This window comes from Strix aluco, chromosome W (assembly GCF_031877795.1).
Source record: "Strix aluco isolate bStrAlu1 chromosome W, bStrAlu1.hap1, whole genome shotgun sequence".
Lineage (NCBI taxonomy): Eukaryota > Metazoa > Chordata > Aves > Strigiformes > Strigidae > Strix > Strix aluco.
In genome coordinates, this window is record NC_133970.1 from 18,822,459 (window position 1) to 18,894,547 (window position 72,089).

Consider the following 72,089-nt stretch of genomic DNA (forward strand, 5'->3'; position numbering starts at 1 on the left):
AAGGAAGCAGCAAGCTCAGTGCTTGGGGGACTAAAGATGCTCAGTGCTGGGTGCTGCACGCCCAGCTGCCTGAGAGGAGGATGCCCTGGCACTGGACTTGGGCAATCAGGACTCTCCTCTGGACCAGTGAAGATGTGATGGGAGGGCTGGGGTGAACAGCAACCTGGGATAAAGGAGAGGGCTCCAGATGCCAAAGTCAACTTTGCCTCCAAGCTATGGAGGAGAAAAACAGGAAGGGACCATGAAAGCAGTCCCAGCACTGGCACCTCCCTGTCCCACTGCAGGGCCAGGGCACTTCCTCCATGGCTCAGGCTCTTTGGTGGCTTGCGCAGTTGTTAACAAGCAGGAGGTTTCCTGATGCAGGCTGGAGCCCTGCCTGGATGCACCCTGCCTGGAGTAAGCAGAGGCACTTCCAAACTTGCCTTTCTGCAGTATCCCACCCTCCCCAGAGTGGATGCTGTGCCAAGATAAGATCACTGGGGGAACTGGTATGATCCAAGCCTGGGGATGCTGAGGCTGTGCCAGCTTGAAGCAGCCTGTAGGATGCATCCATGAGGATCAGGGATGGGTGCTGCTCCCTGGCATGGGACAGGGACCATCCCAAGCCCAGCAGGAGAGAAGTGAAGGAGAACATGGCCCAGGTCCTGCTGGAGGCCGAAAATTTCCAGCAGACAATGCCACACACCAGGGAAGGTCCTGAGCACTGAGGCACAGAAAGGCCTGTGTCTCTGTGTCTCCATCCAGAGCATTTCTTGGGTAGGGGCTGGGGTGCACCAGCCGCCCAGCTGTGTGCAGAGATTGTTTGGGAAAGCAATAGCCTGGGCCAAAGCCATTGTGGTGGGGCACCGGTTGTGGACAGTTGTGCAGTGGTGTCCGGGCTGTTCAGCTGCCACCAACCCTGCCAAATATCTGGGCTGGCCCTCAGGCCCAGCCTCCTCCTTTCCCTGCCTGGCTGCCAGGATCAGCCCGCATTTTGCAGAGGAGGCGGGTTGCACAGGACTGTGAAGCAAAACAGTCTTCACTTACCTCTCATGGCTGCTCCTGCTTACTTCTCTACCACATCCTGAACCAAGGAAAGAAGTAAAAGCAGCCCCCCAGCAGGTCATGGAAGCCATAGGGGCATGAAACATATATATGTCATGGAGCAAGGAAAAAAGGAAAGGATACATATACGGTCAGTGGTTCAGCAGGGAGGGAAGGATGCATGGACTGAGGGAAGAAGACGTGCAGATGTATAGATGGATAGATGGATTGGTTGGCAGAGGGAGGAAGGGATGAATATATGGATGGATGCATGGATGAATGGATGGACAGGCAGATGGACAGTTTGGACACCCAAATACCACCCTAAGCCTCAGAGATGCTCATTATGCAGAGCCTGATTTGTGAAGATGGCTAGGATGCCAAGCGTGTAAGGCTGGCAAGGGGAAGCCCATCGGCAGAGCAAGGATGGTGTTTGGGAACAAGTCCCAGGTGTGGCCCACACACCCAGTTTCCATGGAAGTGGCATCAGCTGTGTCCTGGTTTAGCCAGGATAGGGTTAAGTTTCCCCAGCAGTGGGGGGGGAGCTCTAGCCGGGTTATTCAGATACCATGCGGACGTCACATCCTGGCGCGGGAGCGCGGGGTGCATGGTTTTATACATCTGGTCCTCTCACTGCTGTATTGGTAGATATTTTGCTCTGTTCATTGTTATCACTGTTATTCTTATTGTTGCTGTTTGTTGTGTTGCTGTTGCTCTGTTGTATTAAACCTTTCCTTATCTCAGCCCCGGGGCTTTGTATTTCACTCCCTTTGTGGGGGAGGGGCAGAGGCCGCGTGGTCTCAGACCCCGGCAGGGGCTAAACCACCACAACTTTGGTGCTCCAACGTGGGGCTGGAGAACACTGAGATAAGGACAAAAGGAGAAGGTGTGTTAGAGCCATCTGTTAGGTGTAATTTTTCTGGTTTTATTTGCATTTGTTTGATAAGAAGCATTTACAATGCTGGCCAATTTACTTGCGTGGTGGGGCTGGATTAATCCTTATATCCCCTGTGTGTTCCCAGTGCTGGTGTTTGTTCTCGGTGGAAAATGTATCAAGGGTCTTGTTCTGCTCTACTGGTTACTGTCTGCTTATAATGGGCTCGTTTCGCTGCTTGTGGGGGTGAACCGCTACCTGTTTGCTGCCTGGTCTTTTGTTTGGGGTCTCACCCCCTCTATGGGTGAGCCAGGGGAAGAGATTCTCTTGGGTTTTGAGAGTTTCAGCTATCCCTGGAGCCTCCTGGCCACTGTGTTTGCGGTACAATGCTTTCTGAATGTCTGCCAGATCTTGTTTTGGGCCATGCGTTATTTCTCCAACAATAGCACCACCCGGAAACCTGCCCTGAGGGCAGATAGTTATAATTGGCTAGGTATGTGGGAAAAGATGGGCAAGTACCTGAGTCAGTGGTCACCCCCAACGTTCTGGGATTTCACTCCCGAACAAGTGCAGAGTCCTGATAAACTGGTGGAGTGTTTGGAAAAGGTATGCTGCCAATCTGACAAACCCCGGGAGATGCAACTCGCTGCGATGTGCTGGGGGCTTGCCCATGCTTACCGCATCGCCCTTAACACTGATCACTGCCCTCAAGGGGGAGACAGAGCTGCAGGATCTGAAGGTGAACCTGCTGGTAGAGCAGCTGGACCAGGGGGACAGGCAGTGCCAGTACCAGTCGCCTCCACCAGCACAGCAGCAGAGCCAGAGGGACAAGCAGTACCAATATCAGTCGCCCCGATACGGAAAACGAAATATACCAAAAAATCCCCTTGCAGTGTACAGGGTGATAATGAACCAGGCCCATCACGAGAGCAGGAGGAAGAGCCGGAGGTAACCATCCGATCTCTATCCCTCAGTGAGTTGCGAGATATGCGGAAGGATTTCAGTCGCATTGCAGGCGAGCAAATTTGCACCTGGCTGCTCCGATGCTGGGATAGTGGAGCTGCTGGTTTGGAATTGGAGGGGAGAGAGGCCAAGCAGCTGGGACCTTTAGCCAAGCAGGCAGGTATTGACAGGGCAATAGGGAAAGAGGCTCAAACCCTCAGCCTTTGGAGGCGACTCCTGTTCGCTGTGAGGGAGAGGTACCCCTACAAGGATGATGTTCTATGTCGGTTAGGCAAGTGGACCGACATGGAGAAAGGCATTCAAAACCTCAGGGAAATGGCTCTGTTTGACATGGTTTATGGTGATCTGAATGATGAGCAGTCACCCATGGATCCAGATCAGGCCCCTTGCACACAGTTGATGTGGCGGAAGTTCCTGCAAAGTAGATAAGAGGGACATTCCAAAGCGTTATCAGTAGCGTCCTGGTGGCGAGACACCCAGACTCAGACAGGGAACGAAGTGACTATCCAGCTCCGGCAATATGAGGGAAGTCTCCCTTCCTCCCAACATGCTTTGGTTTCAGCTGTAGAGGAACTGTCTCAGAGGCCCCAGAAAGTGGAACAGGACATGTCCTATGTCCCACCTGCACGGGCTGATGTCTCAGCTATTAGAAGCAGGCGCTTCCCCACCCAAGAGAAGGGCAGTGGAAGACACACACCACGGGGCACCCTGTGGTTTTTCCTCCGCGACCATGGGGAAAATATGAGAAGGTGGCATGGACAGCCCACTTCCGCCCTAGCTGCACGAGTACAGCAGCTGAAAGGGAAGACCACCATGAAAGGGGAGTCTTCCAAGAGAGATGCAGCTCCAGTGTCTAGTCGGAAATCCCCCAGACAGAATAGAATGGCCAACGTTATGCCTGACCCTCTTGAGGGGACCAGGAAGTCATTCTTGCAGGAGTCACTCTTAGATCAAGTGAGTGATGGTGAGCAGGATTAGAGGGGCCCTGCCTCCAGCCAGGTGGAGGAAAGGGATAATCGGATTTACTGGAAGGTGTGGATCCAATGGCCTGGCACATCAGAACCACAAGAGTATAAGGCCTTGGTAGACACTGGCGCACAGTGCACCCTGATGCCATCAAGCCACAGTGGGGTCGAATCCATCTGCATCTCCGGAGTGACAGGGGGATCCCAACAGCTGACCCTATTAGAAGCTGAAGTAAGCTTAACTGGGAAGGACTGGCATAAGCACCCCATTGTGACTGACCCAGATGCCCCGTGCATCCTAGGTATAGACTACCTCGGTAGAGGGTACTTTAAAGACCCAAAGACCAAAAGGTGGTCCTTTGGTATAGCTGCCCTGGAGGAGGTTGAGCAATTGTTCACCTTACCCGGCCTCTCAGAGGACCCCTCGGTGGTGGGGTTGCTTAAGGTTGAAGAGCAGCGAGTGCCAATTGCCACCAAGACGGTGCACCGGCGGCAGTACCGTACTAACCGAGATTCCCTGGTCCCCATCCATCAGCTTATCCGTCGACTAGAAAGCCAGAAGGTGATCAGCAAGACTCATTCACCTTTCAACAGCCCTATATGGCCAGTGAGAAAACCTAATGGCGAATGGAGACTGACCGTGGACTACCGTGGCCTGAATGAAGTTACGCCAGCAATGAGTGCTGCAGTGCTGGACATGCTAGAGCTCCAGTATGAGCTGGAGTCGAAGGCAGCCAAGTGGTACGCCACGATTGACATCGCTAACGCGTTCTTCTCCATCCCAATAGCACCAGAGTACAGGCCACAGTTTGCGTTCACTTGGAGGGGTATCCAGTACACCTGGAATCGATTGCCCCAGGGGTGGAAACACAGCTCCACCATTTGCCATAGACTGGTCCATACTGCACTGGAGAAAGGTGGGGCTCCAGAACACCTGCAGTTCATTGATGATATCATTGTATGGGGGGACACAGCTGAGGAAGTCTTTGAGAAAGGAAAGAAGGTAATTGAAATCCTCCTGAAGGCTGGTTTTGTCATCAAGCGACAGAAAGTTAAGGGACCTGGAAGGGAGATTCAGTTCCTAGGAATAAAATGGCAAGATGGGCGTCGCCACATCCCAATGGAGGTGATAAACAAGATAACAGCCATGGCCCCACCAACCACCAAAAAGGAGACTCAGTCTTTCCTGGGCACTGAGGGGTTCTGGAGGATGCACATCCCAAACTACAGCCTGATTGTGAGCCCTCTCTACCACGTAACCCGCAAGAAGAACGATTTTAAATGGGGCCCAGAGCAAAAACAAGCCTTTGAACAAATTAAGCAGGAGATTACCCAGGCAGTAGCTCTCGGGCCAGTCCGGACAGGGCAGGAGATTAAAAACGTGCTCTACACTGCAGCCAGGGAGAATGGCCCTTCCTGGAGCCTTTGGCAGAGAGCACAGGGGGAATCCCGAGGCAGACCTCTAGGCTTTTGGAGCTGGGGATACAAAGGCTCTGAAGCTAACTGTACCCTGACTGAGAAGGAGATACTGGCAGCGTACGAAGGAATTCGAGCTGCCTCAGAAGTGGTCGGCACTGAGACACAGCTCCTCCTGGCACCCTGACTGCCGGTGCTGGGATGGATGTTCAAAGGAAAGGCTCCCTCCACACGTCATGCAACAGATGCCACGTGGAGTAAATGGGTTGTGTTGATAACACAACGTGCTCGAATAGGAAACCTCGACCCCCCAGGATTAGTGGAAATGATCATAAACTGGCCAGAGAGCAAAGATGCTGGGATATCACCAGAACAAGAGGTGAAATGTGCTGAGGAGGCCCCACCATATAACGAGCTGCCAGAGGAGGAGAAGCGATATGCCCTGTTCACTGATGGGTCTTGCCGCATTGTGGGAAAACATCGACGATGGAAGGCTGCGGTGTGGCATCCCACACGAGAAACCACTGAAGCTGTTGAGGGACAAGGTGAATCGAGCCAGTTCGCAGAGGTGAAAGCCATCCAATTGGCTTTGGAGATTGCTGAGCGAGAAAAGTGGCCGAGGCTCTATCTCTACACTGACTCGTGGGTGGTGGCAAGTGCCCTGTGGATGTGGTTGCAGCAATGGAAACAGAGCAACTGGCAACGCAAGGGCAGTCCCGTCTGGGCCGCTGAAGTATGGCAGGATATTGCAGCCCGGGTGGAGAACCTCGTTGTGAAGGTGCGCCATGTGGACGCCCATATACCCAAGAGTCGGGCCACTGATGAACATCAACACAACCAGCAGGCGGACCAGGCTGCTAAGATCGAAGTGGCTCAGGTGGAATTGGACTGGCAGCGTAAAGGTGAACTGTTCATAGCCCGGTGGGCCCATGAGACCTCGGGCCACCAAGGCAGAGATGCAACATACAGGTGGGCTCGAGATCGAGGGGTGGACCTCACCATTGACACCATCACAGAGATCATCCACAGATGTGAGACGTGTGCTGCAATCAAACAAGCCAAACGGGTGAAGCCCCAGCGGAATGGAGATCGATGGATGAAATATAAGTATGGAGAGGCCTGGCAGATCGACTACATCACACTGCCACAGACCCGCCAAGGCAAGCGCCACGTGCTCACAATGGTGGAAGCAACCACTGGGTGGCTCGAAACTTATCCAGTGTCCCACGCCACTGCCCGAAATACCATCCTGGGCCTTGAAGACCAAGTCCTGTGGCGACACGGCACCCCAGAGAGGATTGAGTCGGACAATGGGACTCACTTCCGAAATAAACTCATAGATGCCTGGGCAGAAGAACATGGCATCGAGTGGGTCTACCACATCCCCTACCACGCACCAGCCTCTGGGAAGATCGAGCGCTACAATGGACTGTTAAAAACTACATTGAGAGCAATGGGGGGTGGAACCTTCAAACACTGGGACACACATCTGACAAAGGCCACTTGGTTAGTCAACACAAGAGGATCTGCCAATCGAGCTGGCCCGGCTCAGTCAAAACTCCCACGTGTTGTAGACGGGGATAAAGTCCCTGTGGTGCGCATGAGGGACCTGCTGGGAAAAATGGTCTGGGTTAGTCCTGCGCCGGGCAAAGGCAAACCCATCCACGGGATTGTTTTTGCTCAAGGACCTGGGTGCACCTGGTGGGTGATGCAGAAGGATGGAGAGGTCCGATGCGTACCACAAGGGGACTTGATTGTGGGTGAAAACACACCGTGAGTTATACTGTGCTTTTGTTAATTTTTCATTGTCAATGCTAATTGCTAAGTGGCAGCTGGATGTGACGCACATGGTATAGAATAAAGGGGTGGATTATGTCCTGGTTTAGCCAGGATAGGGTTAAGTTTCCCCAGCAGTGGGGGGGGAGCTCTAGCTGTGTTATTCAGATACCATGCGGACGTCACATCCTGGCGTGGGAGCGCGGGGCACGTGGTTTTATACATCTGCTCCTCTCACTGCTGTATTGGTAGATATTTTGCTCTGTTCATTGTTATCACCGTTATTGTTGCTGTTTGTTGTGTTGCTGTTGCTCTGTTGTATTAAACCTTTCCTTATCTCAGTCTCGGGGCTTTGTATTTCACTCCCTTTGTGGGGGAGGGGCAGCGGCTGCGTGGTCTCAGACTCCAGCAGGGGCTAAACCACCACAAGCTGACACGAGAAGATAGAGCCCAAATCATTACCAGTGCAGGTCCCAAGAATGTCAGGGGCATCTACAGAGAGACTGCATCCCCCTCAGGAGCCGTTTTCATCTCATGCTGGGCACTGGGAGTGGAGGACCCTGCTCCAGGGACACAGTGAATCCAAACACAAATGCTTTAAAAACCCAGTGCTGAGCATTCACCCTGGCTATAGCTTTCATCTCACCTGCATGTGGGATACCTCTGCCTGGCATCTTGCTAGAGAGTCCAAGCCCCAAGCCCACTGGAGATCCCTGAGATCACCCATACTCCCTTTTCTTCTTCTGCCTCCCTTTCTAGCTGTCACAGGCCTACAAACTCCTTGCCCATCATCCGCTTTTTCCTGAAAGAGAGAAGGGGAGAAATCCCCTGCCAGGCCAGATGTGCTGGCATCCAAACAGATGTAGAGAGGGAAGAGGCCTGAGATATCTCTCTGTGCTGCCCCATTGTAGGCTTCTCCCTGCAGGAATGGGTTGTTTCTTTCTTTGTTTGCTGGGGTCTCCAGGATTCTTTTGGTCTTTCATGGACAGGAAATGCCAAGCACATGGCTGAAGAGATGCTGGGAGGCTAAAGACAGCAGCATCCCCAAGGGAATGCTGACCTGGAAGGCACTGTTTATCCAGGACATGGTGCTTTCTCCCCTACTCCAAAGCACTTCCTTCAGCTCTCCACGTATGCTGGGCACCAGTTCAGCCAGGGACCACACCAAGGGCTTGTGCTGGGGATCTGCACTCAGGCAGGCATCCATGGCTGGCTACAAAGAGTCCGGTGAGCTGCCTGAGGGATGCAAAGGTCTGCAGGAAACTGAGACGGCACCACTTCTCCCAACTGCCCTCCTCCCCAGAGCTCCCCACAGAGGCTGGGAGCTGCCACCCGGCCATGGGCTGGGGGGAGCATGGCCCCAACTCCTGCCAAAACAACCCCAAGCTCCATCCTTTTTCAGGCCCTGAGTGGGCAAGAAGAATGCCCAGACCCTATTTTCCCACTAGATGGCAAGCACTTCTTTAAAACAGGCTTTCAAGATGTTACATGCCTTCCCTGAGAGAGGCTGAGAAAACCCTTCCTTAGGGCAAAGCCCTGGGGGCAAAGGCCTGGTGCTGCTCAGAAGCAGGGCTGGGGGCGGTGGGGCCCCCTGGAGTGCTCCTCATTTTGTTTTTTCTGTCATTTCTTAAATTGTTTTTCTTTCCCACCTACCTGGTTTCACCCCTGTCCTGGGACAACCATCCCTTGCCCTGTGCTGGTGGTGTTGAGAGACCGGGGCATGCAGGAGAGGCATCTGGCTAACCCTGGGTAGCACCTTGAACTTCCACAGACAGAAAGCAAAACACAGAAACTTTCTGGAAATTAATTACCCTGTGGTTTCCAAACCAAATGTGTGCTCATTCCTCCTTGCAAGCCCCCAGGACCATGGGCAAGCCCTTATGCTGCGTTTAAATAAAAGAGGACGGGATGAAGGTTGTGCAGGTCAATGTGCACCCTTCTCTAAGATCCTCTGCCAGCTCAGATGTATTTCCAGACTTGTGTACTTCTGTTTCAATTCAGCCCCAGATTTTCTCATGGTCTCTGTGTGAGAGATGAGAAACCAGGCCTGCGAGAAACTAAGAAAAACAGCCTGAGAAAGCAAAAGTTGAGGCTGATCGAAGAAATGCCTCAAACACTCACAAGACAAAACTGAGTCACAGGGTGCATTCTGTGGAGGTCGAAGCTGATAAGGCTGCCCGAATAACACAAGATGCAGCTGGAGGAGGGAGCCCTGTGGAGACAGGATGGCTCTGCTCTGGTGCACCTGGCCAAATTTCAAGGGCCATCTGTCCGGTGAATGAACTTTGCTTCATTATCCACAGAATGCATGTTAAAGTTAACACCCCTCAATATGCTAACGAAGGCTAACATGATCATGCTAATTACATCATCCCATGAAACACCTTACCCCTCCCCGTACATGGGATATGTAGGTATGTGGGTCGACCTAGGGGACAGACCCAAGGCAAGTGTGTATAAATCAAGGAGGGAGAAGAAAGGGGGGGGGGGGGGGGGAGGTCCTGGAGAGTGCAGTGAAGCGAAGAAGATGGATGCAAGCAAAAAAGATGGATGCCTCCTGGAACCCTCGCCGACGGGATCAATGCAGAAACCCAGACCAGTGATCTGTATTTCCCTATTCCCTCTATCTCCCTCTTTTCCCTTTTCCATTAAGCAATGCAAGGAATATTATATTGCTTGCCACAACTTGCTATATACTTAGCCAACTATCGTGTGTTCAATTAGTACATTGTGGGTCGTTAATAAATGTTTGGACTTAGATACGTGTCTCACCGTTGTCCGCTCCGTTGGGGATTTGCGAATCTGAGTTACTTGTCTCCCTCATCTGAGCGGGACATAACACTCCGTATTAACCTTGCACAGAAGTTTTCTGAGCATTTGCTGCTGGCTCTGGCATCACTGCAATATTGCTGTGCAATTAAACATGATGTGTCACAGGTAATGAAGGAGCTAACTGTGTGTCGGGGGAGGCAGCGGGTCTGCCTCTAGTCTAACTGAAGAAGAATTTAACCTTGACGAGATTCCAGTGTATCCATGAGAGGCCGGAAAGTCCCGAAAAGTACCATGGAAACAAGATTAGAGAACTAAGATAAGAACTGTCCTGATGATTCAGCCGAGAAACTATCACCCAATCATGAACTGTTAGTTACTAAAGTAAACCAATCCTGTATGAACACCTACTTTGAAGAAGGTTATAAAAAGGCTTGTTAGAACAATAAAGGTGCCTTTGTAGCCACTTTGGTCATTTTACACAATCTGATGTTTGTCGTGTCCGTCTCTACTGCGACAAATGGTGACCCCGACGTGATCGGGCAAAGTGGTCATTTAAAGGCCACGTATTCTGCGGCGGGGAGAGCTGCGGAGAAGTATATCAGCAGCGGGAAGATCTGTGGAGAGAGAGCCCGGTGAAGCTGAGAGCAGAGGGAATCTGCTTGGTCCAGACCTGAACTTCAACACCTAAAAAGGTGAGCCACCGGGAACGGGACTGTAATTATGGGGCAGCAATTAACACAAGAAGACGAGACGATTTTGTCTACCTGGAAAGCCCTATTAAAAAGAAAAGCAGTTAAAACCACAGAACGAAGCCTGAAAAAGATTTTGATATGGAGTAAGATGCAAGGCTTTGAAGCCACAACAGTTACTGCATTCAGTGTGAGTGCATGGCAAGCAGTAGGATTGAAAATATGGGATGAGGTCTCTAAAGGACAAAAAGAGGCATGGGAGTTGGCAACCACATGACGTCTATTAAGCGAGACCCTGAAGGAATGGAAAGCAGAATGTGAGGCGAATGATGAGCAAAAGAAAGATGAGAAACCAGAAAATGTTAGGAAGGGGAGAGATTGTGGCCAAGGGGCAAATGAAGCCGATGCCTCAGCGTCGGCGATAGCAGGCAGGAAAGCCCTCATGGGCAAAAGAAGATCACGCCCTCGCCCACCTCCTCCTCCTCCGCCATTAAATATTTTGCGGGGCGATGAGGGGCCCCCCCACCTAGCCGTGCAGCAGCGGCCCCTAGTGGCGCAGCAGCAGAAGGGGTGACTCCATTGCCCCCCCCCCCCGAGGAGGAAAATACGGCGAATCCGGCGAATAACACAGAGCCGGAAAGTGAGAGTGAAAATGAAAGTGATGGAGAAGAAGCTTTAACTGCCGCTATGCGAGCTCTGCATATTACAGATAAACCCATAGTGAAAAAAGCCCAGCCATGGACTCTCCCTCCATCCACATTAACTGTAGTCCCAAGATCCCCTGATCGGTTTTGGGAGGGAGTTAGGAAGTATGCTGCCGAAGCTGGCAACTGGGATCTGGTTGAACGCCTCAGCCCTTACTCTCCAACACCGGCACGTCCAAAGCCTGTAGATATAGCAGCAGAGGCTCCTGGTGCATTCCCTGTTTACAAAGCTGCTGCAGGCACAAACGAGCACGATGAGCACAATCCAATCGGCTGGAAAGTGGTGCAGGATTTGCAGAATAAAGCACAGAAATTTGGAATCAATTCTCCTGAGGTGATGCAACTTATTCGAATAATCAGCACAGATTTGCTGTGTCCATATGACGTTACGCATCTCGCACAAGTGCTGTTTCAGCCCGTGCAATTACAAGTGTTTCAATCTACTTGGAGGCAGATGGCACGCACGGCCGCGCAGAATAATTTACGACTGCCACAAGATGACCCGAGGCTAGGCCTTGGAGAGGATGCTTTGCTTGGTGAGGGGCCGTTTAGTAACCCTGAACTGCAAGCTACGTGGCCTCCGATTGTTCTTGAACAGGCACAACATATAGGAATTACGGCATTAAAGCGAACCATGGAAATGGCAGCTCCAAAACAAAAATACATTGCTATCCGCCAAGGCCCCAGAGAACCCTTTTTACAGTTTGTAGAAAAAATATCTGCTGCGCTGGATAAACAGGTAGAAGACGAGATGTTAAGGCAAATGATGTGCAAACAGTTAGCAAAAGATAATGCTAATGAGGACTGTCAAAAGATAATACAGTCTTTACCAGGAGATCCTTCCATTCCTGACATGGTGGCTGCGTGTTCTAAGGTTGGGACAGTGGAACATAAGGTGGCTGCTCAGATGGCAGCGCAAGTGGCCGCCCTAGCTACTGCTATGAATATGAGAAATTCAGGGAAATGCTTTGGGTGCGGCAAACAAGGGCACATGAAGGTAGCTTGTCCAAACAGAACATCACCAGGTAAACAACCGGTGAACATCCCACCGGGAACTAATTGCAACAAATGCGGAAAACCGGGACATTCTGCAAAACAATGTCTTTCCAAATTTCATGTTAACGGGCAGCCATTACAGGGAAGCCACAAAAAGAGCGCGAAAGGGCGCGCGAGGACAACAAATCGCCTCCCGACAGCCGGCCAACTCCCCTCTGCGAACAGCTATCAGCCTCAACAACTGGCTCAGCAGGGTTGGATGTATCCACCGCCGACACAGTAACTATAGTCACCAAAGACATTGTTAAGGTCCCTCAATTTATGGGGGAGGGATTGCTTGTCACAATGGGGGGTGAGAATTACCATGGATTTTTAATGGGGGCCACTACGCTGCAGGTTGTTAGACAGCCCACGCTTGTTTTAACTTGGTTAACGAATAACCCTGTGTGGGTGGATCAGTGGCCCCTGCCAACTGAGAAATTAAAAGCCCTACAAGAATTGGTGGCAGAACAAGTAGCTGCTAGACACATTGAACCCTCTCAGAGCCCATGGAACACTCCAGTGTTTGTGATAAAAAAGAAATCAGGAAAATGGCGATTTTTGCATGACCTGCGGCAAGTCAATGCTGTCATGGCCACGATGGGGGCTCTGCAACCAGGCATGCCTTCACCTGCCATGATCCCTCAAGATTGGGAAATCATTGTCATGGACCTTAAGGACTGTTTTTTTACAATACCATTAGCCTCTCAAGACAGAGAAAAATTTGCATTCTCTGTGCCTTCTGTCAATCATGCAGAACCCACAAAAAGATATCAATGGAGAGTTCTGCCGCAGGGCATGAAAAATTCACCAACAATTTGTCAATGGTTTGTGGCACAAGCTTTGTCACCTGTAAGGGAGAAATTCCCTACCAGCTATTGTTACCATTACATGGATGACATCCTGTTAGCATCACACAGCAAGGAGCAGTTGAATGACATGGAGAATTTAGCCAGAGATTCGTTACAACAATATGGATTAGTTATTGCCCCTGAAAAGGTGCAGAAAGTAGAACCCTGGAAATATCTAGGAATGACAGTTACAGGTAAGCAGGTAATACCTCAACCTGTGAAACTTAACCTTGAAGTTAAAACCCTTAATGATGTACAGAAATTAATGGGATCCCTGAATTGGATTAGGCCCTATCTCGGACTGACCAATTCGCAACTGCAACCTTTATTGGAATTATTAAAAAATTCCAATGATCCAACAGAACCCAAAATATTAACTGAGGAAGCATCAAGTGTAATTCACATGGTGGAACAATCTATACACGAGAAATTTGTTTCTCGAATAGATCTGTCTCAATTGGTACAACTCTTTGTACTAATTGACAGAACTGTGCCATTTGGTGCTTTAGTGCAGTGGAATTCTGAGTGGGACGACCCATTACATATTTTGGAATGGATGTTTCTGTCATTCCGACCACGAAAAACTGCTCCCGGACTGTTTGAGCTTATTGCTGATGTAATCATAAAAGCCAGAAAACGATGTACAGAACTAACAGGGCGTGACCCAGCTAAGATTGTTTTACCTGTTCAAAATTGGTATTTTGAATGGTGTCTGGCAAATAATTATGAGCTGCAAGCAGCCATGGCGGGCTTTCAGGGACAGAGATCATATTACCTGCCATCACACCCGCTGCTGAAATTTGCTCGAGAAGTACCATTTGGTCAGAAAAATTTAAGCCAACCAGAACCAGTGAACGGCCTTACTGTTTTTACAGATAGCTCAGGAAAAACAGGTAAAGCAGCAGTAGTATGGTATGAAAACAACAACTGGAACAACAAAGTAGTATATCAAAATGGCTCTCCACAAGTAGTAGAGCTGCGTGCAATGGCTGTTGTTTTCTCTATTTTTTCCACTCCTGTAAATATTGTAACAGACTCAGCGTATGTAGCTAACTTAGTTTCTCGACTGGACAAAGTGGTTTTGACCATGTCAGACAATCGATTATTATTTGATATACTTCTAGAACTCTGGAAAAGTATTCAACTCCGAACAGAACCTTATTTTAACATGCACATCCGTAGTCATACCACTTTACCAGGAGTTTATACAGAAGGTAATGCCAGAGCGGATGCTCTTGTTTCTGCTATGACTCTGAGTACTGTTCCTAACATAAAGCAACAAGCTGTATTATCACATCAATTTTTTCACCAAGGATATCGAGCTTTACGACGGCAGTTTGGCTTGTCTCATACTGAAGCTCGGTCCATTGTGGCTGCCTGCCCTGATTGCCAAGGAACTCACACACCAGTGTATTTTGGTACTAATCCCAGAGGTATGCAGGCTTTACAGATTTGGCAAACTGATGTTACTCATATAAATGAATTTGGCCGACAGAAATATGTTCATGTTTCTATTGATACTTATTCTCATGCCTTAGTAGCAACAGCACATAATGGAGAAACAGGAAAAGATGTCATTTGACATTTCCAAAAGGCTTTTTCTATGCTTGGGGTGCCACGCCAAATTAAAACGGACAGTGGCCCAGCATATGTTTCACAGAAAGTTCAAACATTTTTTAATTTGTGGGGTGTTACTCATGTTACAGGAATTCCCCATTCCCCGACAGGACAAGCAATTGTTGAGCGTGCACATGGCACGTTGAAGCGGCAGCTTCAAAAACAAAAAGGGGGAATGATTGGGGAACCACCACAGGCATGTTTGGATAAAGCAGTTTATGTTCTTAACTTCTCCATTATGGGGATAATTCTTCTCTGCCTCCTCTTTTTCAGCATTTCTCTTCTCTTTTTTCAAAACAGGATTTGCAAAAGGGCGTCAAAGTGCATGTCAGAGATCTAATTACTGGCCAGTGGAGTGGACCATGTGAGCTATTCACCTGGGGCAGGGGTTATGCTTGTGTCTCTACAGATGCCGGCCCTCGCTGGGTTCCTGCTCAGTGTGTTCGGCCTGTGCTGGAACCTGCATCAGGGTGAAGGATGGGTAGTTCCACAACCCAAGCAGAATGTCTGGGTATCTTTGGCAAACATGACACATCAAGAAGCCTTGTGCCTTTCTACTGCGAACCCGGAAAATCCATTCTCCACGTGTTTGGTGGGATTGCCAGTAGACACATGGCCAATCCCACAAACCCTTCAGTCTTTCTCTCTTTGCAACTCTCCAAAAAATTGTATAGATAATTGGGATGGTGTATATAGTCATCTTCCACAGGTTACGCAAGAACCCCAAGAACTAGAGTTGCTAGGCTCTGTCATAATGGATGCTTGTGTGTTCTTTAATTATTCTTATAATACTTCCGCACGGAGAGGGCAAAATGTGAATGCAACTAATGCTGCTTATCATAACTCAACCGCTTGGTGCAATTATACCTCGACTAACATCTCACGGCCTTCTGACGTTCCTCTTGTATTACCTCCTGGTGTGTTTTTAATCTGTGGAGATCATGCCTGGGGAGGCGTTCCATCTAAACTGAATGGAGGCCCGTGTAGCCTCGGACACCTCACGTTATTAACACCAAATGTGTCAATGATTCTGAATATGACTCGAAAACATAAGCGAGTCCAAAGGACTGTTCATCAGTTTAGCAGTTCTTATCAAGATAACATTGAATTCTGGAATCCAGGCCGGATCATAGCAGCCTCCATATTGGCACCAGAAGTTGGCGTTGCAAATGCCCTAAGAACTCTAAATGAGTTGGGATACTGGCTTAGCAAACAGACTAATGGTACCTCTTCAGCTTTAAGTGGCCTTTTAACTGATGTTGACAGTGTTAGACATGCTACGTTACAGAATAGAGCTGCTATTGACTTTTTGCTTTTAGCGCAAGGACATGGATGTGAAGATTTTGATGGAATGTGTTGCATGAATTTGTCTGACCACTCAGAATCTATTTTCAAAAGCATACAGCAGGTAAAAGATGGTGTCAAGCGTTTAACAGAAGAGGATGGATTAGATTGGTTAACAAGGATGTTTAAAGGTTGGGGACTTTCTGGATGGTTGATATCTCTGCTCAGGACTGTGGGGGTAGTGATCTTGATTGTGATAACTGTGCTTTTAATGTTGCCCTGTCTTGTCAGTCTTCTGCACAGGGCCCTGCAGAAGTCTGCTCTCGCAATATTTCTAGCACAAATGCAAAAAGGGGGAATTGTCGGGGGAGGCAGCAGGTCTGCCTCTAGTCTAACTGAAGAAGAATTTAACCTTGACGAGATTCCAGTGTATCCATGAGAGGCCGGAAAGTCCCGAAAAGTACCATGGAAACAAGATTAGAGAACTAAGATAAGAAGAACTGTCCTGATGATTCAGCCGAGAAACTATCACCCAATCATGAACTGTTAGTTACTAAAGTAAACCAATCCTGTATGAACACCTACTTTGAAGAAGGTTATAAAAAGGCTTGTTAGAACAATAAAGGTGCCTTTGTAGCCACTTTGGTCATTTTACACAATCTGATGTTTGTCGTGTCCGTCTCTACTGCGACAACTGTGGACAGTAAATGTTTAGTATAGACAAATCAAGCCAATTAGACAATGTTGAGAGAGAAGTGTGTCATCTCAGCTGTGTCTATCCCATGTGGAGGAGAGGGTCTGTGGCAGGATACAACCCCAGCCACTGTGGGATCAGCAGCTCCCAGCACCGGCCAAGGGTAAAGACCGTGAATGCAGATCTTCCTGCAGATCCCCTGGACCACCGTGTAGCTAGCTTCAGCTGGGGGAAGAAGACAGTCTCTTAAGAGGAGGATTTTGTTTCTGAAATGAAGATCTCTGGATGGCTAGAGGGGATGGCAGCCACCTCCAGCACAAAGCTGCAGAACGAGAAGTAAATCTTGCTGCTCAAAGCACTCCTTGGAGTCCTTTAAGAGGGCTATTGGCTATTCAACAGCATGCCGCCTGCTTTCATGGCAAACGTCGGGCTCCAGACCTCATCAGTGCCTGGATGTGTGCACCAGGGAACCCCAACAGCCAGGGTGGAAGAGAGGGTCTGTCAGGCAAGGTGTGAGAGACGAGAAACCAGGCCTGTGAGAAATTAAGTAAAACAGCCTGAGAAAGCAAAATTTGAGGCTGATCGAAGAAATGCCTCAAACACTCACAAGACAAAACTATGAGTTACAGGGTGCATTCTGTGGAGGTTGAAGCTGAGAAGGCTGCCCGAATAACACAAGATGCAGCTGGAGGAGGGAGCCTTGTGGAGACAGGATGGCTCTGCTCTGGTGCACCTGGCCAAATTTCAAGGGCCATCTGTCTGGTGAATGACCTTTGCTTCATTATCCACGAAATGCATATGAAAGTTGACACCCCTGCATATGCTAATGAAGACTAACAAGATCATGCTAATTACATCATCCCATGAAACACCTTACCCCTCCCCGTACATGGGATATGTAGGTATGTGGGTCGACCTAGGGGATGGACCCAAGGGAAGTGTGTATAAATTGAGGGGGGGCAAGGAGTGAAAGAAGAAGTGAAGTGAAGCGAAGAAGATGGATGCGCAGGGGGGACTGTCTGAGGTGTGGTCAGTCTTGGAGGTGGGTAGCCTTCAACCAGGAGGTGTGTTTTGGTATTATAATGAAGCAAAGGTCGTCTAAGGTTCATGATTTCTTCATCGATGTTATGGCAACTGTTGCGATCCATCTTTTTTGACAGTGGCTATGCAATTTCTCTAACAGCTCCGGCTAGGCCCAGGTACCGAACAATAGCACAGCACTCTTTGTACTACACGGCTCAGGCACCAAAGAACAGCACTGCACTGCCTGCACCACATGGATCAGTGCTCAGGAGAAGAGCACAGCACTGGCTGTGCCACACAGTTCTGCATTCAGGAGCCTTTGCACTACATTCCACTCCAGGGATCGGCAACTGTGTTGAAACAGGCCGTTGTCAGGTACCTCACTGTCCATGTCCCCGATGACAATGTTGAGACAATGCTGATTTTCTGACCGACTCTTACAGGACTCCACCACCTCCTTGGGCAGCCCATTCCAATGCCTAACAACCCATTCTGTAAAGAAATGCTTCCTAATATCTAGTCTAAATTTTCTTCATAGTTAATATTCTTCATAGTAGCTAGTATGTGGCTATGGTTTGGATTTGTGCTGGAAACAGTGTTGATAATACAGAGGTGTTTTAGTTATTGCTGAGCAGTGATTACACAGAGTCAAGGTCTTTTCTGCTCCTCACACCACCCCACCAGCGAGTAGGCTGGGGGTGCACAAGGAGTTGGGGGGGGACACACAACCGGGACAACTGACCCCAACTGACCAAAGGGATATTCCATATCATATGACATCATGGTCAGCAATATAAAGCTGGGGGGACAAGGAAGGGGGGACATTCGGGGTGATGGCGTTTGTCTTCCCAAGTAACCATTAGGTGTGATGGAGCCCTGCTTTCCTGGAGATGGCTGAACACCTGCCTGCCGATGGGAAGTACTGACTGAATTCCTTGGTTTGCTTTTCTTGCACGCATGGCTTTTGCTTTACTTATTAAACTGTCTTCATTTCAACCCATGAGTTTTCTCACTTTTACTCTTCTGATTGTCTCCCCCATCCCACTGCAGGAGGAGTGAGCGAGCAGCTGGGTGGGGCTTAGTTGCCTTCTGGGGTTAATCATAGAGTCATTAAATGGTTTGGGTTGGAAGGGTCTTTAAAGATCATCCAGTTCCAACCCCCCTGCCATGGGCAGGGACACCTTCCACTAGATCAGGTTGCTCAAATCCCTGTCCAACCTGGGCTTGAACACTTCCAGGGAAGGGACATCCACATCTTCTCTGGGCAACCTGTTCCAGTGTCTCACCACCCTCACAATAAAGCATTTCTCCTTATATCTAATCTAAATCTACCCTCTTTCAGTTTAAAATCAATACCCCTTGTCTTATCACTACACTCCCTGATAAAGAGTCCCTCCCCATCTTTCCTGTAGCTCCCTTTAAGTACTGGGAGGCTGCTATAAGGTCTCCCCAGAGCCTTCTCTTCTCTAGGCTGAACAACCCCAACTCTCTCAGCGTGTCCTCCTAAGGGAGGTGCTCCAGCCCCTGATCATCTTCATGGCCCTCCTCTGTAAAAGGAACAAGCTTTAGAAAACTGTTTTCTCTTAGGATATTATTATTAGCAGGAATAATTAATAAATAGATATTGTTTGCAATAGAGCACAGGTGCTCTAGGAACAATACTGACAGTTTAAGCAACTTAGAAAGGCTAAGTGATGAAAAGCTAGACATAGGTTAAGTATATGTTAAATAGAACATTTTGAGTCTTTTTGCAGAAGTCTAAAAGTGAATTATGATGAAGATTGTTCAGAAGATAAGTAACCATGATGACCAAAGACTGCATCAGTGAACAGTGGTGTCCGAAGGGGAATTAGAACGGAACAACAAGAACTAGTTGAAACTATGGAATACAATGGACTTCTGAAATTGATGATGAATTGAGAGCTGAAAGTTCCTGGAAAATCACCAAAGACTCTTTGTATTGTATGTTATATCATATATATAGAGGGCACTTTTTGTTAGCTGTTGCCACTCACTGAGGTGATGGCCCAACTCTGAGTTGTTAATAAAGCAAGCCTAGAGATACCCACAGTCTGGTAAAATCCTTTAACAGAACTGGCGACCCAGGTGGGACTCTAGGACACAAAAGAGGAAGAGTCAGATATTCCTCTGGACAAACCTGTTACCAATACTCAAATTGCCGGCAAAGAAATAAGAGGTGAGTTCACCTAAGAGACTTGGGCACGGGTAATTCCAGATAGAACCAACGGTCACTCGCCGAGGAGACCAGCTGTGGGGGAATTGCATCAAAAGGGACCGGCAAGGAGCTTTTTTGGGGGGCTTTTGAATCTTTTGGAGCCAAGAAGGCGGCTAGCCAGCTCTAAGGAGGCTGGCAGGCCGGTGGGCAGGCAGCTGAGGCGGCGTGGGCTGAAGGCGGAGCCAAGTGCTGGTGGCGCCTGTTCTGAACAATGTGTAACCACACCAACGGTCACTTGCCAAGGAGACCAGCTCACCCCCCACCCCTTGGTAACGAGCTGGGTGGGCTACCGAGTTAGCGTGGGTGGAGCCAGCACCACCATCCGTTGATCAGGTGATAAGAAACCTGTGGGAGGGCAGCGACTAGTCAGGGTTGAGCTCAGGGTGATCAGACAGTACTTGACTGTGAGTGCACTGAGGCAGCTTGTAGAGCAGGGCTGAGCCTCTGCCACTGGACAAGATAGGTTCGATCCCTGCAAGCAATTGACCAGTGCCGGAGAGAGGGGAGGGAAGGAACAGCACTGCAGGGACGTGAGAGCACAGCGTGTGGGAAACAGCACCCATGGATTGGTTCTCTCCCGGCCAGAGAGAAGATCATGGTCACAACATGGCCAAGAGGCAGAGTGATGAGGAATGTGGGAACCCAGACAGAGGTCCTGCACAAACAGGCGGCTGTGCAGGTCTCTGCCTGCTGAGAGTGCCTGAGCCTGGCACTTGAATCGGAGGGAGTCAGAGACACCGTTTGTGTGCGGGGTGATCAAGTAAACGATCTGCTCATGCAGGTGGTTGAAATGAGGGAGGAGGTAGAAAGGTTGAGAACAATCAAAGAGTGCGAAAATGAGATTGACTGGTGGAGCCACACTCTGAGACAAAGGCAGCAGGTAGAGGCTCTACAAGAAATACATGCTTCCCTCCCCTCCTCTCACCAGGCAGAAGGAGGGCATGCAGGGGACAGGGGGGAATGGAATCAGGTCCTTCCTCGGAAAGGCAAGCGAAAACCTTCTCAGCCCCCCTCACCTTCCCAGTTGTCATTATACAATAGGTATGAGGCTTTGGAACTAGACAGCCAGCTAAATGAAGATGGAAATGAGGACCCATCTAGTGAGTCATCTACTGCTTGTCCCTCAGCCCCAAGACTTGCGACTTCTTCAAGTAAGAAGGAAAGGAGAGTAATTGTAGAGGGTGACTCTGTTCTGAGGGGTACGGAGGGGCCCATATGTTGACCAGACCCATACCATAGAGAGGTCCGCTGCCTCCCTGGGGCTCGGGTCAGAGATATTAAAAGGAAGATCACTAGTCTGGTGCAGCCCTGATTACTACCCCTTGTTGGTTATCCAGACAGGTAACGATGAGGTGGTAGAGAGAAGTCTTAAGTCACTCAAAAGGGACTTCAAGGCACTGGGGTGGCTAATTGAAGGCTCGGAAGCTCAGGTCGTGTTTTCATCAATCCCTCAAATGGAAGGGAAAACCACTGAGAGAGGGTGGAAAACGTATCTGATTAACACGTGGCTCAGAGACTGGTGCCACCGTCAGAATTTTGGGTTCTTTGATCATGGCGAGGTTTATAAGGCACCTGGTCTGCTGGTGACAAATGAGACAGGTGGGATGCAGCTGTCCCTGAGGGGGAAAAGGATTCTGGGGCAGGAGTTAGCAGGGCTTATTGACAGGGCTTTAAACTAGATATGAGGGGGGACGGGGAGATAACTGGGCATGTTAGGAATAAGATCAAAGGAAGCATGCCAAAGCTTGAAGGATGGTGGACTGGTGAGGGCTGTCCCTCTGCCACTTCATTTGAGAGAAGGGAAAGATGTTCAGGAACCGTGGAAGCACCTGAGAAGGGTCTGGTAGGGAATGGGGCCCACACTCACAAAAATGTGTTGGATTCATTAGCTCATCTCAAGTGCATCTATACCAATGCACACAGTATGAGCAACAAACAGGGGGAGCTTGAGGCCATGATGCAGCACAAGAACTATGACATAGTGCCTCACACGACTGTAGTGCTGCAATTGATGGCTACAGGCTTTTCAGGAGGGATAGACAGGGAAGGAGAGGTGGTGGAGTGGCCCTGTATATAAGAGAATGCTATGAGAGCTCAGAAATCAAGTATAGTGATAACAGGGTTGAGAGTGTTTGAATTAGGTTAAGGGCCAATAAAGCAGATCTTGCTGTGGGAGTCTGCTATAGACCCCCCAACCAAAGCGGTGAGGTGGATGAAGCTTTCTATAAACAGTTGGGAGAAATCTCGCGGTCACTTGCCGTTGTTCTTGTGGGGGACTTTAACCTCCCAGATATCTGCTGGGAATACAACACAGCAGAGAGGGAACAATCCAGAAGGTTTCTGCAATGTGTGGAGGATAACTTCCTCACACAGCTGGTAAGTGAGCCGACCAGGGGAGGTGCCCTCCTGGACCTGCTTCTTGTGAACAGGGAAGAGCTTGTGGGGGAGGTAAAGGTTGGAGGCCGTCTAGGGTGCAGTGATCATGAGATGATTGAGTTTTTGATCCTTGGAGAAACAAACAGAGGGGTTAGTAAAACTGCCACCTTAGACTTCTGGAGGGCTAACTTTGACCTGTTCAAAAGACTGATTAACAAAATCCTTTGGGAGGCTGCCTTGAAGGATATGGGAGTCCAGGAAGGCTGGACATACTTCAAGAGCGAAGTCTTAAAGGCACAGGAGCAGGCTGTTCCCGTCTGCCAAATAATAAGCAGGCGGGGAAGGAGACCAGCCTGGCTAAACAGGGACCTTTGGCTGGATCTCAAGAACAAAAGGAGAATCTATTGCCTTTGGAAGAGGGGGCAGGTCTCTCATGAAGACTATAAAGGTGTAGTGAAGTTATGCAGGGAGAACATTAGGAGAGCCAAAGCGCAGCTAGAGCTCAACTTGGCTACAGCTGTTAAGGATAACAAAAAATCTTTCTATAAATTCGTTAACAGCAAAAGGAGGATTCGAGAAAATCTCCCTCCTTTACTGGATGCAGAGGGAAACATGGTAACTAAGGATGAGGAAAAGGCTGAGGTGCTCAACGCCTACTTTGCCTCAGCCTTTAGCAGTGGAACTGGCTGTTCCCTGGACACCCAGCCTCATGAGCTGGGAGATGGGGAGGGGAAGCAGGTTGAGGTCAGCACAGCTGAAGAGGAGGTGGTCAGAGACCTGCTACACCACTTGGATGCACACAAGTCTGTGGGACCAGATGGGTTACACCCAAGGGTGCTGAAAGAGTTGGCAGATGTGCTCGCCAAGCCGCTTTCCATGATTTACCTGAAATCATGGCTAACTGGGGAGGTCCCATTGGACTGGAGGGTGGCAAATGTGACACCCATCTACAAGAAAGGCAGGAAGGAGGATCCAGGAAACTATAGACCTGTCAGTCTGACCTCGGTACCAGGGAAGGTCATGGAGCAGGTAATCTCGAGTGCCATTAAAAGTCATATAATGGACAACCAGGGGATCAGGCCTAGTCAGCATGGGTTTATGAAAGGCAGGTCCTGCATGACAAACCTGATCTCCTTCTACGACAGGGCAACCTGCTTATTGGATGAGGGAAAGACTGTGGATGCTATTTACCTTGACTTTAGCAAGGATTTTGACACCGTTTCCCACAGCATTCTCCTGGCGAAACTGGCTGCTTGCGGCTTGGATGGGCACACGCTTCGCTGGGTAAAAAACCGGCTGGATGGCTGGGCCCAAAGAGTTGTGGTGAATGGAGTTAAATCCAGTTGGCAGCCAGTCACGAGTGGTGTCCCTCAGGGCTCAGTTTTGGGGCTACTCCTGTTTAACATCTTTATTGATGATCTAGACGAGGGGATCGAGTGGACCCTCAGTAAGTTTGCAGACAACACCAAGTTGGGTGGGAGTGTTGATCTGCTCGAGGGTAGGGAGGCTCTGCAGAGAAATCTGGACAGGCTGGAGCGATGGGCTAAGGCCAACTGGAGGAGTTTCAATAAGGCCAAATGATGGTTTCTGCACTTGGGCCACAACAACCCCCAGCAGCGCTACAGGCTTGGGGAGGAGTGGCTGGAGAGCTGCCAGTCAGAGAGGGACCTGGGGGTGTTGATTGACTGTGGAATGGATGGAAAATAACGGACGTATCATGAGCGATCCATACCGAGGGGCCTCACTGTAACAGCAAGCTGCAGCTGTGTTCAAGGACATAAACAAGGCCGAGACGGCCTGAGAAACTACATTCCTGCCCAAGAGATAAAGATGTTGGAATGTCGAAAACAGGGGGCCTACCTGGTGGGAGAGCAGCGCGTGGACACCACACTGGGACCAATCATAGGGGGAAAAGGGCGCGTGAACAAGTAGCTTTAGCCTATTAGCAATAAGATAGCGGCGCGTGAAGCTTGTGATAGAGTATAAATTGCTGTGTAGCCTTTAATACAGTGGCATCAACTTGATCATATTGGTCGTCTAAATTGTGTCCGGAACTTCCGCGTCGGCAACTGGTGCCCGAACAGGGACCCGAGGGAGCCTCATCGAAGATACGCAGGACTTAAACCCCGGGGAATCGGGACCCTCCCGTCGGTGCCCTCCCGAGCAAGAGAAGACGGCCCAGAGGGGGCAGAAGCAGCCGTAGCAGGCGCTGCCCCAGCGCCTGGGAAGATGCGCGCGCAATCGTCGGAATCTCGCCCTGATCAGGTGAGTGGCTGGGGAGGAGATGGGGTCCACACTAAGCAAAGAAGAAGCGGCAGTGGTTAAGCTCCTCCAACATATACTCTCTAAGAGAGGATTATCTTATGATGAGGGGAACCTGAGGAAGTTGCTGTTGTGGGCTCGGCAGCACGAACTAATCCCCTCAGTGAGCGCAGCCTTTGAATTAGCTACTTGGGAAAAGATCGGCGCGGCACTGTGGGATGACATTAGTTCAGGTTCTAAAGACAGTAGGAAACTGTCCACCGTGTGGAGATTGGTCCTAGACACTCTGACAGAACTGAAAGTGGAACGGCAGACCCCTGCCTCCGCTTTCTCTGCCTTGTCAGCAGAGGCAGAACGCGCTGGCGCTCAGGATTCCGCCACTGCTGGGACGTTCTCGGGATCCCTGTTCCCCAAGGAGACTCCTAAAAGGAGGGACGGGGACGCTGCACGCGCAGCACCCATGCGGCAGGAAAATCAAGAGCAAAAATCAACAGATTTACTCCAGCTCGACTCCCCTCCCTCAAGCCCAAAAGATCAATCACCGGAGCGCCCCGCCCCGCTCCCGCCGCCCCCCGCCCGACCCCCCCGCCGCCGCCGCCGCCGCCGCTGCTTCCTCCTTAGAGGACGGCGCCGACCCAGCCCTGCCCCCGTCCTCGCCCCCGACACCCCGGTCGGTGCAGGAACAATCTCGTTATGGTTTACAAGATCAGCACTTGCAAGAACTAACGAGAAAATTAGAGCAACTTGAAATCCGAATGCAGCAAGCGGCTCAGCCCACCCCTACGGCACCGCCGCCTCCCCCTCTTCCTTTTAACCCCTTCCTCCGCGACACGGGGGGGGGGTGGGGGGTCGGAGGGAAACGCGCTGCCATCGTCGGTTCAAATGGGAGGGGGGGCACTGGCTCAAAGGGGAGGGGGGGCACTGGGACGCGCGAGTGGTAATGGTAATCCAGCAAGCCGATGGCGGGGAGTTATTCGGGATGCGATAATAGAGGGGCAGTTTAACGAACTTGGGTCAATGACGTTCTCGGTAATAGTGACCCCACAGGGCAATGAGTGGGAAGCCTGAGATTGGAAAGTGATTAAGGAAGCAAAATTAGCTGTAACACAATATGGGTTGAAATCACCATATACAAATTCAGTAATTCAGCACATTTTTACAGCACATTTATTGACTCCGTATGATGTGCGCATGATTGTGCAAACCTTACTAACAGCTTCCCAACAATTGCAATTTTTCCAGCGTTGGCAAGTGGCCTGCGACGCTGCGGCAGCCACACCCCGTCAGCAAGGAGATCCTCTATATGGCGTGCAAGCTCAAATGCTGATGGGGGCAGGCCCTTTTGCTAGCCCAGACTGGCAAGTGGGATTTCAACCAGAAGTGTTATGGTTAACCCAAGAATTGGCCTTAAAAACCATTCTAGCCGTACATGATGAAAAAGCGGCGCCAGCATTTACAGGAGTGAGACAGGGGCCCACGGAGCCCTACCCAAAATTCATCGACAGATTACATGCCGCTATTAACAGCAATCCTGATCTAAGTGATGAAATGAAAGTTAAATTCCTTGATATGCTTGCTTATGACAATGCTAACGACAAAACTAAGAAAGCTTTAAGCCTTCTCCCACGACAGTCTACTGCAGGTCAGCTGCTGGAGGCAGCAGAGCGAATGCTTGATCAGGAGAAAGCTGCCTTTATGGCTGCTGCGGTAGGAGCTGCAGTAACACCAGTTGTCAGAGGCAAACACATCAAAGGCAAGCGAGATAAGAAGTGCTTCAACTGTGGGCAACTGGGTCATTTTAAAGCAGAATATAATGCTCGTGTGTCTCGTAAGAGGGGAAACGGGAGGCAGAGCGCGCCCCGCCCTCGCGCAACGACACAAGTCCAGGGTGCTTGGACCGCTGCTCCGCTGCCACCTCCGGAAGCGCAGGGGTGGACTTGGCAACAGCAGTAGCTGTTACTCTTACAGATACTACAATACATCTGGTTGATTCTAATCTGGTGGAGCCTCTGGGACATGGTTTAAGTGCCTTATTAATTGGACGTTCTTCGGCATCTACAAAAGGTATTTTTGTCATCCCAGGCCTTATTGATGCTGACTTTGAGGGAACAATTAAAATCACAGTATATACACTTACTCCCCCCTTGACTATCATGGAGGGATCGAAAATTGCTCAGCTAATTCCATTTGAATCAAAAGTGCCTAATGCAGAACAAAGGAGGGTGAAAAAGGCTTTGGGTCCACCGGACAACCAGATGTTTTGTTAACCCTGGACATTAGTCGGGGGAAGCCAGAGGAGCAGATGGAGATGAGACACCCTAATGGACAGACGAGTAAATTACGAATGCTCATTGACACTGGAGCAGATGTCACAATTGTACCACTTTATCTGTGGCCTAGACAGTGGCCTTTAGTGCCAGCGAATACAGGAGTTCTAGGGATCAGAGGATCTCAAGTCACATCCATCAGCAGAGATACAATAGCATTTATGTTTCCGGATGGTAAGCTAGTAACCACACGTCCCTATGTGATGCACTCACCTGTGGCACTGGTGGGGAAAGATCTGCTCAGTCAAATGGGAGCTCGATTGATTACTTCGCCTTTTTAGGCGCGGCCACGGTAGAGCAGCCAATCCTAAAATTAACCTGGAGAACTGATGATCCCATACGGATCGACCAGTGGCTGCTGAAACTGGACCGGCTGCAAATTATTAATGATTTGGTACAGGAACAGCTAGATGCTGGACATATCCTGCCTTCAACTAGCCCATGGAACACTCCGATTTTTACAATTCAGAAAAATTCCGGGAAATGGCATCTGTTACATGATCTAAGAGCAATCAACGCTGTTATCTGTGACATGGGCACCTTACAACCTGGTTTGCCTTCCCCAGTAATGTTGCCTGAAGGCTGGGATCTGGTGGTTATCGATTTAAAAGACTGCTTCTTTACAATCCCCTTACATCCAGAGGATGCTGAAAAGTTTGCCTTTACAGTGCCATTGATTAATAAGGCCGAACCAGCAAAGAGGTATCACTGGGTGGTGCTACCACAAGGGATGAAAAATTCACCCACGATTTGACAGTCTTTCGTCGCGTGGGCTCTGGAACCCATTCGGAAACAGTATCCTCATTTACTCATTTATCATTACATGGATGAGATCTTAGTGGCAGGAAAACAATTGGACTGTGAGACAATATTGGGTCAGCTAACATGCAGTCTCAGGGAGAGGGGATTAGAGATAGCACCAGAGAAAATTCAGAAACAGGGACCATGGCTGTATCTGGGCTGGATTATTATAAATGCAATGATTCGTCCTCAAAAGATAAAAATTAACACAAAAATAGAAACATTGTCTGATGTGCAGAGATTAATTGGGGATATCCAGTGGGTTCGTAATATCTGTGGAATTGAGAACGATGATCTGAAACCTTTGATGCCACTCCTGGGCACGTCTGTACAAGCTCAGGAACGCCGTCAGCTGGATGAGGATCAACAGCAAGCTTTACAAGTAATTAGCAATAAAATCATGACAACTTATACTCACAGGCGACTGGATGATAAAGCTCTTTCTTTTATGTTAGTTAACTCTGGGGGTAAACGTGAACACCCATTGGGGCTTATTATTCAGTTGAGTGAAACAAAACCAAATTTACGAATTTTGGAATGGATTTTTCTCCCTTTTCAGCCCAGAAACACAGTTGTTACACGTCCTGAATTATTTTCACAGCTTGTCATAAAAGGGAGGCAGCAAATTTTAGACATCTCAGGCATTGAACCAGAAGTCATCTACATACCTGTATCTCAGTTCTATTTAGATTGGTTATTATCTGCTTCAACTGTCTTTCAAATAGCAATTGCTGATTTCTTAGGTACTATCACCAATAGTTATCCATCGGATAAGCTTTTGTCACTATTATGCCGTCAGCGGTTTGTACATTTACCCCTGCGATCAGAGGTTCCAGTAGAAGGGATAACTGTCTTCACTGATGCTGGACGGAAATCTCGAAGGGCTGCAGTCACCTGGAAGGAAGGGGACACCTGGGAACATCAAATACTCCCTGGAGTACCTGGTGACTCTTTACAGACTTTAGAACTTCGAGCTGTTATTTGGACATTTCAACGCTGGTCTCAAGAACCTCTCAATATAGTCTCAGACTCACTGTATGTTGTAGGTACAGTGCAACGTCTGGAAAACAGCATGGTGAAACCGGTGCGAAATCCTGTATTACATACTTTGTTGTTACAATTGCTGACACTTTTGAACCAACGTCAGGATGAATATTTCATTATGCACATTCGCAGTCATCAGCAATGTGGAGGCCTTGCGTTGGGAAACGCTCGAGCCGATCAGCTTGTCGCTCCAGCCTGGACGGGCCCTGCCGTTAACACCTTTGAACAGGCCAGGCTGTCACACCAGTTTTTTCACCAGTCGGCAAAAATGTTAGCCAGACAATTTCACATTCCTGTGGCTGATGCTAGAGGAATTGTGCAATCCTGTCCCGATTGCCAGAAGGTAGGAGTAGGCCTCGGTTTGGGAGTGAATCCCCGAGGACTCTAACCTCTACAACTCTGGCAAATGGATGTCACTCATATCCCAGAATTTGGCAGGCTTAAATATGTGCATGTCTCTATTGATACCTTTTCTCTAGCACTCTGGGCAACAGCACAAACAGGAGAAACAGCACGGCATGTCATCAAACATATGCATGCTGCAATTATGTGTGCCTGCACAGATCAAAACTGATAATGGTCCGGCCTACACTTCTCGGAAATTTACTCATTTTTGTCAACTCTGGGGTATACGTCACATCACAGGAATACCGCATTCCCCCACGGGACAAGCCATCGTGGAGAGAGCGCATCAAACCTTGAAAGCGCTTTGGCAAAAACAAAAAGGGGGAGAGGTCTTGGCTGCTGCAGAGCGACTTGCAAAAGCGGTGTATGTGTTAAATTATTTACGGTTCACTGGTGATAGAGATGAACCACCAGTAATAATACATAGCCTGGGTTTGAAATCTGGTATGAACCAATGTGATAATAATGTTTTTGTTCAATACAGGGATGTCGTTACAGGAGAATGGAAAGGACCTGCAGAACTAAGAATGACCGGTCGGGGATATGCTTGTGTTGTTACAGATACCGGTGTCAGATGGGTACCGAGTCGATGGGTGCGGCCCTGGAAAGGGGAAGTCAGAACGACGCAGAGCACTAGGCTCACTCACAGGTCCTAGGCAGGGGTTTATGCTTGTGTCTTTACAGGTAGCAATTCATCTACGTAGGCCTCTGCGAACTGGACGAAGTACCCTGTGTTTTGAGGCACTTCAGAGGCATCAACATCGACTGAACCTGGTTCTGACCTCGTTGGCAGCAGCACTACATTCAGCAAACAGAGAAGCCTTTTGTCTTTTACCAGGCTTGCAGTCGTTTTGCACGGCTGTTCGAATACAGCCACTTATCACAGATTAGACAGGGACATGACATAGCTTGTAGAGGGCTTGGTTTGATTAATCTTATACTGAAGCAAATTGGTTGTCTGACTTTGCAAACAAGCCAACATATCAGCAATCTGCTTTTAATACAGAAAGGCAGGCTTAGTTTATAGAAAGCAGCAGTAGTTTTTTAAAGTTTTAGGCTTAATTGAAAACCTCGGACAAAGGGTTTTAGCAAAAATTGGTTTTGAAGCTTTGTAGACGCTTGGCTTTGCAGTGTGTTAATTAGAACAATAAGATAGTAGATAAGAGTTGTGGTGTTGGGAAAGAACTGTCCTCAAAGCTGGCAGGTGTACCAGGACACCTGAAAAAGGGAGGTGAAATGATGGCTACACGTCAAACGTGGGTCGCGTTTGTTTTGACTTGGTTCATATTAGGCAATGAAGGGATTTTTGACATCGAACCCAGAGCAAACATTTGGGTAACCTGGGCAAACACATCTGGGATAAAGGATTTCTGTTTGAGTCTGCAACAAGCAGATGATCCTTTTAGAACCTGTTTAATTGGCATTCCGTTGCGGGAAAATGAAACTGATTTTGAAGGATATTGGAAACAGCAAGAGAGTGAACCTGATTGGCAGACCAGATGATGATAGTTGTTTCATTTTAAATTGGCCTTCCATGTGTAACGCAGTTTGGCAAAAGACAGTCATTGAGAATCTAAATCAGTTAACTTCTTTACCCTTGCAAGAATTGGATTTGTTGGCCAGTGTTACACCTGTTGAGTATGTTGATGTTACCAGGATGCAGAACTGCCATAATGTGGTTCCCCAGCTGCAGCCAGTGAATGGCACAGGAGTGGTTTGGTTCAGAGACCCATGGCATATTTGGTTGGTGCAGAATGGTCGCCAAGATTTGTTTGTAGGTTATCAAAATGTAACAGGGCATTCTTCTTGGAATAATTTGAGAACAGGAGGATTCTCCGTAGAAACCACAGGGGGCTTTAAACTTCCACCTGGAGTGTTTCTGATTTGTGGGGATAGAGCATGGCCTGGTATTCCTATACGACCTATCGGTGGTCCTTGCTATCTTGGACGACTAACGCTGTTTGCTCCCCACATGAGAGATTTGCTAAATCCCAGTCAGAGTCAGGGGCGAAGATCACACAGATCTATTCGAAACTTTGATGAAACATGCAATAATGAAGTGCAGCTACCATCGTTAGCCACAATTATAGTCACATCCTTTTTCCTCCCAGGAGGAATGGCTGCCATAAATGCAAAAAATATACAGCGATTGGCTTGTTGGGGTGAGAAACAATCTAACTTGACTTCGCAAATGATAAGCGCATTACTCACTGATGTTGATAGTGTTCGACATGCTACTTTACAAAATTGAGCTGCTATAGATTTTTTATTATTGGCACACGGACACGGATGTAAAGACTTCGAAGGGATGTGTTGCTTTAATTTGTCTGACCATTCGCAGAGCATACACCAGCAATTAGCAAAACTGCGTGAGAATATGAAACATATCACTGAAGGACATGACCCCTTTTCCGATTGGCTCACTAGACTCGGGATGGGGGGCTGATTGCAGACCTTGGTCAAAGGAGTATTGATAGTGCTAATACTTTTATTAATCTTGATGTTGCTTCTTCCCTGTCTGTTTCAGTGTTTGCGACAGATGTTGAATAGTCTAATTGAACAAATGTTTAAGAAAGGAGAAGTCTGGATTGCTCAAAAACAAAAAGGGGGATTTGTGGAATGGATGGAAAATAACGGACATATCATGAGCGATCCAGGTCGAGGGGCCTCACTGTAACAGCAAGCTGCAGCTGTGTTCAAGGACATAGACAAGGCCGAGACGGCCTGAGAAACTACATTCCTGCCCAAGAGATAAAGATGCTGGAATGTCGAAAACAGGGGGTCTACCTGGGGGGAGAGCAGCGCGTGGACACCACACTGGGACCAATCATAGAGGGCAGAAGGGCGCGTGAACAAGTAGCTTTAGCCTATTAGCAATAAGATAGCGGTGCGTGAAGCTTGTGATAGAGTATAAATTGCTGTGTAACCTTTAATAAAGTGGCATCAACTCGATCATATTGGTTGTCTAAGTTGTGTCTGGAACTTCCACGTTGGCAATTGACAGCCGGCTGAACATGAGCCAGCAGTGTGCCCAGGTGGCCAAGAAGGCCAATGGCATCCTGGCTTGCATCAGAAATAGCGTGGCCAGCAGGGACAGGGAAGTGATCTTGCCCCTGTACTCGGCACTGGTGAGGCCGCACCTCGATTACTGTGTTCAGTTTTGGGCCCCTCACTACAAAAAGGACATTGAATTACTCAAGCGTGTCCAAAGAAGGGCAACGAAGCTGGTGAAGGGTCTGGAGCACATGTCATACGAGGAACGGCTGAGGGAACTGGGGTTGTTTAGTCTGGAGAAGAGGAGGCTGAGGGGAGACCTCATCGCCCTCTACAACTACCTGAAAGGAGGTTGCAGAGAGGTGGGGATGAGCCTCTTTAACCAAGTAGTAAGCGATAGGACAAGAGGTAATGGCCTCAAATTGTTCCAGGGATGGTTTAGACTAGATATTAGGAAGCATTTCTTTACAGAACGGGTTGTTAGGCATTGGAATGGGCTGCCCAGGGCAGTGGTGGAGTCCCCATCCCTGGAGCTGTTTGAGTTGGGTCGACATAGCACTTAGGGATATGGTGTAGTTGGGAACTGTCAATGTTACGTTAATGTTTGGACTGGATGATCTTCAAGGTCTTTTCCAACCTAGACGATTCTGTGATTCTGTGATTCTGTAATTATACTGGGAAACTCTTGTGTTTAAATTTGCAAAGAGAGAGATAAAAGAAATATATAGAAGATGGGGACAGTACTCAGTGTTGAAAGGGGGACGCCCCTTGCTGAGGTTTTAGAAAATTGAGGAAAGATACCTTTAGCACAATCATTACAGAAAAGGAAACTCATAATATTGTTCCAAGAGGAATGGCCATTCCTGACAAGAAATAGCGGAGGAGGACCAATGGATGTATGGCCTCCGAAAGGAACAGTTAAACCCCATCAGTAAAAATTTCTAAGAATAATTTTGGAGGATTCTGAGAGTCAAGATATTGATTATTGGTATATTTGCTATAATTGGGGTCAACAAAGAAAGAGAACCTCTTTGAGAAAAACTAAAGGGAGTTTACTTCCTTCAGCTCCTGAAGCTGAAGAAACTGAATTCCCTTTTAGAAGTACTGGCATGTATCCAATGCGTTTGGATTCCATCCCAAACCCTAGAGCGGGCCCTGGTGCAGGTGCCGACGTCTCTCCAGTAACAGTAGTGATGTGACATGAACCTTGGAAGCAAGGTGATTTAGTAGCCTGGAAGGCAAAAATGCCTCAGTTACGAGCTGATGCTGAAAAATGTGCTCAATTGTTATTGGGAATTGTCACTGATTACACCCCTAATTGGAATGATATGAAAACTTTATTACGAGAACTATTTCAAACAGAGGAAAGGGAAAAGATTTTCCCAAAAAGGTGAGAGAGTAACTAATTGGACAAAAGTTTTGGAATGGAGACAAAGATCAGATGAGCACCCAAGTGATTATTAGGGCCGATTGAAGGCTACTTTACTAATTATGGGCGTATGACCTGTGACAATTTCCAAGAGCCACTAGCTATTAGTGTTTTTGTAGAAACACATGCCAGGTTGGCAAGGTGCAACATTAACTAAAATCTTGAGCATTGTTGCTTTTGTTTTTGACGGGAGAGATGAAAGCAAAAGCAGCAAGAAGAAAGGTTAAAACTTGAGAAAAAGCTAGAGCAAAAAGAGAAAGAAAGAGAAATTAGGTTACCCAAACCTGTAACCCAAGAGGGAGAGGTTGGGGATTTCCCCAAGGTAGAATCAGGGGAAAGGGTGCACGAGGCAGAATTCCTCCTATCTCTCAATATGCTAATTCTTTAGCGTGCTTCTATTGTGGAAATTTGGGCCACATGCAGAGAGAGTGCTCGCTGAGATCCGTGTCTGCACAAGGAGGATCTCCACCTGCCAGACCTCCTTGACCTCACTCACAGTGAAGGAAATGATACTCATCTTCTCTGGGAACTGAAAGAACAATGGGACCCGTTGGAATCAAGGTAGATGAGCACGGTCAGATTTCTGCAAAGGTAAACGGTATCATTTTGGATAAGAAATTGGTTTGGGGTAAATTTGTGATCTCTCCCAATTCCCCTACTTGCCTTTTGGGCCTGTACTGAATTTTGAAGTTCCCTACATTTCGAATGATAGTATGGGGAGTAGTAGGGGAAGAGATAAAATATTTATCTACCCCTTTGACGAGACCTTTTGCAGGAATTTGGTACGTTTATCTCCTTGGCTCCAACAGGGATTCAATTGATTTTAATGGGCTCAAAACTAATTGAATTGGGAGGTCAAAACCAAAATGATTTGAATGATATATGATTTGAATTGGCTGCAATTCCCAGAGAACTTTGAAGTACATTGGGAGATGAAGTGAGATTGTTAAAATCGGCTGAGCCAATTGTGATAAAAACAAAAGGAGGGACTCCTCCTTCAATTTGGCAATATCCAATTATAAATGAGGCCATTACCAGTGTAGAAAAACAAATTGTACGTTTTTTAGAAAAAGGAATTTTGAAGGAGGGTTGTAGTCCTTATAATACTCCTATTTTACCGGTCAGTAAACATAGGGTAGATAAAGATGGAGATCCTGAATATAGATTTTTTCAAGATTTATGAGCTGTAAATGAACATGTAATTGCTTCACATCTTGTGGTACCAGATCCTAGTCTGATTTTAACACAGATTCCAGTCTGGGCACAGTATTTCACAGTGCTTGATCTTGCAGGAGCTTTCTTTAGCATTCCAATTGCAGAAGAAAGCAAATCAATCTTTGCCTTCACGTGGCAAGGGAAGCAGTTACCTTGGACTAGGTTACCACAAGGATTTACTAGTTCTCCAACAATATTTTCTCAAATTTTGAAAAATTATTTACAAGATTTGGTTTTTCCAAATAAGTCTGTTTTGATACAATATGTTGATGATTTGTTATTAGCAAGTAAAACTAAGGATGATTGTATTAGAGATACTGAATATCTATGTATCCAACTTGTTAAAAAGGAACACTGTGCATCTCTGTCTAAATTACAGTTTTGCAAACAGCAAGCAAAATATCTTGGATTCATATTAAAGCCAGGAATTCCTGATTATTCAAAATCTTTTAAATTGTGATGAAAATAAAGGAACTGCGAGAGGGGTGTTAGTACAGACTTTAGGACCACATGAACAACCTGTTGCCTATTTTTCTTCTACATTAGACCCAGTGACTAAAGGAACTCCTTTTTGCATTAGAGCAATAGCAGCAGCAGCTGAAATGGTAGAAAAAAACTAGGACAATTGTCCTAGGACATCCACTAACTGTCTGTGTACCCCATGAAGTAGAGATATTATTAAAACAATATGCCGAGAGAGCTTTATCTCCTCAAAGGGTGCATAGATATGAGATAATTATATTATTGGCTGATAATTTGAAATTAGAAAGGTGCAATACATTGAACCCTGCCACCCTAATGCCTTTACCCTCCGATGGACAAAAAGATAACCATAACTGTGTTCAATTATTAAGTGAAACCAGCAAACTGCGAGATGATTTGAAGGATCAACCTTTAGATAACCCTGATTTGAACCTCTTCACGGACGGCTCCTCCTATTATGAAGAAGGCCAAAGATGTACCGGTTTTGCAGTGACTATGGAAACACAGGTACTATTGGCGGGACCTTTACCTGCACCTTTAGGTGCACAGGGAGTGGAAATAATTGCTCTCACAGAAGCTGCAAAATATGCAAGTGGGACAAGAGCTAACATTTATACGGACTCTAAATACGCTTTTGGTATCTGCCATACAACTGGGACTTTATGGAAAGAACGGGGTTTCTTAACATCAGCAGGGAAGACTATCGCTCATGGAAAACAGATCAAGGAATTATTAGAGGCAATACAATTACCCTCTGAAATTTCTGTCATCTATATAAAAGCACATACTCAGAGGCAAGATATGATTTCTAAAGGAAATACTTTAGTTGACCAAGCAGCTAGAGCCACAGCACGACAGGTTGTGTCTATCATGTCAATTTCAAAACACGAGGAGATATCCGAACTCCCATATATAAATAAGTTATATGAAGACCTCCCTGATGAAGAAAAGGAGCAGTGGATCCGGTTTGGAGCCTAGCAACAAGAAGAAAAATGGATGCTCAATAACAAGCCTCTTCTTCCAAAAAGGTATTTATTACTGATTACGTGATGGCATCATGAAAAACTCATGGGGGGCCAGAGAGCTTAGTGCTCTGGATTCAAAGACTTTGGGCTGCCCTGGAAATTTATGCAGCAACTAAAAGAATCTGTGAAGGATGTAAACTTTGTAAACAATATGCTTCTGTATGAATTAAGGCACCCAGTGGAAAAAGACCTACAGCCACCTTTCCTTTCAAAAACTCCAAATTGATTATGCTGAAATGCCAAAAACAATGGAGTACTCTTACATGTTAGTGATAGCTGATCAGTTAACAGGATGGGTAGAAGCTTTTCCTACTAAGAAAAATGATTCAAAAGCAGTAGTAAAAATTCTACTGAAGGAAATAATTCCTAGATATGGAGTTCCTGAAGTCACTAATTCTGATTGTGGGGGTCATTTTACAGCAGCAGTTTTAAGACAAATTTAAAATTCCTTAGGAATTTATAGTCAATTTCATAATCCACATCACCCCGAATCATCCAGCCAAATAGAACGAATGAAAAGAACCTTAAAAGAAAAATTAGTTAAGGTTTACAAAGAGACTGGCCTAAAGTGGCCCGATGCTTCAAATTTAGTATAATGGGATATAAGGAATACCCCAAGACAGCCAATTGAGATTTCCCCAGCTGAAATTTTATTTAAATTAATTGTTATTCTTTTTAACAATTATAGTCATAATAGGTTGTGTGATTGTTTTGTTTCAATTTTACATTGGTTGTTGTTCTTTTATAATGCAGAAGATAGAAAGAGAGATGTGGAATTATAAATAAGGATCACAGGAGTGCGATGGGAAAACAAAAGGAGGGAATTTGTAAAAGGAACAAGCTTTAGAAAAGTCTTTTCTCTTAGAATATTATTATTAGCATGAATAATTAATAAATAGATATTGTTTTATAGGTTTAATTAATAGACCACCGGTGCTCTAGGAACAATATTGACAGTTTAAGCAACTTAGAAAGTCTAGGCAATGAAAAGCTAGACAAAGATTAAGTATATGTTAAATAGAACATTTTGAGTCTTTTTGCAGAAGTCTAAAAGTGAATTATGATGAAGATTGTTCAGAAGATAAGTAACCATGATGACCAAAGACTGCATCAGTGAACAGTGGTGTCCGAAGAGGAATTACAATGGAACGATAAGAACTAGCCGAAACTATGGAATACAATGGACTGCTGAAACTGATGATGAATTGGGAGCTGAAAGTTCCTGGAAAATCACCAAAGACTCTTTGTATTGTATGTTATATCATATATATAGAGGGCACTTTTTGTTAGCTGTTGCCACTCACTGAGGTGATGGCCCAACTCTGAGTTGTTAATAAAGCAAGCCTAGTGTGGTGATTTGACTTTGGCTAAATGCCAAGTACCCAACAAGTCGCTCTATCACTTCCCCCCCCTTCCCCTTTTTTTCTCAACAGGACAAAGAGGGGAAAGAAAATAAGATAGGAAAAAAACCCCAACCCTTGTGGGTAAAGCAACAGCAGTTTTAATATAAGCAAAGCAAAGCAAAGGTCTGCGCGTGGAAGCAAAGAAAAAGAAAACAGATTTATTCTCTACTTCCCATGAACAGGCGATGTCGGGCCTTCTCAGGAAGCAGGGCTCCAATACGCGTAGTGGTTGCCTCAGAGGACCAAGGGTGACCCCACCCCCTTCCTCCTTTTTCCCAGCTCTATATCTGAGCAGACGTCATATGGTCTGGAATATCCCTTTGGTCAGTTCGGGTCAGCTGTCCTGGTTGTGTCCCCTCCCAAGATCTTGCCCACCCCGTCCCACTGTGGGGGGGGAAAATGTTGGAAAGAGTCTTGGTGCTGTGTAAGCACTGCTCAGCAGTAGCCACAACACCAGTGTGCTATCAACACCCTGCCAGCTCCCAACATAAAACACAGCACCATGAGGGCTGCTATAGGGGAAAACCAATTCCAGCTCAGCCAGACCCAGTACACCTAGAGATACCCACAGTCTGGTGAAATCCTTTAACAACAGGCAGCTATACCAAAAGCCCACCGATACCCTTTTGGGTCCTTAAAAAACCCTCTCCTGAGGTAGTCTATGCCAAGGATGCATGGACCCTCTGGGCCAGTCACAATGGGTTGCTTTTGCCACTCATTCCCAGTTAGGCTCACCTCGGCCTCCAATACAGTCAACTGTTGAGACCCCCCTGTCACTTCTGAAATACAAATGGGTTCCGCCCCTTTAAAATTTGATGGCATTAGGGTGCGTTGAGCACCAGTGTCCACTAAAGCCTTATACTGCTGGCGGTCAGATGTGCCAGGCCATCGAATCCACACAGTCCAATAAACTCAATTGTCCCTGTTCTCCACCTGGCTGGAGACAGGGCCCCTCTAATGTTGGTCATAGTATCTGCTATCAACAAATGGGTTAGTGTGGTGTGCACGGGTTTCAGTCTCATCTTGGTTACTCACTTCTTGCGAATACAAATCAGACGTTCTTCTCATAGGATTGTGAGCAAAGTTGACCTTTCTGCTCTCATGCTTGACAAGAGGCGCCTCCAGAGACTGAGATTGTGTCCTTCTTCCAATTGCTTTATCGATGCCCCCTTCCCTAGACAGGAATCCCAGCTGTTTGGCCTCCCTACACTCTAATTCCACACTACTGGCCCCGCTATCCCAGCATTGGAGCAGCCAGGTAACAAGGTGCTCACCTGGATGGCGGCTGAAATCCTTTCGCATGTCTCGCAGCTGACTCAGGGATAAGCATTGGGTGACTATCACTGGTTCTGCATCTTCCTCCTGTTCTCGTGATGGCCCTCGTTCATCATCATCCTTTGCAACATGAGGTGATTTTTTTATGTATTTCTTCTTACGTATGGGAGCAACTGACACCGTCATGTGTTGGTCCTCTGGTTCAGGTGCAGTGCCTGTCCTCGGGGTTGTTTTAGCTGCAATACCTGTTGCCAGAGTTGGAGTGGCTGCAGCGCTTGTCGCAGGGGTTGGAGTGGCTGCCATTTCTGTTGTGGGCTTTGGAGTGGCTGCCTTGTCTATCATTTTGTTATCAGATCCGGAGACCTTCTCTTCCCTTTGAGGGTACTGAATAGTGTTTAATAGCACTCGGTAGGCATGGGCCAGGCTCCAGCATGTTGCAGTGAGCTGTGCCTCTCTAGAATTACCCAGGTGACAACATACTTTTTCCAATTATTCTGATAATTCTTCAGGATTCTGCACCTATTCATGAGTGAAGTTCCAATACACCAGAGGTGCCCACTGTTCTAGATACTTACCCATGCTACTCCACACCCCCAGCCACTCATAATTCTCCAACCTTGGGGTAGATCTCCAGGTGATACTCTTAAATAGTTGCTTAATCATGAATGAAGCCTGAACCACATGCAGGAACACACTGGATCCCAGCAGTAAGATGACCATGTTAGTGTCAGCATTCCAAGGACATTCAGAATTTCCAAGATTCTCAAACACAATTGTAAACAGCCCCAGGACCAATGACTTCATCATGCCATAAATCAGCATTATATAGTACAACAAAAACAAAATCTTAATCTAACTCTCACAGGTGGTGAGCAGCAGCATGAGGACTATATACAGCAAATGATGTGATAAAATCTTAAGGAGCTAAGCAATTGACATTATGACCCAATCTGTCATTATCTCAACCCTCGAGACCCATGTTGGGTACCAGAAGACTCTCGTGGTTTGAACTCGGCCAGCAGTCAAACACCATGCAGCCAGTTGCTCACCCTTTACCCTGCCCAGGAAAATAGGGGAGGGACAAAAAGGAAGAAAACACCTTGTAGCTTGAAATAAAGAAACAGCTTAGTGATTGTAATGTAAGAAAACAATAACAGAAAGTACAAATGGGTAATGCATAGTGCAATTCTTCATCACCCGGTGACCGATACCCAGCCCGCTCCTGGCCAGCGATCCCAACAGAACGAAGATCACACCACCACGGACTGGAAGCAAGAGAGAACCCATCTCCTTTATATACTGAGCATGATGTCACATGATATGGAATGCTCCAATGGCCAATCCAGGCCTGACACTCCAGCTGTGCACCCTCCCAGCTCAGAGAAATTTAACTCTATCCTGGCCGAAATCCAGGTCGGGCGCTCCTGCTATAGTCTCTCCCAGATCAAAAAAAAGTAACTCTATCCCAGCCGAAACCAGGACACAAGAATAAGCAGATGTAGTAGATACTGGGTTGAAATTTATCAGTGCAAAGGGCAGAGGAGACAGTCTAAGAACGGCTATATCATTCTGGCTCTCTCTCCAGCTGAGACCACTACTAGATAGCACAAGAAACAGAGCAAACTAGAGTCATCCTTCCCTGCCACTCCCTCCCAGCACCCAGGAGTCACTAGCACAGGAATTTTCCCAGGTGGAGCTTGCATGAGACCTATGTGCAGTCACCCATGATGAGTTTGTCCAGCCTGTGGCTGAGCCTCTCCAGCAGCCTGTGCTCTACATTTCCATGACTTATCTACAGAGGATGTGAAAAGGACACTCTCATTTGCTTTAAACTTGCAACCTGATCATTTCAAGGATGGACACAGCTCATGGCAGGCCTAGGGACAACATTAGCACAGGAGCAGCTGGATTGGCCCTGGGAGCACTGTTATTCAGTGTTATACACCCAGCCTACAGATGAGGTGTCCTGGACCTGCTGCTCAGGACCTCCCAGCAGCTTCCCTGTGCAGTTTAGGGGCCCAGCTAACACTGCAGCTGTGCTTGGAGCAGCCTGAAGGAAGAATCTGGCTGCTTTTTCTTTTCCCATCCCTCTCACTGCTATCCTGAGGCCTCTCCCCTCCATTTGCTGTAAAAAAGGACCCACAAACAAGTCCTTCCTTGGTAAGGCATGGACACAGAAGACCCAGACAGGGACTTTCCACTCTTTGCTGCTGTGCCCTGGTAGAAATACCAGCCCGGTACATAATATTTGCTTCGGAGACTTCCCCAGCCCTGTACTGCCTTTGAACTCTTGGCACTCTGCCCCCCCGCAGACTCCAGCTTTACTCTCACTGATGACTTTTTCTTGGCCCTGGTCATCCTCTGTCTGGATATCCTCAGACAGAAGTATCCCACAGTAAGTCTGGGAAAGAAGATGCTGCACAGACCCCTCTGCTCCATGGAGAAGCCCCCAAAGACCCAGACACTGTGGCCTCCTCCAGCCCCCTTTGCAAGCAACTGAGAAAAAGGCTCACTTGGGAATATCTACATTCAACTCTTTGTCCGTGCTGTCCCTGATGGCCCACGCAAGTGTGGCACGGAGCTGCAGATTCTCTTCACACCAGAGCTATACTCAGCCTCGATCTCCTGGCTTTCAGACAAAGTCCTTCATAGCAGAGGAGTCATATAAAAACATTGCAGAACTACCTGTGCTCCATCTTCATACACACTGTTTGGGACAGGAGAGCAGCTTTACTGAAAGAGAAGCAACATTGAGCAGACTGGGACTCTTCAGACTGGAAAGTACTGACACAGAAGGCTTGTGTGAGTGCAACCAGCAATACCCTACGAGAGGCGAGATCCAGACAAGGAGGAATTCCTTCCCAGACTGAGCTGAAGGAGTTCGGGGAGCAGACAGAGCAATGACCCTCCTGAAGCCCAGCCAGAGCTCTTGCAGAAAAGCACTGCAGGGTCACATTTGCAGGAGTTAACGCCCTGCTGGAAGAAGTTGTTCTCTCCTTGAATTTGCCCACATGCAGTATTGTTACTGATTTGTTATTAATTTGAGCTGATTTTAATGATTTTTGGTGATTTTGATTTAAATAAGGACTGATTAGGCCTAATAAATTAAATGGAATTTTACAGGAGTATCGGTTTTATAAAAAGGTAGTTGTGTAATGTTTTAAGTAGCCATAGAAATATTGTATTTAGTTTAGAGTAACCATATAACCAGTCATGCTGCTACAAAGTCCTTTGTAAAGTCCCAGGCTAAGGCCGCATAGGCCGGTAATAATCATTGACCAGATTTCTATTCAAAGAATAAGATTCATGACCAGGTACTATTGTTAGACTGTTCAGTAAGGACAATTTATTGCCCTGTAGACCAGGATGTTCTAAAAGATACATTGTGAAAGGGCCTCGAAGCATGTTAAAATTGTAATGTGAGCCAAAGTCCTTGAGACAAGGACATTGGAGGGTCTTTCTTTTGAGTCAGTAGTCCGTGGTGGTCTCAAAAGCAGCCCCCCGACTCATTTCAGGACCCAAGTGCGCATGACCGGAAAGGGGAGGGAATATGAAAATGACTTACGGGAATTATCATGTTTATGTATGAGAACTTGTCTATTCCCCTACGCACCCAGCCGTTAATAAAGGAGTGTGTGCTTATCTATATGACGTTGGTGCTGATAAGTTCTTTTATCCTGTTTGTTGACAGTATGGAAAAGGCTGCAGCCTCAAAACTGATTATGCAAATGAGGCAGAGCCCCTCTGGACAGCTGGGAGCTTCTGCTTAGCATGGACTTGTCCCAACTGCCAGCACAGCCTGTGATGAATGGCCCTGGCATGTTGTGGCACACCACAGCCCCCCAGCATTTACTTTAGACATTTGCAGCACAAGGAAGACAAATGAGATTCAGAGAAACCCAACCTGCTGTTGGGCCCCTCCATCTCCATTTACATGTGTTTTCTCCTCCAAGACTCCTTTGTTTAGGAGCATGTCTGGCTTCTGGTGCTGTTCTAGTAGTTTTGTTCTTGAGCCCTTCCTCATTCTGCTAAAGCACTGAGCACAGACACTTTAGGGTCCGCATTGGTTAAAACTCCCTTGACTCAGTGTGTTGGGTTTGTGTGTGGCAGGGTTTTGGTAGCAGGGGAGGGGGCTACAGGGGTGTCTCCTGTGAGAAGCTTCTTGAAGCTCCCCCGGCTCCAAGTCAGACCCATCTCTGGCCAAGGCCAAGCCAATTAGTGATGGTGGCTGCACCTCTGTGATAACATATTTAAGAAGGGGAACCTGAGAGGAGGAGGAGTAGTGAGGGAAATACCTCTGCAAACACCTGGGTCAGTGGAAGAAAAGGAGGGGGAAGTGCAACAGAGAAGACATTCCCTTGCATCCCATGGTGAGACAGCAGGCTGTCCCCCTGCAACCCATGAGGGTCCATGGTGGAACAAATGCCCACCTGCAGCCTGTGGAGGACCCCACGCCAGAGCAGGTGGCTGCGCCTGAAGAAGGCTGGGACACTGAGGGAAGCCCACATTGGAGCAGTCTGTTGCTGAAGCAGTTCATAGATGACTGTATCCTATGGGAGGGACCCCATGCAGGAGCAGGGGAAGAGCGTGAGGAGTCCTTTCCCTGAGGAAGAAGGAGTGGCAGAAACAATGGGTGATGAACTGACCGCAACCCCCATCCCCTGCCCCCCCTGCGGGGGATGAGGTAGAGAAATTAGGAGCAAAGCTGAGCCCAGGAAGAAGGGATAGGTGGGGGCAAGGTGTTTTTAAGATGTGGTTGCATTTCTCACTGCCCTACTCTTTTTGACTGGTAAATTAGTGGTGGTGGTGTTCAAAAAATATTGATGTTCTTTTTCTTCCCCAATGGAATCTGTCTTTTGCCTGTGACCATAATGGGTGAGTCATCCCTCCCTGTCCTTGTCTCAATTGCCGAGCCTTTTGTTATATTTTCTCCTCCCCATCCCACTGGGGGAAAGGAGTGAGTGAGTGGCTGCGTGATGCTCAGTTGCCCTCTGGGCTTAAATCACGACACAACTTTGTACCAACCCAAAATCACAGCCTCCGTTTGGTACTACCCAGGGGTCAGGCAGTGCACATCTCCTGCCAGCCAAACTCTCACGGCTGCCTCCCACTCAAAAATCCTCAAAACCTCACAAGGGTGAGGATAAACCACCAGGTGGAAAGGTCTACAGCTCTCTGATCTCTCCAGAGAGAGAAAGGACCCCTTGAGGGCTTCCCCCTCCCCATGACACCCTGAGTCCTGATCCTGCTCTTAGCTCGGGCTGAGCATCAGGATCCTGGCAATACAACAGGCACTCCACCGAAGTGTGTGACACCATGGTGGCTCCCAGCAGCTCTGCAGGGAACCCAGCTCTGCAAGGACAGGTGGTCCAGGAAGTGTTTTGCAAGATGGGACCAGTGTGTCCTGCCAGCTAGCTCTCTAGCTTCAAACCAGCCTTTATTTATCTTGGAGCAAGGCTCCACAGCTTCTTTCAAAAGGCATTTGATGCTGAACTCTTTGGCTTCACATTTGCCCTGAAGAACTCTTTTCTCTCTTTGGGTTGCTTTCTTTTTTTCTCAAATCCAAACTCAAATTATGCTGGAAAAACAGATCCAAGGCTGCCAAGGCCCTTGCTATTAGCACACTAGCAGGTGATCCAGATGGTGACAGCAAGAAAATTGTTTTTCACTGCTGATGGCTCACACTCTACTATTAGTGTCTGCACAGCCTGCTCAGCTTCAAAGGGGGGTCCTGGATGCAACACAAGATCTGCTTCCTTTGGCCCAGTTCCTGGCTTTGCACCAGGGGACAAGGGTTTGTTGTGGCCATGGGCTGCCTCATATCAAGCACCCAACAAATGAATGGGAACTTCAGAATGTGACTCCATCCTCCCACCTCCACCTTCTAGAGAGGTTCCCAAGGTCATGGTCCCTGTGACTTCATGCAGCCCTCAGAGGAATAGCATAAGACAGAGGAAGCCCACCTCACCCACTAGGAACCTGGTAGACCAGGGAAAAAAAGGATTAGGAAGGACTGCCCCAGATCATCTAATCCATCATGTGCTGAGCCAGGGCCAGCACTACTTAAAGCTTTCCAACAGGCACTGGTCTAACTGCAAAAGTTTCCAGCAGTGGAGATGTAGCATTTCTTCAGCTGCCTCTTTCTGCTAAATGGAATTTCCCCATAAAGTCTGACCACAAGGTGGTTTCTTGACCTATCATCAGAAGTAAACTCAGAGTACTTCTTTCACTTTCTCTTTGTAGCATCCCTCTGTGCACTTGGAGACCATCATATCTGTTCCTGAAAGCAGGGTAAACCCAAGCTCCTTCAGCCTGTGCTTGGAAGCCAGGTTATCCAGACCTCTGACCAAACTCACTGCTGTCCTCCACAACCCTGCCAAGTGGGCACACACCTTTCCAGAGTCCAGTTGTCCCATTGTTGGTTCTCCTCTGGGACCACCTCTCCCACCAAGACTGACTTAAATAACTCCTGCACTACAGGATCATTCACAAGTGATGCCCAAAATCCTCACTGAACAAAGCTCAGAGATAAATTAAAATGATTGTCCCTGTAGGAGGGAAAGGGACAGAACCTGGATGCAGTGGCAGCAAGCTGCAGGATGTATACCCCTTTGTCCTCATCCCAACAGCCTCAACACAGTCCCCTTTTCTCCCATTACTACTGCACCAGTTGCCAAGTTGCGCTGGAGATCTGAGCATGTCTTGGTATGAGACTGACTCACAAATGGCTCTTTGTAGTGATTTTTTGCTGTAGTCTGCACTAACACAGTTTTAAACACCGGTTCAACAGCACACGAGCATGCCAGAAGATGATACAAAATTTTGCAACAAGACACCTGCATTGGCTTTGCTAGCAGCAGGGCTAGTGAGCAGTTTAGACTGAAACCAGGCCAAGGTGGAGATAACTTCTCTCCTACCATCCCCCGTGTTTTGCTGATTAAGGATACCAATTAAACTCGGACACCAGAGTGAAAAGAGTAGGCGTACTTTACTAGTGATAACCAAGTAATGTAACAGCGTAATACAGAGAACATGCAGTAAGAAGAAGCAGAATAGTGCTCTTAAAGCAACAAACAGGAAAATACAGGGTAATGCATCAAATCATTACTACACGAGAGAGAGAGAGAATACTAATTAAGAGAAATACATCACCACTTGCATATATAATCATCATCATCCAGATCCGCAGACGCTGGGGAGCCCCGGTTACAGCGAGGATTTGGAGAGCCTGTCCCGGCAAGTGGGAAATCCTACGCGGTGCGTCCACCCATAGGTGAGGCATCCAAAGTCGCTGTGAACGGACCCAGCCTTATATACCAGAGATCGACAAGCCAGAATAGCTGGCACCTTTGTGTTGAGTGGAAAATATCTGGTTTCATTCTCCTGTTGGATTCCACCCAAAGCCTGGCCAGGGCTCGGGGAGGGAGACCAAGGGGGGAGTTTCTAACAAGGCCAAATACTTAGGTTCTCAGCCTTGAATGAGGTTGCAAAAGGAAAGTGGGATACATTCTCTCCCCTCTACTGATTATATTTTGTCTTTCACTAGCGAGTTTACATATTTCACTAATGACTACATGCTAAGTTAGCAGCTTCGGCTTGGGGCCTGTTGTTCAGGCTGCAGTATTTCAATGCTTTAGCACTTTTTACACCAGCATAAGTAGGTTGTTATAACTTAGTACAATACCTACTAGCACAATGGTTATCAGTTATAAAATATACAGGATTCATCTATAGGTCATCTCTGGCTTGGGACTGTTGTCCAAGCCTTAGCACTTCACCCCATCATGCTACAAAATATCTACTGCTCCTAGTATCTATGGGGCAATGCAACAAAAACAGGGCAGAGCCTCCCTACCCCAAGTGAGAAGTGCAGAGCTGAGTGACAGAATCTCCAGGATATGCTACCCTGCCCAGGCCAACCAAATCCCACAGGCTCAGCAAAGAGCCATTGCACAGCACAGAAACAGCATTCGAAAACAGCAGTGATCAACCCAGTGGACTTCAGCCCTGCTTTCACCACAGGCAGGCAATGAAACCCTTGCAGACTCCAACATCAGGAATCCCCTGGGGTAGCTGGCCTTGGCAGACGCAGAGGATGATGCTGAAGCATTGTGCAGTAGCTGGGAAATGAAACCAAACACTGTGAAAGGAGGGTGAATCTGTAGCCATAGTGTATCTGGGACACTTCTGTTTTTGTTCTTTACAATACAGTGGCTGTCATCCATCACTGTAAATGCTGACTGGTACCTTTCCAAAAGCCATGTCAGCTAAATAAAAGGTGGGAAACTGTGGGAGACATTGGCCTGTCAGCCCTGCACAGCCTCTGAGAAGCAGCAAGGCTTTGATGAGAAACAGGCCTTGGGAGAAAGATCAGAAACTGCTGAGTTGTGCCAAGGTGGCAGGGAAAAACAACAGACAGCTGCAACACTGAACTGTGAGAAGTTACCGCCGCGTGAACAGCGCGTGAACGAGAAGGTGATTGGTCTGCACAGCGCGTGTTAGAGTGGTCTTATGCTGATAGGAGAAAAGGTTGATAGCTGTCTAATTGCTGATTTGCTAATTATGAAGAGCTTTGGTGAGAGCATAAGTATGTACTATTGGAAAAATAAACGGCTTTGCTGGATATAACTCTCATAGAGTTGTGCAAGTCCGATATTCTCCTGCAACAGGAAACTACAAGTTTCAGGATCTTTCAAGGAAAACACTTGATTTCTTCACCAAAGACTACCTCAGCAGCTCACAAGACTCCCGATAATAAATGCTGCTTTTCTGGAGTGTCGTCCCCCCAGAGACAGTAGAAAGTCATGGCTTGATAATTTAAACAAAATTAAGGAACATGCATGTAAACACAGTTGTGTGCTTGCAGTGTGGGGACAGTCAGTGCACAGCCCAGCAGAGGAGGGGTTTTCCCAGCCAAAACATCTGCAAGAAAGAAAATCTTGCTTTCTATGGGAAAGTGGAGAAGAGTTAGATGTGTTTGTGGAAGAGGCAGACTGAAGGCTGCGGAGGGTAAACCTCCTGAGCCAAGCAGCCGTACCACACCTGGTACATCTGTAGTGATACAACACAGATGTCAAATCCCTCTGGACAGGCACAGAAGAGCCACCAGAGGGGCAGAGGGGTCCAAGGAAACTGGACAGAAACTGAGCAGCATGGGGCCAAGCAGAGGGAAAGTGTCACACCAGGATTAGAGGTTTGCACTTGATAGAGCTAAACAAGGATCACAGGAAGAGCTTCCAAGTGTGCCTTACTGTGAGCAATCTTCTGTCTCTTCCTTTCCACTCCAGATAAGGAAGGGTTTTGTATGCTTATGGGTTTAATGCATTCCATCCAGCCTCAGGCTGCACATCAACTTCCCAAATTCATGAGAAGCTCCAAAATCTTCTCTTCTTGCTGCTGCCCTTCCCTGGTTTTCACCCCATGGTTATCCCTCCCACCTACTCCCAAGTAGAGCTAAGGAAGCTCCCAAATCTTCCTTAGTCCCCTCCAAGCCCCATCCCTGCAGTCTGAGCTGGGTGGTACCACCTCACTTCAATCTCCTATGGACCCAGCTCTCTTTTGCCATGCAGCCATGCTATTTTGCTGTGGTTGCAGAGCAATTTAGAGGAGGGAGGACAGGTTTTCCCCAGCCTCCTGGCTGGGGGACACACCATGAGGTACAGAGAGAGCCTTACCTAGAGGCACAGCTAAGCAGGAAAACAGGAGGGAGAGGTGGGAAATACCACAGAAATGGCACTAAGCCTCCCATCCCTGCCTACTGGTTTACTGGGAGGGATGAGTAATGGGGAAGGTACTTTCCAGAGACTTCTAGCAGCAGGACAAGTCTCCTATTTGCTTATCCTAGTTTTCTCCTTAATCTCCAGTTTTTACTGCTACTGTGCATAAAGAGAAGATGAGTGCATCTGAGAGCAGAGAGGATGGGTCACTCCTTCCTTTCCAAAGGGTGTTCTGATCCCTGGGATCTGGGCAAGAGTGTGCCTGGCTCATGGCTGAGCCTACACTGCAATGAGCTGTAGTACTTGCAACTTGTAAAAGCACATAGCTGACCCTTACATGGGCACAAGGGTCCCTGTATCAGACAACTTTTGGGCTCAGTTTTACTCCAGGGACCGGGGCCAGGAAAAGAACCCTGGTCCCCTGCTCCAGTCCTGGATATCAGACCCAAGAAGCCAGACCATGGAGGTGCAGGCTGGGTGATACCACCAGGGAGAGTCCAGCTGCAGGAGGAGGGCAGTAGAGATGGCACCAGCTCCTGCTCAGAGCCCCACAGCCTGGCCAAGGGTGCTGGCATCTTCACACAGGACAAATCTCAGCAGAATGTTTCCGGACAAGCAGCACCAGTGATGGCATGATGGGAATGAATGGGGAGCAAGCAGGGTCCTGCGGAGGAGAGATGCCTCTCCATTGCTGTCATGACCCGGATTGGAAGCCCAGAGAGTTGCAACTGTTATGTGATCCCCTCCGGTTAAATTAAGGTGAAATGACACCAAACGACTGGTTAAAATGTTTTACTTGCCATAGAAAACAATTTAAACTTGGAAAAGGATAATAAGCAATGTGGTCTCTTATAAATCTGTAAGAAGGAAAGGAAAGGAAAGGAAAGGAAAGGAAAGGAAAGGAAAGGAAAGGAAAGGAAAGGAAAGGAAAGGAAAGGAAAGGAAAGGAAAGGAAAGGAAAGGAAAGGAAAGGAAAGGAAAGGAAAGGAAAGGAAAGGAAAGGAAAGGAAAGGAAAGGAAAGGAAAGGAAAGGAAAGGAAAGGAAAGGAAAGGAAAGGAAAGGGAAAGGGGAAAGGGGAAAAGGGAAAGGCAAGGCAAGAGGCAAGGCAAGGCAAAAGGAAAGGCAAAAGGAAAGGAAAAAGGAAAGGAGAGAAAGAGAGTCAAAGAAATCCGGATCACCACCCCTGGATCCAGCGTTGTCTCAGGTCTGGTAGTCTTGGGTGGTGGATGCACACACAGCAAAGTTTTCTGTCACCTTTTAAGTTCATCTTATCAGCTGATTAGCATGCTAGATGAGGACGGGCAGGTATTCCACAAACTCATTTCCATGAGAGATGAGGAAAAAGGTGGAGCATGGGTTCTGCACATGCATTGAGGGGGAAATGGGGTGCACCACCAATTGAGTCGGTGGTCGTACTCACCCTGCCCACCTTTGGGTTTTCCTCTGTTTGCACAGATTTTTGCTGACTTCATGCTTCTTGAGCAATCATCTGGCTTCTGGGGCAGAAATGCTCACCTCTTATCAGGCCTTGTCACCTCTTCGGGCTTACACAATGGAGGCAATGATTAATGGTCCTTGTGCTTGATGAGAAACATTTGGTTTCACTCAGTCCACATTTCCCCCCTTTGAGGCTTATCTAAGGAGTTTGTCAATACAACTGCAAGGGAGTGGGGGGGGGGGGGGGGGGGTGCATTGTTTGATACACTCCTGGTTCCTTGGGTGACATTCCTTAGACTAATCACAAAGGCCACAGCTTGTCCTTGAGGTTTTCTGCGTTGATGAATGTTTGAGGCATTACTTCCTTCAGTTCCTTACAATCACCCACACATGTTACTGGTTAGTCAAGAGTGAAAAGTGTGATGGGACAAGACTAATGGGGCTTTTCCTCATCTGGCTTCCCACCCTTCACAACCATCCACATGTCCCATCACTTCACAGAAACCCAGGCAGGTCCCTGAGCCTCTGACATCTAGGTCTGGAGCTGATCCCACAGGAGCTGTACCCATGGAAAGCAGCCCCTTGGCTTGGCATCAAACAGAGGAGACCACTAGCATGGAGGACAACTGGCCCTTGCATTGGCAAACATTCCTGCGGCATGTTCACAGCTCCCATGGATTCCTCTGCACCAGGGAGCAACTTGAAGAGACCATGTGAGGACTGCAGGAGAGGGAACAGCTTTTAACCCTGCTGCTCACCTTGCCTGTGGGTGCAAGTGGGGACGGTGCAGACAGCTGGGCCAGAGCTTCCTGGTTGCTCCAGGAGCAACATGTGCAACACATGAGGGATGCTGGCGACTGGTCATACAGAAAGGATGAAACACAGAAAAAGCCCCCATACACCATCTCTTTGGAGGCAAGGAACAAAAGCAATTCCAGTAAATCCCCCCTGGAAGGGGTATAATGGCACCAACTGAGACCAGCGCAGCATTTCCCTTTGGTGCCTGCTCTTGCTGCACAGAGGCAGAGGGGTGCTTTTGCTATGGACCTTCGATCCTACCTCCAGACTGGGAATGCCCATGCCATATTGAGATAAGGAACTAGGAAATTAAAATAGGATATAGAAATTAGGCACTCAAGAAATGAAGGTATAACTTAGTTTAGAGATAAAGATGGAAGACTTAGAGATCAAGCTAGGGGCTAGAGGCCCATTAGTTAAAAGATAACTAAGATTGAATAGGATAATAGATCATAGTCGATGGGCCAGAGAGCAGAACAATATGGAAACCTTGATTAATGGAAGCTGTGAGGGAACGCTTCCTGATGGAACAGGAAGACAACCCTAAAAACTGGTCAAAACCAACCCTATGGTCCGGCCTGAGTCCAGGAGGCTACAGAGACTGCGCAAGAAACTGAGGTAAAAAGTTCAACAGTGAGGAAGAGGAGCTACTTCATCTCTGCGACCCCAGACCATGACCACCGGGACACACTGCGCAGACGCGACGAGGAGGAGACCGGGGCGGAACATATGAAAAAGACTTTCAGGCTCATTATAATACGAAGCGGGAATAGATCATGCATATGTATAGGCGTATTATGAATATGTGATGCTTTGTAGCATAAAGCCAAGACAAAGTGCCACGAGAGGTGCGCACGTTTGTGGTGGAGCGATCCCCCGTGCGTCTCAGCGCTGAATAAACATACCTACTTTATAACCTTATAGGTTGTAAAGTCGTGTTTCCGCAAGTCAATATCAGACCTTGAGGCTGCAGCAGGTGATGTGTGCGGTGTCTTGCACCCCTTTAATGCAGCCTGGGAAGCATCTGATGGTGGCCACATCCATCCTGCCTTCAGGAATGGTCCCTAGGCCATCTCACTCCCAGCCTGTGCCCAGGCTTGCTGGCTGGCACCAAAATTAGGCTGGGGACAGCATAAATAATTTACCCATGTGGACAATCACATTCAACACTGCAGTCTTCAGGGAGGAGAGCATGGTGCCAGGCTGTTGGCCATGCAAATCCTGCTCGTGCATGTTTGGCTCATGCTTCAGTCAAATGAAGCAGTTTTGTTCAAACATCGTGTTGCCTGGGTGAAAGGGCAGTTCCCAAGGGGACATAAGTCCACTTCAGCAGCAGCAAGACCGTAGTCCCAGTGCACAGACCCAGGAGAGCCAGGTCTCAGGAGAAAAAGTGCCAGGGACTCCCATCTCATTGGCGATTAGGGGCATGAGCTGATGGGCTTCCCTCCATGCCTTCTCCATGGATGTGCCCAGGAGAAGGCATCTTCACCTGCCTCCATTTCTCCAAAAGCTCTTTCTCCTCCCCTGCACCCCAGTTGCTAGCTAGCACTGAGCTGTCAGGGCAATCTGTGGACTCAATTGGCCGCACTATGCCTCAGTTTCCCTTCACCACAAGGACGGAGCTCCCGTTCCCACAGCTCTTCAGCTGTCCCCCACACTCCCATGGGAACTGAGACCTGGGGAGCTCCATCCTGGAAGCCACACCAGCAGGACTGAAGTGGTTTGGGTCTGATGGTGCAATGCTCCCTCCCACCCCATCTCTGCAATTCAATGCCCTGGTGACCCGCTCTGGCAGCCTGGCCGAGCAGTGCAGAGCAGGGCACCCACCTTGCCACAGTACTGAGAGACTCTCAGGAGAGACCTGCAGTCCAGATTCAGTAGAAAGTGTCCTTCACCCCTTTGAAAGCCCCCTTTCCCCCCACTTGCACCCCAGCACAGCCCCCTTGCCATTGTGGCATAGCAGACAGTGCTGGCTGCACACCTGCTGGCAAGGTGCTGCCTCACCCCCATGCTCAGTGTTGGGCTTCAGGCTCAATCATGAGGCAGGCCAACCACCAACTGGCTTTTCTTTTTATTTAACAAAAATCACACCAAAATAAAAATATAGAAAAGAAGCAACTTACACTCAGAATTGTTGCATCGAACAGATCTAGCAGCAAATACCTGAGCACAGAGTGAACATTGCTTGTGCATCCCTGCCCAGGAAGGATCGTGGGGCAGGCTTTGAACACAGTGACAGGCTCAGGGACCGAGAAGGGCGGCAGTGTCCCTGAGGAGAGCAGGGGCCGAGGGCAACATCACTGCCCACTCTGCTGATGCCAAGGCCGGCTATTGCTGGCTGGGCTCAAGGAGCTTTGGGAAGGGGAAACTGAGCATCGATAACTGGCCTATTTCTGAACCACAGCCCCCGGGGAGTCACAACCACCACACTGGTGCCCATCAGCCATTTCCATCATATGGGTAAGGCCATGGCCAAGCAGACACCAGCATTACACCACAGCATCCACTGGTGCTACAGACACCAGCACTGTCATTGATGTCGGATTATTAAAAGAAATGTTGAAAGGTTAGAGGTCAGTTTTGTTAGGAACACTGTAGAACCAAATGATAGGATAGGGTAATGGTAGAGACAAATGATTAATCTTGAAACAATCCGCTGTTGTATATGCATGTCAAAAAGTAGGAGCTTAGGTAGGATTAATGGGAAGTAGAGACAACGAGCCACAACAACCTGCCTATGTCTGCCAAATTATGAGGAAACTAGGAAAAAGGTAATTCTGGCAGCGGGAGATTACGACCACCAACCCATGGGCCACCAACTCTAATTACACCCGACTCAAAAGAAGAAGGCAGAGAAGGCAAACTAGGCATGCGTGTTAATTGACATGCTAAGCGTAGAGATGATGACCAATCACTTAGTAGATATGTATCAGTGTATTGAATATGTATAGATTGTGTGTATAAATAATAGTAGTTTTTGGGACCATGGTGTGCTGTCTTGGGACAGGCACCCGTGCATGTGCATCCATGTAATAAAGGAAAATACCTCCATCCTGTGTGTGAATTGGGCATGTGCACACCAGGTGATGAACCCCCAATTTTTGGGACAACAGCATTACTGGCTCTGTTTCCACCTGTGCAAGGAAGGGCAGGAGGGGGAATGGTGCAGGCAAGTCAGGGCTTGAGAGAGGAACTGCATCAGCCATGCTCTGCCCTGAGGGCATCTAGGTTGTGCTCAGCAAGGGAGCAGCACAGTGTATGGCTGACGAGGAACATCTCCATCCCTCCCCTCCATCCTGTCCTGGCAGCCCTTCCCAGGGGTGCAGAAAGGTTCAGGCTCAGAGCTGATGATGGAAAGCAAAGGGAACATATTGGTGCTGGAGGTCACAGCTGCTGTGCTGAAGGGAAGGCTGAGATCCCCCCAAAATCATCTCACAGAACAGTCCATCAACTAGCTTCCAGCCAGGCTGTGAAGGTGGCAAAGGTGAGACGCCAAGTGACCATCAGGCAGAGGCTTGAATCCAGCAGCCGCTGGTCAGCCTGATGCAGGTTGCTCCATGACACCGGAGACAGAGGGAAGAAGAGAGAGCAGGCAGGGCTCTGCCCAGCCCTGCACACTGGCATGAGTCCTGAGGAGGGTCAGCCCCACAGCTGGAGGTAGAAGCAGATTGCCTCCACAAGCTTCAGAATCACAGCTGAGAGCTGGCCCTGCTCCAGGCACTGGGACTGGCCACAGGCTACTTTGGAGCCTACTCACCTTGGGGTTTGGCCTGGTGTGGAGGTTTGAACTCAGCCGGCGCGTGGCCGGCCGTTCACCTCCCCCTCCCCCCTCTGGTAAGATAGGGGAGGAACAAAAGAAGAGAATTTGTGGGTTGAGTAAAAGAAAGAATTTACTAAATATAACAAGAGAACAACAGTAACAATAGCAACCGCCCCCCACAGCAACAATACCGCCCGACGAGAGAGAGAGCGCCAGGAGAGCCTGAGAGACAGACCACCCACCTGGGCATGACATCACATGGTATGAAATACTCCAATGAAAATTAACTCCATCCTGGTCGAAACCAGGACACCTAGGGAAGTGAAAAACCCAGCTGTGATAAGCATGATCCTCGGGGCAGGATCCTCCCCAGGATCTCTTCCCCACAGTCAGGGCAGTCACCAAGGGGTGACCTCCCCTGTCAGAGCTGTGGCAGTGAAGCAGGGACCTGGCAGGGCTTGCAAAGCACCCACCACACTCATCTCAAGTCCTCCCAGTGAAGATTCACAAGTTGGGAACTCCAAGCTTGTAGGGAAAAAGTGGAGAGGGTTTTGCTTCCAGTGCCATTTGCTGCGGCACCCATCCGGCTCAGCCCAGGGTGACACTGGGTGAAGTGGCTTTTACAGCCTGGCAGAAGATGGTGGCTGGGTGCAGCAGCCCCAGGGCCACATTTATTTGGGATGGAAGAGGGATTGAAGAGGAGACAGACTGGTCCCAGTTGGAGGGAGGAGGTATGGAGGCTGAGACAAAGTATCCATGCCTCAGTAGAGCATGTCCCAACTCTTCCCAGCATCCCCGTCAGACTGGGAAAAGCCTGTCTGGTGATGAATAAACCCACCCCCGGGCTGACCCCATTCCTGGTAGCTGTGCTGAGCACAGGGACAGCTCTTACCTTCCCAGCAGAGCTGGCATCCAGCTGCTCTCAGATGCAAACTACCCAAGGGCCTTGGAGGGGGGCACAAAGGTGCTTGCCCTTTGTGGTTATGCCCACAGGGGAAGATAGAAGAAGAGATGAGCAGGACACCCCGGGAATGCTCCAGCATAACCCGGGCTCTCACCTGCTGTCTCCCTCACTGCTATCCTCTACCTCTACCTTGGGATGATTCTCTTCCCTGTCTTTTGTCCCAGGTTTTCCCCTCCCAGCAGGTCTTCCCTGTTCTGATTGACCCTCTGATCTCCAAGATCTCTTCCATGTCCCTCCCTATTCCCTTTTTCCCAAACCCAGCTCAACCTCCCTCCTCCACGCTGCTCTGCCTCCCTCCCTGCTGATTTGCGGAAAAAGACTCTACAACTTGGAGAGAGTTATAAAGTAGGTATGTTTACTCTGGTGCCAGGGTGCAAGGGGATTTCTCCACAAAGCTTGCACACCCACAGCACATTTTACCAAAAACTATAGAGTGTGGATATACATATTCATTGGATTACATAACACAAACATACATATGCATGAGTAAGGGTGGGTTAGTTCTAGAGGCTGGTGTCAGCAGTTTACGTTGTCTTTGCGCCTGCACATTGCCTCCTGGTGGGGGTCTTTAGGGGTCTTTTGGAGGAAGGCTCGTAGTCTTTCTCACCTTGTACTTTTCCTCGGAGCATGCACAGATTCTCTTAGCCAATTTCTTGAATAACAAGAGTGGTTCCCACTGGTTTACCACCTCTATCTTATCTAAAAGCACCAGTATATCAGTTTCTACCGCCCATATATGGCTATCTATTCACTACAAAGACTAAACTTGTTAGAACACATCTGCTTTCCAAGGACATGTCTCTTATTGTTGTCGAACATAGTAATTCTTGGTAAGTTTCCACAGAAAACTGCTTTGTTTTGACGAACACAGTAGTCCTTGGTAAGCTTCCACAGAACAGTCAGGTCAAGCAGGATTTTTAAGCAATATTCAGAAATCGTTATAAGTTGCTATAAGTAAATAAGTTGCAAAGCAGGTGATCATTTCCTTGTATCACTGCCTCCCTGCAAGGTCCATCCCTTGGCCATTGCCAGCCTGGGGCTCTTACACAGTAGCTGGGATATCGCAGCTATCCTGCACCAGCTGTAGTTAGTAATCCTGCACTATCTGCCACAGATTGGCCTCTCACTCGTCCACAAGCAGCAGTCAAGGACACTCCACTGTGAGCTGGAGGAGGAATGCACCACACAGGCTGAGGTTGCTCTCTCCGGGTCAACTACACCTTCATCCAGCCCCCCCAGAGGGTGCAGAAGCTGCGGGGCCACCCTGGCGGAGCGGGGCAGGATGGTGCCTGCCAACAATGCCCTCTCACGCCACCTTGACTGCACACACAGGCACAAACTCCAGGAGCCCTTTGCCTCCTTCCAATGGAAAACAAAGGAAGTTAGAAACAGCAAATTGGTGGAGGGCAACCCTTCTGCATGCCTGGGTCCCTCCCTCACCCCCAGGACCAGTGCCAGCCAGCAAACAGGGCAGGACAGGAGTCTTCACCCAGCTTCAGGATGCTGCGATGCAGATGCTGAAGATGCCTGTTCCAGACAGGTTGGGAATGACTTTGGCTGTATTTGCTGAAGCCATTATTGTTTTTGCAGCTACCCCATCACCAGCCCACCCTGCACTGATCAGTCCTGTGACAGGTGAGGGACATAGCTGTCTGCACTTCATTGTGGAGGTAGAGGAGCTCAGTCACCCTCCAAGGCCCAGGGAGGCCTGTAACCCCAGGCAGCAAGGTGTGGTGCAGCACCACAAGGTGTTTGCACTCCCCAGCTCCTCACAGCAGTGCAGAGGGCCTGGTGTCACCTACCCAACCAGCTGTGACCTGTTCAAACCTGCATCTGACACCAGCAACCCCTCAAATATTGGCTCTGTCCTAATAAATGCCTTCCCTCCCACTCCAAGCCCTGCCACTTGCCCCCAGGCTGCCCCAAGCCAAAGGAGTGGCTTCGCTGCCAGTGGACATGATCCCAGTCCAGTGTGCACAAGCTGGGTTAAGGAACTAAGAGGCAGGATTGCTCCATGGCCTTTCCCAAGCACAGATTTCCATCACCAGTGCCCTGCAGGTTCCTGCCTGGACTTTGGGCAGGACACAGTCCCTCTGGGACAGGTTACAAGCAGAGGACACAAGAGGGCTGTGACAGAGCCCCAGTAATGGATCCCTCTTAAAGTCTGCTGGAAATGCAAAAGTGGACAAGAAACTGGATCCTCTCCCTTCTGCAAGAAAAGCACCCTGAGAGGTTCCCTCTTACCATCCAGGATACATCCCAGCACTGGGAGACCGAGGCAGAGAAGATGCAGCCACTGCATTTTGCTGCTGAGTCTGAGAGAGGATGGGCTGTAGGTGACGGTACTTCGGGCAGGAGAGGCGAGCTCTTCACAACTTCCCTGACCTCTGCTGCTGGTACTCCCTGCTGTCTATTTATCCTTCCAGCCCGTGGCTTTCACTTTCTTTTGGAGAAGAGGAGTGGGAAGTTGCAACAAGTCTTGACACAGGCTGGATTTCAATCTTTGAGCAGTTCTGGAATATGCCAACTGCTTTCCCTGCAGTCAGCTGCTCTGTGTCCCCAGAGCCAAACACCCTCCTGCCCTCTCCACTGCTGGCACCTGGGGCCAGGGGCTGCTGGTCAGGGCCAGAGCACCCTGCCAAAGCACCCTGGGGCCCTGGGCAAGCACATGGGGGGTCTCACGCCATACATTTCCCAGTCCCTCCTCCAAGACATCTCTGGGATGTTCCCATTAGATATCGCATAGGCTCAACCCATTGATGTTGGCATCACCTGCAGTGATGTCCCTTAACCAACCTGCTTCAGACCTGATTCATGGCATGTGGGATGCTGAGAGCAGTGGGGTTGTGCAGCCCATGGAAGGGATGGTGAAAGGGGTCTCATTGCTGTCAGCAGAGGATCTGAAGACCGCTATACTCCAACTGAAAGAGATATTGGCAGGATATGAAGGAGTTCGAATTGCTTCAGAGGTGATTGGGACTGAAACACAGCTCCTCCTGGCACCCCGACTGCCAGTGCTGGGCTGAATGTTCAAAGGGAGGGTCCCCTCTACACACCATGCAACTGATACCACGTGGAGTAAATGGGTCGTATTAATCACACAACGGGCTCGAATAGGGAGCCCCAGCTGTCCAGGAATACTGGAAGCAATTACAAATTGGCCAGAAGGCAAAGATTTTGGAATGGCACCAGAGGAAGAGGTAGCACATGCTGAAGAGGCCCCTACATATAATAAACTACTGGATAATGAGAAGCGATATGCCCTGTTTACCGACGGGTCCTGTCGCATTCTGGGGAAACATCGAAGGTGGAAAGCAGCTGTCGGGAGCCCCACACGACGGGTGGCTGAAGCTGCTGAAGGAGAAGGTGAATTGAGTCAGTTCGCAGAGGTGAAAGCCATCCAGCTGGCCTTGGATATTGCTGAGCGAGAAAAGTGGCCAGTGTTCTACCTCTATACTGACTCACGGATGGTGGCAAATGCGCTGTGGGGGTGGTTACAGCAGTGGAAATGGAGCAACTGGCAGCACAGAGGCAAATCCATCTGGGCTGCTGAATTATGGCAAGATATTGCTGCTCGGGTAGAGAATCTGGTTGTGAAAGTACACCATGTAGACGCTCATGTACCTAAGAGCCGGGCCACTGAAGAACAGCAGAAAAACCAACAGGCAGATCAGGCTGCTAAGATTAAGGTGGCTGAAGTAGATCTGGACTGGAAACATAAGGGTGAACAATTTATGACTTGCTGGGCCCATGACTCCTCAGGCTGTCAAGGAAGGGATGCAACATATAGATGGGCTTGTGACCGAGGGGTGGACTTAACCATGGATGCTATTGCACAGGTTATCCATGAATGTGAAATGTGTGCTGCAATCAAGGAAGCCAAATGGTTAAAGCCCATTTGGTATGGAAGATGATGGTTAAAATATAAATATGGGGAGGCCTGGCAGATTGATTATATCACGCTCCCACAAACTTGGCAGGGCAAACACTATGTGCTTACAATGGTGGAAGCAGCCACCGGATGGTTGGAAACATAGGCCGTGCCCCATGCCACCACTTGGAACACTATTTTATGCCTTAAAAAGCAAGTCTTGTGGTGGCATGAAACACCAGAAAGAATTGAATCAGATAATGGGATGCGTTTCCAAAACAACCTCATAGACGCCTGGGCCAAAGAACATGGCATTGAGTGGATATATCACATTCCCTACCATGCACCAGCCTCTGGGAAAATTGAGCAATACAATGGTTTCTAAAAACTACACTGAGAGCAATGGGTGGTGGAACATTCAAACACTGGGCCATGCATTTAGCAAAAGCCACCTGGTTAGTCAATACCAGAGGATCTGCCAATCAGGCTGGCCCTGCCCAGTCAAACCTCCTACATACTGTAGATGGGGATAAAGCCCCTGTAGTGCACATTAAAAATATGCTGGAGAAGATAGTCTGGGTTATTCCTGCATTGGGTAAAGATAAACCCATGCATGGGATTACTTTTGCCCAAGGATCTGGGTACAGTTCATGGGTGATGCAGAAGGACAGGGAAGTCCAATGTGTGCCTCAAGGGGATTTGATTTTAGGTGAAAATAGCCTGTTACCACTCCCAATTACTATCCTTATTGTCTCGCATTCCTCTGCCCCACGTTGGGCTCCAAAAAGGACTGTCGTGGTTTGAGCTCAGACGGCAACTGAGCACCATGCAACCACTCACTCCCCCCTCCCCTCACCCAGTGCTGAGAAGGCGAAATAAAGCAAAGATGCCTCTCACTCCCTCCTTTCCCCCCCCCCCCAGCACTGGGAAGGAGGAAAGAAAAAGACCCAGGAACTTGAGATAAGGACAGAGAGGGATGATCTCATCCTTCAAGGCACAGGCAAAAGACAGACTCATTAGGGGAAGAAAAAAGAACATAAATTTATTACAGACACTAACAACAACACGTAACAGACAGAGTAGGACCGTGAGAAGCATTACCACATCCTGAAAACACCTTGCCCCCACCCCTCCCTTCTTCCTGGGCTCAGCTTTGCTCCTGATATCTCTGCCTCCTCCTCCCAGCGGTGCAGGGGACAGGGAATAGGGGGTGCTGTCAGTCCTAATGCTTCTTCCATGTCGGGGGGGGGGGGGGGGGGAACTTCTGGCATTCCTCCCCTGTTCCAGTGCAGTGACCTCTCTCACAGGAGACAGTCCTCTACAAACCAACTCTGACATGAGTCACTCCCACGGGTGTGTGTGTCACCCCTGTGTGTTGCAATCCTCCCAGCGCTGAACTACAACAGCGGGGATTTCTTCCCACAGGGTCATGGCCTCCTTTGGGCGCAGTCACCTGTCCTGGCATGGGGCCCCCCACATGCCACAAATTGGTATCTTCTCCACCGTAGACCCCCATGGATGTCGGGGGGGTGGCCCTGCCATCTCACCACAGGCTGCAGGGGAGTCTGCTCCAGTGCACCTCCCCCCCCTTCTCCTCCTTTCTTCCATTGACCTCGGTGTTAGCACAGATGTTCTCCTTGCAACTTCTCCTCACAGATTGCCCAACTGGTCCCAGGTTCTCCTTCTTAAATATGTTATCACTGTAGCCCCCTCCCCTGCTACCAAAAAAACCCTGCAACTCACCCAAACCAGGACACCAATGAATTGAACTGTATGATGTTAATTGCTAAATAACCCTTGTATTGCATATCATCATCACTACAGTTGCTACATATTATACTAATGGCATCACATTAATAAAAAGAAAATGAACTCTGATAGTCAGGACTGATTTCAGCAATTGGTGCTCAGCAACTTCCTCGAGATTGACAGCTTCAGCTTGCAGACTGTGAGTATGGACCATGCCAGATACATCAGCTACAAGATCCAGTTGTAGCAGAGACTACACACCATTCCCCTGCTGTGACCAAGGTCACCCACTCCACCCACTGAGCCAGCTCTGCATCACCTCTCCTGCCTTAAAAGACTGTCATGACAGATTGTCACATCCCACTCACATGAGGGAGACAAGTGACTTAGATTCATAAATCCCCAATGGAGTGGACAATAGTGAGACAAGTCTCAAAGTCCAGACATTTATTAACTTCCCACAATGTACTAATTGGATACACGATAATTGGCTAAGTATATAACGAGTTGTGGCAAGCAATACAGTATGGCTTACATTGCTTAATGGTAGTGAAGGAAAAGGGGAAAAAGGAAATGAGATAGAGAGAATAGAGAAATAGAGATCACCAGTCTGGGTTCCTGTGTTGGTCCCGTCCTAGTTCGTCAGGGATGCGTCCATCTTCTTCACTTCTTCATGTCTTCTTTTTTCTTTCTCCCTTTCACTCCTTGCCCCCCCCCCCCCCCCCCCAATTTATACACACTTTCCTTGGGTCCGTCCCCTAGGTCGACCCACATACCTACGTATCCCATGTACGGGGAGGGGTAAGGTGTTTCATGGGATGATGTAATTAGCATGATCTTGTTAATCTTCATTAGCATATGCAGGGATGTCAACTTTAATATGCATTTCACAGATAATGAAGCAAAGGTCATTCACCAGACAGATGGCCCTTGAAACTTGGCCAGGTTCACCAGAGCAGAACCGTCCTGGCTTCACAGGGCTCCCTCCTCCAGCTGCATCCTGTGCTATCCAGGCAGTCTTATCAGCTCCAAACTCCACACTATCCACCCCATGACTATAGTTTCATTACTTGCGAGTGTTTGAGACATTCCTCAGCTCAGAGAGCCTCTACTCCCCCCCATCCCTTATCTCTCTCAGGCTGTTTTTTCTTGCAGGCCTGTTTGTCTCAGGCCCTGTTTTTGGGGAGTTGCAAGTCATCTCTCACACAGATGGAACCTGAAGTTATGGAATAAATTAACTCATTATACATTTCGGAGGGATGGCCCATAGACTAAGGGAATAATATCTTTGTGTATACATCAAAGACCAGAGAAAGGGATGGTGAATAATTAGAATGTATTGGGAAACATGGAACCTGAGCATAACAGAAATAGTATGGAATAAGGGGTGGATACTGTCCTGGTTTCGGCTGGGATAGAGTTAATTTTTCTTCTTAGTAGCTAGAATAGTGCTGTGTTTTGGATTCAGTATGGAATTTGGTATGAGAAGAATGTCAATAATACACTGATGTTTTCAGTTGTTGCTAAGAGATCAAGGACTCTCCAACTCCCCATATCCTGCCTGTGAGCAGGTGTACAAGAAGCTGGGAGGGAGCAGAGCCAGAGCACCAGACCCAAATTGGCCAATGAAATATTCCATATCATGTAACGTCATGCTCAGTACATAAAGGAAGGGTGGCCAGGAAGGAGGGGATTCTCTCTCGCTTCCGGGATTGCGATTGCGGGATCTTGTTATTTCAGGATCGGGCTGGGTATCAGTCGGTGGGTGGTGAGCAATCGCATTGTGCATTGCCTGTTTGTACTTTCTATTATTGTTATTGTTTTATTTTATTTCAATTATTAAACTGTTTTTATCTCAACCTACGAGTGTCCCTACCTTTACCCCTCCAATTCCATCCCCCATCCCCTGGGCTGGGAAGGGTGAGCGAGCGGCTGCATGGTGTTTGGCTGCTGACTGGGTTTAAACCACGACAATCTTCTTTTCATTGCTTGTCTCAGCTGGGGCCTGTGGATTCAACTCCTCCATGGGGCAGGGGCTTTGGTCCTCGCTGTGGTGCTCTAGATCCCAGCCTATCACCTCTCCCTTCAGCATCTTGCAGGAAATATCATCAGAGGCGTTTCCCTGATGCCATCACCCTGTTGTGCACACGCCACGCATCATGGCAACACTGTGGCCACGTGCCTCACCAGCTCCCACTAATCCTGACACCTTTTTCTTAAAAGCAGCATTCTGCAGTAAAGCTGGAAGCAGTGTGCAAACGCCCATGCATGTGCAGGCACACGGCACGCATGGGGCTGTATCTGTGCATCCGTGTCCATGCTCATGCATGCCTTCCTGCACAGGTATCTGTGCCTGAGTGTTTGACAAATTCCAGTGCTCTTCCACAAGCCCTGCTTTTAGAGTAAATTTTAGGGTAAATTAGAGCACCCCCCATGTGCATGGTTTTTAACCTGTCTTAGCCTAAGGCCCACCTAGCATTTGAAGGGAAAAAACCCACCTGTGTGTTGTTGTCCTGGTTTAGCTCGGATAGGGTTAAGTTTCCCCAGCAGTGGGGGGAAGCTCTAGCCGGGTTATTCAATACCATGCTGACGTCACCTCCAGGCGCTGAAGCACGGGAGCGCGGGAGAATTGGTGAACGCGTGTGTTATGTGATCTCTCTGCTCTCACTGCTGTATCGGTACATATCTTGCTCTGTTCATTGTTATTACTGTTATTGTTATTGTTATTGTTGTTGTTCATTTTGTTGCTGTTGCACTGTTGTATTAAACCTCTCCTTATCTCAGCCCCGGGGCTTTGTATTTCACTCTCTGTGGGGGAGGGGCAGCAGCCGCGTGGTCTCAGACCCCGGCAGGGACTAAACCACCACAGGTGTTTACATTTGCAGCCACAGAGAGACATTACACGTGCCAGCTCGCTCCTGCCATCTGCTTGTGCTTTGCTGTTTGTAGTCGCAGACATATTTGGTTGGGCGTCATTTCTAGGGGGGTTTTGCAATCATTTCACAATCTCCTGACACCACGACCAGAACAACAAGGAGTCTCACAGAAGGTAGGGCCAGCCTTGCAGCACCTGGACGTGGCATGTCCCCAGCAAACCCATGGCTGCCTCTGGCAGTGGGCTGCCTCCAGCCCTCCCACAGCAGCCCCATCTGACTCCCAGTGCATGGGTGTCAGTTCCTAAGCTCCCAGAAAAGCCCAGGCCAGAGCACAGCCTCATTAATAACTTGGTTTAATGCTGTTTTCCCAAAGCAGCTGGGAGCACAGAGCCCAGCTGCTTCTTTGAGCAAGCAGTCCTTGTCCAGGGAGGGCCAGAGTTGGAGGGACAGGCTCAGCCATGGGCAAAATATTTTGTGTCCCCATATTTGCTGGCATCTCAGGACCCCTCGGTGGATATGGCTGAGCAAACAGGACGGCTTTGCATCACTGGGCGATGCAGCAATACAGGAGCTGCAAGAGAGGGCATTCACATGGTCCCCCTTCCCTGTGCCAGCAGCTCCCAGACCCTGCACCCCAGGAATGCAGCACCCATGGGGGCTGCAAGAGCTGAGACCTGGGAGACGGTGTATGGGGCAGGACAGCAGCCCCTCCACTGATGCAGAGAAATGATTACTTGCTTTGCAACTTATTTACTTACAGCAACTGCTTTGCAAATTACTTATAGCAACTTATAATGTTTTTGAATATTGCTAATATTGCTTAATAATCCTGCTTGCCCTGACTGTTCTGTGGAGATTTACCAAGGGCTACTGTGTTCATCAAAACAAAGCAGTTTTCTGTGGAAACTTACCAAGAACTACAGTGTTCAGCAAAAATAAGAAACATGTCCTTGGAAAGCAGATGTGCTCTAACTAGTTGAGTCTTTGTAGACTGTATATGGACAGTAGAAACTAATAAGCTAGTGCTTTTAGATAAGATAGAGGTGGTAAACCAGTGGGAACCACTCTTGTTGTTCAAGAAATTGGCTAAGAGAATCTGCGCATGCTCCGAGGAAAAGTACAAGGTGAGAAAGACTACGAGCCTTCCTCCAAAAGACCCCCGAAGACGCCCACCAGGAGGCAATGCGCAGGCGCAAAGAGAACATAAACTGCTGACACCAGCCTCTAGAACTAACCCAGCCTTACTTATGCATATGGATATTTGTATTATGTAATCCAATGAATATGTATATCCACACTCTATAGTTTTTGGTAAAATGTGCTGTGGGTGTGCAAGCTTTGTGGAGAAATCCCCTTGCGCCCTGGCTGGAGTAAACATACCTGCTTTATAACTCTCCCCAAGTTGTAGAGTTTGTTTCCGTGCATCACCACTAAGGATGGAGACCCCCCCATGCAGTCCTTCCTGCCCCACCAAAGCCCATCACAACAGCCAGAATGAGTGAGTTTGGTTGTAAAGGATATATTTCATTGCCTTGCATCCTGTCCAAGTTGGTCTGGCAGATGGCCAGGTGCTCCCACATAGAAGAGAGGGCAGCATGGAGCCAGCTCAGTGCCCATCCTGTACTCAGGGCCAGTATCTTGGACTTCACAGTTTCTTTACACAGCCTTAAAATAATACACCAAATCACCCACCTAATAAAGCAATCAAGCCAGATAAACATGCTTGATAGAAACACTCAGCTACAAGCTTTACTCCAGCCAACACACAGCTTTTGCTGATATTGTTAAGCCCCACAAATACTATTATTGCAATTATATGACTTAATAGACCTTTACTAACCAAAGTCCACATCTGAAGTCTCTGCAAGCAGATAGCACTGAGGCTGCAGTACAGCCCTTCAACTTGCTCCTTCTTGGCATGCTAAAGGGGGTTTGCAAGCACAGGGAGGTGCCATTTCCTCACCAGCCTGGGGATCTGTCCCACCTCTACCTACAGTCTCACCTAATGGTGTCCTTGGGGTAGTGACCCCTCATTTTACTAAAGGTTTGGGATAGAGCTGCTCTCAAATGGCTGCAGCGTGTCTGCAATTAATTTTGCAGTCTTCTATTCCCCCACCTGCACAGCCTCACGTGCAGTTTTCACCATGCAGAATTTTCAGACTTGGGAAGAAAGCATACAAGAGTTTCTTTTTTTTTAAGAAAACAAATCATTTGGCTTAATAATGTCTGAATATCTGACAACAGCAAAACTAAGGGGGATATGTGAGCCAACATAGGCAGGACACAGGAACAACCACAAAACCACAGATGAAATGCAAAGAGCAAATTTATTCTTGTTACCTCGCAACTCAGGGGATCTCCGCAGCAGCACCCAGGCAGAGGCACACAAGTGGGGATGCAGGCACTGAGGAGCTTGGTCCTTGCTAGACAGAAAGAAGTGAAGAGAGAAAAAAATCTCTAACCTGCTGCTTTCACCTGTATATATCAGGGATTTTTGCAGGTGTACCTTTCCACTGTGCTTTGATCTTTCCCACAGCAGGGCAGGAATCTCAAGGATGTTCGATAAGGTGCCTTTGACTCTCTCACAAGCCTGTGTTATCTAAACGCAGACATTCTACCTGTCAAGCACACAAAGCTAAACAACAATTAGTAAGATATACGTGTTTTTCGTCACCCTAGCTGCAAGTCACTTGAGCGTGTTTACAATCCTCCTCAACAACCTTCCATTGTATTCTCACAGAGGGATAAAGGGGTAAAATTCCACTAAAATGAACAATTTGTTCCGATTTCATTGCAATTTTGTACCTAAACAAAAGGATTTAAAAAATCGGAAGGACAAATCCTGACTATCTTCCTCCAAACTAAACTGCAACAGCGTGCTGTACCAGCCAAAGAGAAAGCCTACAACAGCCCAGATGTACAGCCACACCATCACCTCCACTGTCCCCAAACTCTCCATCTCAGATGCTATTAATTTCCCTGCAAGGAAGCACCCAGCAAACAACCTGGGCAGGAGCACAGAGACATTGGACCTGCCTGGCACCCCACAGCCCTGCAAGCCTAAAAGGAGAAAACTGGTGAGAGGGAAATGAAATGCAGACATTGTTTATTTGGTAGAAAAATAAAGGAAATCTTCCAGAAAAGCCATCCTGCAGCATAAAGGGTACTCTGTGAAGCACGAGGAGCCAGATGTAGAGCCCTCCAGGGAGACTGAATGAAAGCACAGTCTTTAAATATAAATACAAATGCATAACCCCCCCCCAAAAAGTCAAAGGAAAAGCTGCCATCCTTCCAGGCTACAGAAAAACCCTCTGCTGGGAAGACTGCCCACCTCCACAGTCTCCCTTTTCTGCTGGGGTTAACCCCTCAGGGCCACAGCTCTGCTCCCACATGGGTCCAGGTCCCTGATGGCATGGGGTTAATGAGGACCTGAGTGCCTCCCGCCACTGAGAGCACCCAGCCAGTGCAGGGGTCCCAGTGGATGGGCAGTTTGTGGATGTCCATTGCCAGAGCCAAACTGCTCTGGATGGCCCCAACCGCAGTGAGGTGTTCACACAACAGCTCACAGTGAACATCCTGACTCGGGTCCCTGGAGTCTGTAGGACTTCACCCAGCTGCTGGGGATGACTTTCTGTCTGTTCTTCAGGCAGCAGTCCAAGGCCTAGGTGCCAGTGACTGGGGGAAAGGGGGGCATGTGGGATTTTGGACCCTCACCAAGCCAGGGCACCTTTCCAGCCCCAGGGGAGCACAGCACAGCCAGCTGATGGCACAGGGCTTGCTTGGTATCATTCACAGGACAGATGCTGGGGCAGCCATGTGAGGGTGGGAGCTCCCAACCCTAGTACCCTGTTACAGGTCAGACCCTGCCCCAGGGATCTGTGACACCAATTTCACTGCCAGTGGAGAGGAAACTGAGGCAGAGATGGACTCCTTGCAAAGAAACTGAACCTCATTCTCCCACCTATGCCGTTCAACTCGGGGCACTGCTGCCCCACCAGCCATGTGCACATTCTCCCTCCTGCCTGCGAAAGCCAAGTAAGCACTGCAAGCCAATGCCACACACCAACTGGGCATACACACACACACATCACCCCTACACATGACTGCACTGCAAACCCAACACTCGCAGCTATGTACACATGCAAATGTACTGCAAACATCACCTGCGCACTGCAACCGTGCCACCTAGCACCCTGTGCAGACCCCACCGAGCACCCATCTCCTGCTCCATCCCACCACAGGCTGGCAGGAGGGCTTCGTGCCCCTCACCTTGAGCCTGGGCGATGAGGACAGTAGCAGCCAGCAGGAGCAGCAACAGGAGACGTGCATGCTTGAGCAGCAGGGCCCCATGGAAACTAGCCTGGGGGTCTGTGCAGAGCCTTTCCATAAGGGCTTCATTCAATGGTGCCTCCAGCTACCCTGGTGCTTAAGCAGACCAGCTCCAGCCCTCTGTGCATCCCTGTGGTGGAGGGACACCCAGACAGCAGGAAGAAGGGAGGGTGTCCTAGGCAGACACTACAATATCCCCACACACCATGTGTGCAAAAACAGTGGGACCATAGCAAAGGTCACCAAACTGCCTTGCTTGTGAGTCTTTCCCAGGCAGTGAAACCACTGTAGGAGCTTGTAGGGACTAGCTCAAGCCTCTATCCCAAATGCTTCCCATGGTCGCATCCCACACCTGTCATGTCCTGCTCAAACGAGGGAGACAAGTGACTTTTAGATTCACAAATCCTCAATGGAGTGGACAACGGTGAGACAAGTCTCAAAGTCCAGACATTTATTAATTTCCTACAATGTACTAATTGGATAAACAATAATGGACTAAGTCTATAACAAATTATTGCAAGCAATATAGTATGCCTTGTGTTACCTAATGATAATAAGGAAAAGGGAAAAAAAAAGGAGAGAGATAGAGACAAAGGTAGAAATAGAGATTACCGGTCCAGGTTCCTGCATTGATCCCGCCAATGAGGGTTCAAGGATGCATCCATCTTCTTCGCTTCACTTTACTTCTTCTTTCACTCCTTGTCCCCCCTCAATTTATACACATTTCCCTTGGGTCCGTCCCCTAGGTCGACCCACATACCTATGTATCCCATGTACGGGGAGGGGTAAGGTGTTTCATGGGATGATGTAATTAGCATGATCATGTTAGTCTTCATTAGCATATGCAGGGGTGTCAACTTTCATATGCATTTCGTGGATAATGAAGCAAAGGTCATTCACCGGACAGATGGCCCTTGAAATTTGGCCAGGTGCACCAGAGCAGAGCTGTCCTGTCTTCACAGGGCTCCCTCCTCCAGCTGCATCTTGTGTTATTCGGGCAGCCTTATCAGCTTCGACCTCCACAGAATGCACCCTGTGACTCATAGTTTTGTCTTGCGAGTGTTTGAGGCATTTCTTTGATCAGCCTCAACTTTTGCTTTCTCAGGCTGTTTGTCTTAGTTTCTTACAGGCCTGGTTTCTCGTCTCTCACACTTAGTAATGGCTTTGACTTCTGAAAACAAGAAAATAAAGAAATCTTGCTCTGCATGTGACTTTAGGAAATGATGCATAAAATATGTCGGTCCCAAAGAGGATGAAGTAGGACCAGAATTAGATATAGCCCCTCCACGAAGAGAACAGAGACCTTGGAGGCAGGGATATGGAAGTAGAAGACATCAAGCAATAGAGGTGCCAGAGCCAGAAAGTAGTGGAATAGAAGATAAGGATGAGGGACCTGCTGAAGCTGTAATTCATACTCCTATATCTAGGAGAACCAGACTGCAGGCACAGGTGATAGCCCCTCTGAGACTTGTAGTTGGTAATGTTGGACCAGTATATGTAAAAGTGCCTTTTTTAGTTAATGATCTGATGGCTTGGAAACAGGTTGCAGGAACTTATAGGGAAGATCATGAGACAGTAGGCAGAATAGTGCACACAATTATTAGAACACAGAACCCAGACTGGAATGATTTGCAAGTGATATTGGATAACTTATTGGACGGGACAGAGAAACAAATGGCATTGAGGACTGGTAAGGCGCAGGCAGAAGTGGCAGTGATGAGTGGGATGGTTGATGGAACTATAGAGCAAAATTTTCCTTCTGGAGATCCACAGTGGGATCCAAACTGTGTGAAGCATAGAGACAGATTAAATCGATATCAGAAATGGGTTTTGTATGGGGTAAAACATGCAATACCTAAATCTGTTAATTGGTCTAAGCTATATGAGGTAAGACAGGATAAGAATGAATGTCCCTCTGCATTTCTGGAAAGACTGAAGGAAGCTGCCAGAAAATATACTGACTTGAGAGTGGAAACATGCAGCTCAGATGCAACCGGCCTTGATCTTTATGGGGCAGTGTCCTGGTTTAGCTAGGATAGGGTTAAGTTTCCCTAGCAGTGGGGGGAAGCTCTAGCCAGGTTATTCAATACCATGCTGACATCACCTCCGGGGCGCCCAAGCGTGGGAGAATTGGTGAACGCGTGTTTTGTGCGATCGCTCTCCTCACTGCTGTATCGGTATATTTCTTGCTCTGTTCATTGTTATTACTGTTATTGTTGTTGTTCGTTTTGTTGCTGTTGCACTGTTGTATTAAACCTCTCCTTATCTCAGCCCTGGGGCTTTGTATTTCACTCCCTTTGTGGGGGAGGGGCAGCAGCCACGTGGTCTCGGACCCCAGCAGGGCCTAAACCACAAACAGGCAGTCTGCACCAGATATAAGGAAGAAGCTCCAGAAACTAGAGGGAGAAGATTCAAGTAATTTGAGTAAAATGTTGGAGGCTGCATGGAAAGTTTATAAGAATCGAGAGAAAGAGGAGAAGAAAACCAGAGAAAATAGGTTACTGGCTGTAATAACAGGAGCACAAGTGAGAGGTCTAGGACATGGGAGAGGACGAGGTGCTACTGGGAGAAGAGGATTTGTAAATTCTGGGAACCAAAATTTTAATGCACCCCTAGGAATAAATCAGTGCGCTTATTGTAGAGAAGAAGGGCATTGGAAACGAGAATGTTCAAAAATGAGGGGTGGTCAGCAAGAGGCAGCAAGAGTAATGATCCTAGATGAAGGGGACCAGAGGGGAACCCAGCTGGTTGTAATTAAACTGGGAGAAAAAGAGGTTAAATTTTTAGTAGATACAGGAGCAACATTTTCAGTATTGATTATCTGTAAAGGGAAATTGGAACAAAACCAGAAAACATACAGGGAGCAACAGGGAAAGAAGAAAACAGGCCACTTCTACAACCCCTGGATTTAAAATTTGGAAACAAAATAATTACACATGAATTCTTGTATGTACCAGAATGTCCGATACCCTTGTTAAGAAGCGATTTGTTGTCCAAATTGAAGGCACAAATAGTTTTTGAGAAAGGGGAACTTTTTCCTAAAAATACCTGAGTCAAAGACAGGAGAAATCCTAATGATACAAGAAAGAATAAAAGAACAAGAAATTCCACAGCAAGTAGATCTAGCAGTAATCCCTATAGTATGGGAAACAGATAAACCTGGCAAATCAAAATTAGCACCATCTGTGAAAATAGAATTGAAGGAGGGTGCAAGACCAGTAAGGATTAAACAGTACCCAATTAAACCAGAAGTTAGACAGAGAATTAAGAAATGATTGACAAATTTTTGGACTATAAAATCCTTGAGGAATGTGAATCTAAATATAATACTCCAGTTTTATGGGCTAAGAAACCTTCGGGTGAATATAGGTTAGTACAAGATTTAAGAGCAGTGAATCGGGTAGTTAAGGACATTTATTTTGTAGTGGCAAATCTATATATATTGTTGACAGCATTAAAAGAGACCCATCAGTGGTTTACAGTGCTTGATTCAAAGAATGCTTTCTTTTGCATACCTCTGGAGAAGGGAAGCAGAAAATTGTTTGCCTTTGAGTAGGAAAATCCACAAAGGGGATGAAAAAAAGAAAATGCAATTGACATGGAAAAGACTACCCCAAGGATTTAAAA